Source organism: Meles meles, chromosome 3, assembly GCF_922984935.1.
Source record: "Meles meles chromosome 3, mMelMel3.1 paternal haplotype, whole genome shotgun sequence".
NCBI lineage: Eukaryota > Metazoa > Chordata > Mammalia > Carnivora > Mustelidae > Meles > Meles meles.
Window position 1 is genome coordinate 32,753,015 of NC_060068.1, and position 60,948 is coordinate 32,813,962.

Sequence of the window (60,948 nt, forward strand, 5' to 3'; positions counted from 1 at the left end):
ATTTCAATGGCTGGAGTGCACATTGAAGCCATGGTTCCCAAAACCCAAACCCTCCAAATCAAATAAGTCAAAGAAAGACCCCGCTGAAGGAATCATCTTTTTAAGCCACGTGGTTTGCTCAGTTATTTTTATGTACCTGTGTTTCAACTTCCCCAGAAGTGTCCATCTGGATGCACCAGGTGGTATTGATCACAGTATAGATAGCTCCTGCTAGGCTGAAAGAGAATCAAAGTTTGCCTTATCCTCAAGAGAATCTTTGGCCAGAAACTAAGCGCATTTGTTGGGCATCTATTGTTTTAGGAATGGATTCTGAAAGATTTTTTAGGAGTTAAGGAAGTTTCTGGATTAAATTGTCATGTAAATTTACTCTTAACTAGGGAAGCTTGGTCTGCAAAGGAATAAAATCCCAAGTCATGAATGGACCATAATTGGTCCATTTTAATTCATTTATGTAAATCCAGGGGGTTCAACAAATGAGATCTCTTAATTTGGTTAGGAAATGTTAGGGACAGGATTGGATTTTTCTCTTAGCCTGAACTCTGGAGGTTTCGCTCCCTTCATGCATTCAACTGAGGGCATTCGATTTCCAGAATTACCCCAGAGTAAAGGAAAGAAAAAGGAGAAAGGGTTTCACATTTAGTTAATGTGTGAAGACTTGATCTGTTGTCTTGGGTGAAAGCAGTCTGCCTTGATGTCAGTTACTTATCTTCCACATCAATTTGATTTAGAGGTCTCTAGCATCTGTGTAGGGCCAGGTGTCAGGTAAAGCTTTCTTTAGCTGTGAAATGTGCACCTTCTAGTTTTATAACAATGTCAGTGGTTGGCAGCATTTAGTAAGATTCCTTTCAGTGGGGTTCAAAAGCTGTATTCTTCTGATGACAATTACAGAATATCCAGTCACTAGGGTCTAGACTATAAACAACAGGCTCCTTTGAACCGGGATCTGGAAAGATATCTTTAACCTGTTGATGACAGGCTTGATGGTAAAACATTAGATATTTTCCCATAGTTGGTCATACTAGCATGAGACAACAAGGGATCAGCAGAAAGTTTATACCAATAGACATTGGTCTGCCATTGACTGTGTTGCATGGGGTAAGTTTACATTACCCAAAGACAATACTGCAAAAAGTCAGCAAGTCCAAAGGCAATACCTCAGGGCAGGGAAGTCTGCTATTTTTGGCTAGCTTAAAAATTTTAAGTTTGAGGATTCCATTAGATCTCTCAACCTTGCCTGAATATTGAGGGTGATAGGGCCAGAGATAATTCCAAGAAGTTTGCGAGTTTGTTGTTAAAGTTGGTATGATTTGTCCAATGAAATGGCTGTCAATTTACCGAAGATCATGGAAAGCATACCCCTCATGGGAAACACATTTCTAACAAGTCCTTTGCCACCACAAGGACATCAGCCTTTCAGTACAGGGAAGCTCCAACCTAACTGGAAAACACACATACGTAAATAGAACATATTGATAACACATACCTTGTGACAATTGAATAAAGACAAGCTGTGGGTGTTTGAAAGTCTTTCAAAGGAGGAGTCATGAGGCCTCTGGGGGCAAAAGTAATTTTTGCAGGATAATGGGTCTGACAAGTCAGACCTGGATGGCAGAGCTTTTTCACATTTATACAAATCTCCCCTCAAATGTTTAGTCAAAGCCTGAGTTATCTTAAATGCACTATGATGGGTGAAGGAGTGGGGGGGAAATGGGGTTTGACAGGGAGCCAGGAAGAATCCAGCAGCTGTCTTGTGTTTCGTAAATCCCCGACTGTTCAACTTACAACCATTCTTTACGCATCTTATTTTCTCTAGGTCAGAATGTTGCCATGTTACCCTGATGTCAGAATGGCAGAAATCTCACAATGAGGGGACATTTTTGCAGAGGCAGAATGGATTTTATCCACATGATGAAGTTCTAGAACCTAGGTGAGGTTCGGTGGGCTGAGGTCCGGAACTGATGACCAAGAAAGAATTCTTGAGACATCTTTGGTGCAAAATGATGGTTTATTAAAGCACGGGGACAGGACCCGTGGGCAGAAAGAACTGCTGCCCCGGGGATATGAAGAGTGGTTGGTTATATACACAGGAGCTGGGTAGGTGAGAACAAAGGGGATGATGTTAGTCTCTAAGGAATTTTGGAAGCAAGGTCTCCAGGACCTCGAGGGACTAACTATTGTTGGGAGAAAGGTTATTTATTACTAGTAGTAAAAATCTTCTTGTGAGACCCTTTAGTTGTATATTAGTGGGCCATATGCTTGGGAATGATTCTCAACACTATCTTGGAGATCTAGAGATAAAGTTTCACATTTCTCCCATCACGTGTCCTTGTTAGTGAGATTTGGGTTTAGAAGAAATTTAACTTTATTTAGAAAATTAACTTTAGGAACTGAGTTATTTGCCTCTGGAAATTGTGCTATTGTTAAAATAGCTTTGTTGTAAATCTCCAGGACATTGGTAAACCAAGGGAGACTCCTATCTTGCAGGATTGTAATCTCTGCAAGTTAACTATTTGTTCTCATTTATGGCGGTCAGGGGTGCCTGAGGAATGTCACACATATTACCCAGGGGAGGGGGTGGAGAGGGGATGCAAGGTGCCAGCTTTTGCTTTGTCCTCAGCCAGTCTCCTGCTCCCTCATCACACATGTGCCACATTCTTTATAGATTCTTTTGCTGGCTGCCTTTGCATGAGAGTCAGCTGGGGCATTTTCCTGATACTCAGGTTCAGTCCTTTTATTGTGAGCCTCAGTTTTGACGACAGCAGTTTCAGAAGGTAAGAGAATAATTACAAGCAATAACAAACTAGGATGTATCAAATTTCTAGGAATTGCATGCAATTTCTAGAATACTTATATACCTATACAAATAGAACATAAACCACAGGATCTTTGTTTTCTAGGAAGATCACTTAAATGGTAAGGGAAGTTTCACAACCTATTACCAAAAGTAGATCAATGTTAGAAAAACAGACAAACAGAACTTAGTCCTTTTACCAGATCGGAAACAAAATTCTATTCTAGAAACCTATTCTATCTAGGAAACCAGTTTATATTTCTATTAAAACATATTCATTCCAAAGTGAGTAGTCCTGACTATGCATAAAATTCCTTTCCAGAATTTCCCTTTTCACAATTTTTGTTCAACTTTCTTATGCCTGAAGAAATAAAGTGCATCTCTAGTCATATACATATATATATACATATATATATATGACTAAAGATGTATGTGTGTGTGTGTGTGTGTGTGTGTATTTATTTATTTGTTTGTTTTTTTAAGTAGGCTCCATATTGAACATGGGGTTTGATCTCACCACCCTGAGACCAAGACACTTATGCTATTTGGACTGAGCTAACCAGACACCCTCATTTTTTTTCTTTCTCTCTCTCTTTTTTTTTTTTTTTTTACCAAAAATGCATGTCCTATTTTACTTTCATTTAGAGATGCTCTTTTTTTCTATTTTTAGTTGCTTTGACCACATACATTAGAGTTCTTAACCCATAGAAACATTAATTTCAAGCAAACATTAAGTAGTAAGCATGAGTTAACTGTCTGCTAGACTAGTGTTCTTTAGATTGGCAAATTTACAAATTTATAAATCTACAAATACATGTTGTATCTTTATATACGATCCTTCAATATAATATGCCAAAAAATGTTTGCCAACAGATCTACATTTATCTTTAGTTTCTCAGTAATAAAGAAGCCAAAATTAGAGAAACATGATTAGTAGTTAATGTTTCATTATTTCATCTTATTTGGAAATAATCTAAACATTTAATGAATTAACTTAAATCACTACTGAATCTAACTCAGTGAAATTTTAAGGTTTTAGTTTATCAAAATGATTTTGGAAATGATTTAAAAGTTTACCTCAATTTTTTAAAATTAAATTTTTATCTATTTAATTTCCTTGTTCTTAACAATTGTGGCTAGATTACATGACACATCAAAGTCAAATATTCTCCCAAGCTATTTTTATTTTTATTTTATTTTTAATTTATTATTTTTTATTATATTTTTAACTCCAGTACAGTTAACATACAGTGTTATATTGGTACAGGTGTACAACATTGTGATCCAACAATTCTATACATTACTCAGGGCTCATCATGATAAATGTACTCTTAATCCCCTTCACGTATTACACCTATCCCCCTACTCACCTCCCCTCGGTATATCCATCAGTTCGTTCTCTCTAGATAAAGTCTGTTCCTTGTTTTGTGTTTTTTTTCTCTTTTTCATTCCCTTTGTTTACTTATTTTGTTTCTAAAATTCCACATATGCGTGAAATCGTATGGTATTTGTCTATCACTTACTGACTTGTTTCCCATAACATTCAGCTGTATCTGAAGCTATAGAATTATAGTCTTCAGGTCCACCCATCTCATTGAAAATAGCAAGATTTCTTTCTTTTTTCAGGCTGAATACTATTCTAATGTGTATATATGTGCACACACACACATTTTATATATATATATACATAGGAGAAATATATATATATAAAATTCTGGAAATTGCTCCTAGATTCAGGAGGTTGGATTGCTATGGTTGCCATAACAAAATATCATGAGCTGGGAGGCTTAAACAACAGAAATTTATTCTCACTCTTGTGGAGGCTGGATGTCTTAGATCAAGGTGCCTGTAGGTTTTGCTTCACCTGAAACCTCTTTCCTTGGCTTGCAGATGGCTCCTTTCTCCTGTGTCCTCACATGGTCTTTCTCTCTGTGTGCATCCCTGGTGTCTCTTCCTCTTCTTCTAAGGAGATCAGTCCTGTTAGATAGGGTTCCATAGATCTGAGCTCAGTTAAATTCATTATCTCCTTAAAAAAACTCCTAGAAATGCAATCATAATGAGGATTAGGGCTCAACACAGGAACTTGTGGTGTAGACTTTATTCCAGAATGAACCCTAGGTATAAAAAAGTGTTTAGTAGCAGTACTCCTTGTGGAATGTTACAGTTGAATGAGAGAATAGTGTGGGGGAGTCTGAGAACCCCAGTACCCTTGGTGAATTCCATTCAGAGGAAGACCCAGGAGGATGAGCCAGCAGATTCGCAGAGCTTAAAGGACACGACTTAGGAAGCTGCTTCAGATGCAGACGTGATCTGATACCATGTAACCTTCTCGAGAGAGAAATGGGTCATCACAGGCACCAAACTACAACTATAGTCTACATTTGAGATATAAGTGTAAGAGAGCCTTCTCAACTAACCAATAGTAATAGAAATTCAGAAAATATATAAGAGATGGGAGATTTCAGACTTTTTAAGGGGGCAATGCCTTGTCTTCCTTTCATGTAATGTGTAAGAATCTGTATGTTATCACATACATATTCCACACCTATTTCTGGAGAAGGTTCTATACGGGTATGCCAGAAACATGTGTAAGATATTTTTAGCAAAATAGGCAGTAACCTTTTTGATATTGGCCACAGAAATTTCTTTCAAGACATGTCTCCAAAGACAAGGGAAACAAAAGCAAAAATGAACTTTTGGGACTTCATCAAGATAGAAAGCTTTTGTACAGCAAAGGAAAGAGTCAATAAAACTAAGAGCAACCCATAGAATGGGAGAAGATATTTGCAAATGACACTATAGATAAAGGGCTGGTATCCAAGATCTGTAAAGAACTTACCAAACTCAACACCTAAAAAACAAATATTCTAGTCAAGAAATGGGCAAAAGGCATGAACAGACACGTCTCCAAAGAAGACATACAAATAGCTAACAGACACTTGAAAAAATGTTCAACATCACTAGCCATCAGGGAAATACAAATCAAAACCATGATACAATCTAATCTTATACCAGTTAAGATGGCAAGGAGAAAGATCTTCAGAATTCTGAGATGAAATGATGTCAAAAACAGAATTCTATAGTCACACTATTTATTAAAACTGACCAGAAAATGAAGGCATTAATTGGAACTGCAGAGACTCAGAAAGTTTATCTCCCTATTCCCCTCTCTATTACTTCCCATGGAATGAATTTATTATGTACCTACATTTACTCCTCCTCTCACTAATAAATATGCCTCTGTTTCTTTCTTTCTTCCTTTCTCTCTCTCTCTTTCTTTCATCTTTCTTTCCTTTCATTCTTTCTTTCTGCCCCTCCCTATTTTTTCTTCTTAAACACAGAGCCTCCAACTGGGTAAGTCTGTGTGGCTTGAGGCTGGATGAAACAACCTGAGAATGTTAGCAGAGGCTGATCCTTCACTAGACAGCAGGGAAGGACATGTCCAAGGGCCAGGGAGGGAAAGGCTGTGATTGAAGAGAGTGCAGCCCCTTCATGATGGGTCCACTGCAGGAGTGAGTGTTACAGTGAGGGAAGAGGTCATTCACAACTGCCAGTATTGTGTGGAGCTTCTTGATGGTATTATCTGTTATCTGTTGCTGTGGATCAAATTACCCTGAAACTTAGTGACTTAAAACAAGCATTTATTTGAAAAAATAAAATAAATAAAATAAAATGAAAAACAAGCGTTTATTTGCTTATAGTTTCCAAGGGTCAGAAATATAGGAGCAGTTTTAGTTGTGTGATTCTGAATAAGGGTCTCTCCTGAGGTAGAAGTCAAGTTATCAGCTTGGCTCCATCTTCTGATGCCGTGCCTGAGGTTGGAGGGTTTGCTCCCAAGATGACACACTTATATGCCTGGCAGTTAATGCTGGCTGCCTCTGTTCTCCTCCACAAGGCCTGTAATTCTTCAGGGCCTCTCCAACAGGTTAGCTTAAATATTCTGTTATTAGGCTGAGAGATAGAGACAGAGAAAGAGAGAGAGAGATGGAAGAGACAGAGAGAAAGACAGAGAGAGAGAAAGAGCGAGCGCATGAGAGAGAACAAGAATGAGCCAGTGAACAGAGGATTTGTAAGGCAGAAGCTGCAGAATTTTCATGACAAAGTTTTAGAATCTTGGACATTCCTTTCTTTCCTTCTTTCTTTCTTTCTTTCTTTTTTTTTTTTTTTAGAGAGAGTACAAGCAGGGGGAGCAGCAGGCAGAGGGAGAAGCAGCCTCCCCGCTGAGCAAGGAGCCTGATGGGGGACTTGATTCCAAAACCCTGAGACCACAACCCAAGCTGAAGGTGGACACTTAACTGACTGAGCCACTCAGGTGCCTGGACATTCCATTCTTGATGCCATATTTCATTAGTCATTCCACAGTACAGGAATAAATGAAGCCATGAAAATAGGAAATATAGTCAGAAGGCATATTAAATCTACCTTCCACTGAACCTTCACCACTGACCTACAGCAGGTCAAGATTGTGTTTTCCATTCCTCTTTGGCTTCACCCCTGCTGGGATTCCCTGTGGCACTGAGGAGGAAGCTTTCATCAGCGGTTCTGATCACCTTGTCTTCTGGTTTTGTCTCATTTGTTGATCTGTCTTCTTTTGTCTGAATGCATTTCTAGCTGAGTTCCTGTGTGGTAAACTTGGTGGTCTCAACCCCTCCAGTAGACCTCTGCAGTGGTCAGGCTTCCTGGTGTTCAGTGGGACTTGGTTTTCTCTTTGCCTGTGCTATGGGAGGTTCCAGTGGGTGTGGCCTCTTATTTAACCTCCCTCATCAAGATCACCCAGGATAGGCTGTCTAGGGTTGGGTTTACTGCAAGAACTCTGCACCTATAGCCATTCTGACCTTTAAAGCCCTTTAACCACTCATCTCAGTTTTCTCTCTCTTCCCTCATTCTCTGGGGATCTCACAATGCAGGACAGTGCTCTACATGGGACTGTCTTCTGCTTCCTGAACTCTCCAAGAAGGAAACTTAACAAACTCAGTTGGGAATAAGATAAGATGTAACTATTCCTTGAAGGCTTCCGTGTGATTTCAGGACTCTCCAGCAGACTCTTCTCACTCCACTGGATGGAGAATCTGAGTAGGACACTCACCTTTTGGTGAAATTGTCTTTCAATGTGATCTTATGTTGTCCCTTCTTGGCCATGAAGAGAAGGAATGATAATGATAATACCAAACATTTACAGAAGTCCATACCTGACCCAATTCTAAGTGCTTTAACTCATTAAATCTTCACACTACCTGGACTCGGATGGACCCCCGAGGATGTAATATTATCACCATCACCATTTTAACTACTGGAAAACTAAGACAGTGGAATGTGTCCAAGGGCACATGGCAAGAGCATATGAAGCCAGGATTTAACCATAGGATTCTTCATCACTTTATTACGCCTCTTTCAGTTCACTTTCATTCAATATTAACTTCACTTTCCATCTCAGTTAATATTTATGGATAACCTCTGAAAAAACCCTTCTCTTTGAGAGAAGCCTGAAGATGGGTCAAAATTATACACATTGGTCCAATTTATGTACATCCACCAAATTCAGATTGGATTCCATATTGGAGAATATCTTCCCAGGTAAGTAGAGTAAGGTGATGAGGTTGATGGAGAATGAGGCAGAGAAGGAGGGATGCTCTTCATAGGACTGAATGATTCCCACAGTGGTGAGAACCAAGTTAGGATACTTCTGGTGGTGGAGAGTGAGGTTTCAAATTTTATCTGAAAAAAACTCTTATAGGGGCGCCTGGGTGGCTCAATGGGTTAAGCCTCTGCCTTCGGCTCAGGTCGTGATCTCAGGGTCCTGGGATCGAGCCCCACATCAGGCTCTCTTCTCAGTGGGCAGCTTGCTTCCCCCCCCCCCCCGCGCCTGCCTCTCTGTCTACTTGTGATCTCTCTCTCTGTGTCAAATAAAAAAACAAACAAACAAAAAAAGCTCTTATAAAAACATTTTTCACTTTATATACACCCACCCAAGAGAAAAATATAGATTTAGGGTGTGAAATGGTTCAAATTAGGAGAGTTTTCATAGCCACAGCAGACCAGAACCAAACAAACAGGGCACGAGCCCCAGATACTCACACACTGCTGGGGAGCAGCCCAGCCCTCAAAAGATACTGAGTGGGAGCTTTCTATCATCCATTACAAACAGTCCCATCACTGCAAGGGTACCTGAGTTTCAGAGGTAGTTCTTACCATACTACCAAGGGTTGTTGTTGGCTGTCTGTGTGTGTTCATTGGCATCCACAGCTAGTTTTCAAGGTCATTTATAAGCTTGCATTTTTTACTTGCAGTTATTTCTACCCAGAATGCAAATATTTAACTGCGTTGAAGAAATTGCCCCTAATTGTTGGACACCAAATCCATCCTTTATAGATATATTGGTGAGGTGGGCTTTTCTTTTTTTTTTTTCCCATTTTATTTATTTTTTCAGCGTAACAGTATTCATTCTTTTTGCACAACACCCAGTGCTCCATGCAAAACGTGCCCTCCCCATTACACACCACCTGTTCCCCCAACCTCCCACCCCTGACCCTTCAAAACCCTCAGGTTGTTTTTCAGAGTCCATAGTCTCTTATGCTTTGCCTCCCCTCCCCAATGTCCATAGCCCGCTCCCCCTCTCCCAATCCCACCTCCCCCCAGCAACCCCCAGTTTGTTTTGTGAGATTAAGAGTCATTTATGGTTTGTCTCCCTCCCAATCCCATCTTGTTTCATTTATTCTTCTCCTATCCCCCTAACCCCCCATGTTGCTTCTCCATGTCCTCATATCAGGGAGATCATATGATAGTTGTCTTTCTCCGATTGACTTATTTCACTAAGCATGATACGCTCTAGTTCCATCCACATTGTCGCAAATGGCAAGATTTCATTTCTTTTGATGGCTGCATAGTATTCCATTGTGTATATATACCACCTCTTCTTGATCCATTCATCTGTTGATGGACATCTAGGTTCTTTCCATAGTCTGGCTATTGTAGACATTGCTGCTATAAACATTCGGGTACACGTGCCCCTTCGGATCACTATGTTTGTATCTTTAGGGTAAATACCCAGTAGTGCAATTGCTGGGTCATAGGGTAGTTCTATTTTCAACATTTTGAGGAACCTCCATGCTGTTTTCCAGAGTGGTTGCACCAGCTTGCATTCCCACCAACAGTGGAGGAGGGTTCCCCTTTCTCCACATCCTCGCCAGCATCTGTCATTTCCTGACTTGTTAATTTTAGCCATTCTGACTGGTGTGAGGTGATATCTCATTGTGGTTTTGATTTGTATTTCCCTGATGCCGAGTGACGTGGAGCACTTTTTCATGTGTCTGTTGGCCATCTGGATGTCTTCTTTGCAGAAATGTCTGTTCATGTCCTCTGCCCATTTCTTGATTGGATTGTTTGTTCTTTGGGTGTTGAGTTTGCTAAGATCCTTATAGATTTTGGATACTAGCCCTTTATCTGATATGTCGTTTGCAAATATCTTCTCCCATTCTGTCAGTTGTCTTTTGGTTTTGTTAACTGTTTCCTTTGCTGTGCAAAAGCTTTTGATCTTGATGAAATCCCAATAGTTCATTTTTGCCCTTGCTTCCCTTACCTTTGCCGATGTTCCTAGGAAGATGTTGCTACGGCTGAGGTCGAAGAGGTTGCTGCTTGCATTCTCCTCAAGGATTTTGATGGATTCCTTTCTCACATTGAGGTCCTTCATCCATTTGGAGTCCATTTTCGTGTGTGGTGTAAGGAAGTGGTCCAATTTCATTTTTCTGCATGTGGCTGTACAATTTTCCCAGCACCATTTATTGAAGAGTTTCCATTGGACATTCTTTCCTGCTTTGTCGAAGATTAGTTGACCATAGAGTTGAGGGTCGATTTCTGGGCTCTCTATTCTGTTCCACTGATCTATGTGTCTGTTTTTGTGCCAGTACCATGCTGTCTTGATGATGACAGCTTTGTAATAGAGCTTGAAGTCCGGAATTGTGATGCCACCAACTTTGGCTTTGTTCTTCAATATTCCTTTGGCTATTCGAGGTCTTTTCGGGTTCCATATAAATTTGAGGATTATTTGTTCCATTTCTTTGAAAAAAATGGATGGTATTTTGATAGGGATTGCATTAAATGTGTAGATTGCTTTAGGTAGCATAGACATTTTCACAATATTTATTCTTCCAATCCAGGAGCATGGAACATTTTTCCATTTTTTGGTGTCTTCCTCAATTTCTTTCATGAGTACTTTATAATTTTCTGTGTATAGATTCTTAGTCTCTTTGGTTAGGTTTATTCCTAGGTATCTTATAGTTTTGGGTACAATTGTAAATGGGATTGACTCCTTAATTTCTCTTTCTTCTGTCTTGTTGTTGGTGTACAGAAACGCAACTGATTTCTGTGCATTGATTTTATATCCTGACACTTTACTGAATTCCTGTACAAGTTCTAGCAGTTTTGGAGTGGAGTCTTTTGGGTTTTCCACATATAGTATCATATCATCTGCGAAGAGTGATAGTTTGACTTCTTCTTTACCAATTTGGATGCCTTTAATTTCTTTTTGTTGTCTGATTGCTGAGGCTAGGACTTCTAGTACTATGTTGAATAGCAGTGGTGATAATGGATATCCCTGCCGTGTTCCTGACCTTAACGGAAAAGCTTTCAGTTTTTCTCCATTGAGAATGATATTTGCGGTGGGTTTTTCATAGATGGCTTTGATAATATTGAGGTATGTGCCCTCTGTCCCTACACTTTGAAGAGTTTTGATCAGGAAGGGATGCTGTACTTTGTCAAATGCTTTTTCAGCATCTATTGAGAGTATCATATGGTTCTTGTTCTTTCTTTTATTAATGTGTTCTATCACATGGATTGATTTGTGGATGTTGAACCAACCCTGCAGCCCTGGAATAAATCCCACTTGATCGTGGTGAATAATCCTTTTAATGTACTGTTGAATCCTATTGGCTAGTATTTTGGCGAGAATTTTTGCGTCTGTGTTCATCAAAGATATTGGTCTGTAGTTCTCTTTTTTGGTGGGATCCTTGTCTGGTTTTGGGATCAAGGTGATGCTGGCCTCATAAAATGAGTTTGGAAGTTTTCCTTCCATTTCTATTTTTTGGAACAGTTTCAGGAGAATAGGAATTAGTTCTTCTTTAAATGTTTGGTAGAATTCCCCTGGGAAGCCGTCTGGCCCTGGGCTTTTGTTTGTTTGGAGATTTTTGATGACTGTTTCAATCTCCTTACTGGTTATGGGCCTGTTCAGGTTTTCTATTTCTTCCTGGTTCAGTTGTGGTAGTTTATATGTCTCTAGGAATGCATCCATTTCTTCCAGATTGTCCAATTTGTTGGCGTAGAGTTGCTCATAGTATGTTCTTATAATTGTCTGTATTTCTTTGGTGTTAGTTGTGATCTCTCCTCTTTCATTCATGATTTTATTTATTTGGGTCCTTTCTCTTTTCTTTTTGATGAGTCTGGCCAGGGGTTTATCAATCTTATTGATTCTTTCAAAGAACCAGCTCCTAGTTTCATTGATTTTTTCTATTGTTTTTTTGGTTTCTATTTCGTTGATTTCTGCTCTAATCTTTATGATTTCTCTTCTCCTGCTGGGTTTAGGGTTTCTTTCTTGTTCTTTCTCCAGCTCCTTTATGCGTAGGGTTAGGTTGTGTACTTGAGACCTTTCTTGTTTCTTGAGAAAGGCTTGTACCGCTATATATTTTCCTCTCAGGACTGCCTTTGCTGTGTCCCACAGATTTTGAACTGTTGTGTTTTCATTATCATTTGTTTCCATGAATTTTTTCAATTCTTCTTTAATTTCCTGGTTAACCCATTCATTCTTTAGAAGGATGCTGTTTAGTCTCCATGTATTTGGGTTCTTTCCAGCTTTCCTCTTGTGATTGAGTTCTAGCTTCAGAGCATTGTGGTCTGAAAATATGCAGGGAATAATCCTAATCTTTTGATACTGGTTGAGACCTGATTTGTGACCCAGGATGTGATCTATTCTGGAGAAGGTTCCATGTGCACTAGAGAAGAATGTGTATTCTGTTGCTTTGGGATGAAATGTTCTGAATATATCTGTGATGTCCATCTGGTCCAGTGTGTCATTTAAGGCCTTTATTTCCTTGTTGATCTTTTGCTTGGATGATCTGTCCATTTCAGTGAGGGGAGTGTTCAAGTCCCCTACTATTATTGTATTATTATTGATGTGTTTCTTTAATTTTGTTATTAATTGGTTTATATAGTTGGCTGCTCCCATGTTAGGGGCATAGATATTTAAAATTGTTAGATCTTCTTGTTGGACAGACCCTTTGAGTAGGATATAGTGTCTTTCCTCATCTCTTATTATAGTCTTTGGCTTAAAATCTAATTGATCTGATATAAGGATTGCCACCCCAGCTTTCTTCTGATGCCCATTAGCATGGTAAATTGTTTTCCACCCCCTCACTTTAAATCTGGAGGTGTCTTCGCGTCTAAAATGAGTTTCTTGTAGGCAACATACTGATGGGTTTTGTTTTTTTATCCATTCTGATACCCTGTGTCTTTTGATTGGGGCATTTAGCCCATTAACATTCAGGGTAACTATTGAGAGATATGAATTTAGTGCCATTATTAGCCTGTAAGGTGACTGTTACTGTATATTGTCTCTGTACCTTTCTGATCTACTACTTTTAGGCTCTCTCTTTGCTTAGAGGACCCCTTTCAATATTTCCTGTAGAGCTGGTTTGGTGTTTGCAAATTCTTTCAGTTTTTGTTTGTCCTGGAAGCTTTTGATCTCTCCTTCTATTTTCAATGATAGCCTAGCTGGATAGAGTATTCTTGGCTGCATGTTTTTCTCGTTTAGTGCTCTGAATATATCATGCCAGCTCTTTCTGGCCTGCCAGGTCTCTGTGGATAAGTCTGCCGCCAATCTAATATTTTTACCATTGTATGTTACAGACTTCTTTTCTCGGGCTGCTTTCAGGATTTTCTCTTTGTCACTAAGACTTGTAAATTTTACTATTAGGTGACAGGGTGTGGACCTATTCTTGTTGACTTTGAGGGGGGTTCTCTGCATCTCCTAGATTTTAATGCTTGTTCCCTTTGCCATATTAGGGAAATTCTCTCCAATGATTCTCTCCAATAGACCTTCTGCTCCCCTCTCTGTTTCTTCTTCTTCTGGAATCCCAATTATTCTAATGTTGTTTCGTCTTATGGTGTCACTTATCTCTCGAATTCTCCCCTCATGGTCCAGTAGCTGTTTGTCCCTCTTTTGCTCGGCTTCCTTATTCTCTGTCATTTGGTCTTCTATATCACTAATTCTTTCTTCTGCCTCATTTATCCTAGCAGTGAGAGCCTCCATTTTTGATTGCACCTCATTAATAGCTTTTTTTGATTTCAACTTGGTTAGATTTTAGTTCTTTAATTTCTCCAGAAAGGGCTTTAATATCTCCAGAGAGGGTTTCTCTAATATCTTCCATGCCTTTTTCAAGCCCGGCTAGAATGTTCAGAATCGTCATTCTGAACTCTTGATCTGACATATTACCCATGTCTGTGTTGATTAGGTCCCTAGCCTTCGGTACTGTCTCTTGTTCTTTTGTTTGTGGTGATTTTTTCCGCCTTGTCATTTTGTCCAGATAAGAGGATATGAAGGAGCAAATAAACTACCAAAAGGGTGGCAAAGACCCCGGAAAAATGCGCTGTAACCAAATCAGAAGAGACCCCAAATTGTGGGGGGGAGAAAGGGGATAAAAACAGGTTCTTTCAGAAAGTGGTTGATTTTCTGTTTCTAGAGTTGCTGTTCTTCTCTTCGCTCTCCCGTTGGATTTGTAGGTGTTTGCAATGTTTAGATAAGCTATCAAGCTGATCTCCTGCTACCTGATGTAGTCTCAGGCTGCTACTTCTCTGCCATCTTGACTCCTCCCCCGGTGAGGTGGGCTTTTCAAACACTATTTCCCCAGACCATGTCATTTAGAGCTTCATGCCCATTGATGATGCAGATGTTTATTATACTTCCCTAGAATAAATCAGTATGTTGATTTTTTTACTCACCTTTTCCTTGTGGTGATAAAATGGGGAGAAATGTGGGGCTTGGTCTACACTGAGTTCATGTTCACAAAAATTCCTGATGTCTCAGAACTCTAGTCCAGTCCAAGGCTGATCCCTGCTACATGGCTCAAGATAATTGGGCATGATATGAACTATACAGGATCCTGCATGGGAAATGTACTAATGAGTGTTTTTCATTCTGCTTCTTAGATCATGAAATCTATCTGGTACATTATAACCAGAGTTCAAAAAAGCTACCCCTTGGAATAGATGCAGTAAATCAAAATGGAGGGTAGGGAAATTATTGGGAAATCTTTCCTCAGGTGTACGCATGTGTGTGAATGCATGTGTGCATTTTACTGCTGGTGTCCATCAGAAGATGAAAGATCTGCTCACAGTTTCTTGTTTTTGTAAGCTCAACTGCCCTTGCTAGTTGAATCTGCTCCCCAGACTCTTTCCATAAAGGCCTAGGTTTCCTTATTCAGAGATCTCAAAGTCTGTTGGGGAAGAGGGGAGACCAGAAGTAAGATCAGTAAGTTGGAAGCTGAGGGGTCACTTGCTCTCTGGGCTGATCTCTGAGGTCCTCTACTCAACTTCTGGGCCAGTAATCTGAGTCTCAATGTCCTACAGGCTCACACATGCCAAAAATTGCACCCTGAAGATTCCTGGAAGACCCTGCAACCTCTCATGTAACTACCCTTGTTCCAGCCTGTCTGGGCAGTGTCACATGGGGAGAGTATGGTTTTAAAGGATCCTGAGAGGGTCCCATGTGCAGGGTTGTCTAGCATGAGGTTCAGGGCAGGGAACAGATGAGAAGGTAGTGGGGGTAGGGAGCTGTGGCTGGTGCTGCAGGGCCCCAGTTACCCACCCCGTTAGGGTCCAGCATAGAAGATCTGATGAGCAGACTTTGCAAAGTCCATGGCTGGGTCAGACATGGTCACAGAAATGGTCTGGAAAGCATAGTTTGTGCTCACCTTCCACACCCACATTGAGCGGGAGGTGTCATACTCTGTCCTCGCCCCTACTTGCCTTTCAGTGGACTCTGGAGTAGCTTCCACATTTCCACATTTCAGACGACAGATTTAGGAAGAAAAGTTAATTAATTTGTCAACCAAGGAGTGAAGGATATGCAATGATGCATTGTGCTTCATTCCTCTAACAGAAATATGTCCCATACTTGCTGGGCACTAAGGCCAGCAGAGAGAGAGTCTAGGGAATTATTTACTATAAGTGCCAAGGCCTGTATATGTGTTTTTATGATACTTTCTGGGGCCTTTTCACCTTTTGAAAAGACAGGATTTTTTTTTTTTTTCAGTTGATCTAGCACATGGGAAGTCAAGGTGAGATGGGTACAGGTGGAGGTTGTGATGGGATTTAGATAAACCTGGAAAAGGAGTCAAGGGTTGTAGCCTAGGTCCTATGTTCTAACTGGCCTGGGCCCCACAGGACATCCAGCCTTCCCCATCCAATACCAGAGGCAAACTTAAAGGCAACCAGAATACATAGCGTGCTCAGGGGCAGAAGAAACCCCTTCACACAACCAAGTCAGTGAGCCTGGAACTCACCCAGGAGACTGTCTGCCTAGAGCCAGGGTGTAAAAAAGAACATGGGCTATTGTTGGGAAAGGTCAAGAGAGGTCTTAAAGAAGGTTTTGAGTACAAAGGCAAGGGAGGTATTCTCATTCCAAAAGTATTCTTCATTTTCCAAAAATTTCCCTCAGCCTGAGCCAGCCCAGAGCTCCATCTTTCTGGCTTGTAGCCAGGTTTGCCCTTTTAGGCTCTGAGGTTCCCTGCACTGGTACTGAGGCAAACTTTGTCAAGAGCAACAATACCAGCAGAGTGCATTAGTGTGAGACTTGGAGTAAGAAGTTTAGGCAAGCAGTGTTGGTGTGGTGCTGTTTACTCAAGGTTGTTATTGTTGAGGGGTGGGGGAGGGAATGGCATCAGCCCCTTCTTTGTCCACAGGGAGGAGTCTCTTTGCTTGCTGCTTGCAGGGAAACACTGCCAGAAGAGCTAATAATCTCCCTTCCCTGTGTCTCAGGAGTTTTTCAGATTGCTGTTTTCATGCTCTTTGTCTCTGGGTTGTTTGCCTTCTCTCCAAGAACAGCACTGTGCGCTCTGGACTCTAGCCCAGCCAAGGTTGCTGATCTTTAAAACTCCAAACTTTAGGCACATTTTGCGGCTGGGAGCCTGTGCTGGTCCTCTGGGGGAGGGTTTTGTCTTACTGGGACGGATGCAGGCAGGTTTGACTGAGATGGGCAGTCATACCAGAGTGCAGGGGCTTGGGACTTGGAGCAAGGTGACTAGGCAGCCAGGGTCAGGGGGAATCCCCCCAAGCAGGTGGCTCTGTGCCTGTCCTGAGGGGTGAGGGAGGGAAATGGGGTCCATTTACACTTTTGTCCCCTGAGAGGCATCTCTGTGAACTCCACCTCTCACAGATGCACTCCAAGAAGAGTGACCGATCTCTCTCCCCTGTGTGCTATTCTCCATGACCAGGGCTCCCTCCTCTCTCTAGCACCCATGATCCATTTCCCCTCCAAACCACATCTCCATGCTTCCTGTCTTCCTCAATGTGGTCTCTTCTTTCCCTCTAGTTGTGGACTCTCTTCTGGCAGTTTCAGGTCAATTTCTTGGGTGTTCAGAATGATTTGACAGTTATCCAGCTGTGTTTGAGGGAGGGGACCAACTTAGGGTCCTTCTATGATACCACCATCTTAGCTCCTCCTCCTATAGTACTTACCTAACTGATAGCTGAAATCTTGTACTTTTTTGACCATTTCCTCCAATTCACCCTCCTCTCATCATCTGTCTCTGCCTCTCCACAAGCCTGATCTGATTTTCAATGAATTATTTCATTTTAGATTTAGATCCACACATCAGTTAGATCATACAGTATTTGGCTCACTCTGCCCTATTTATTTTACTAAGCATAATGCTTTCAAGGTACATTCATGTTGTCACAAATGATAGGTTTTCCTCGTTTTCTATGGTTGAATAATACGTTCAAAGTTTTGACAAACTATTGAACAGTTTTTCAGAGGCTTGCTATTTCTTTTCTTTTTTTTTTTTTAAGATTTTATTTTTAATCTCCACACCCAACATGGGGCTCAAACTTACAACCTAAGATTAAGAGTCCCACTCTCTACTAACTGAGCCAGCCAGTTGCCCCAAGGCTTGCTGTTTCTAATCTAAATACCTTTGCAGTGAGTTGGGAGTGGATCTGATACCCTGTTTGATATAACAAATCTGATGATCCTCAGCCACCCTGTGCACTTGGCCCTCCTAACTCTCCTGCTTTTCTTATTTTGACAGGTCACTCTACTGATCAGAGACATGACACAGCCCAATCAGTACCTTCACACGCCATTGTCTACATCCTTCACCCCTGCTCTGCAGTACAATACAGGATGGACAGTCTTACCTAAGGCAACTGCCACAAACACTGAAAAGGCACTGGTAGAAGCGAAGTTGCTGGGGGTGGTCTCTGTGGCTAGGGAAATCCTGGAGATAGCATCCAGTGCCCCAGTGAGAATTGCTGTCACTGGGGACTCTGGCAATGGCATGTCTTCCTTCATCAATGCACTGAGGGGAATTGGGCATGAACAGGAAGACTCAGCTCCCACTGGGGTGGTGGGGACCACTCAGATTCCCACTTGCTACTTTTTCTCCCACTTTCCCAATGTGGAGTTGTGGGACCTACCTGGAATAGGAGCAGGTACCCAAACCCTGGGGAACTATCTAGCGGAGATGCAGTTTAGTCTGTATGATCTCTTCATCATCATTGCATCGGAACAGTTCAGCATGAATCTCGTGAAGCTTGCCAAAGCCATCCAGGGACAGGGAAAGAAGTCCTACATTGTCTGGACCAAGCTGGACAGGGACATCAGCACACGTACCCTCTCAGAGGAACGACTCCTGCAGAATATCCGAGAGAATATTTGGGAAACTCTCCAAAAGGAGGGAGTGCACAAACCCATCATATTCCTGGTCTCCAGCTTTGACCCTTTATTGAATGACTTCCCAGAGCTTAGGGATACCTTGCACAGGGACATCTCTGATATCAGGTACCATTGTCCTCTAGAGAAACTGTCTGACACCTGTGAGAAGGTCATTAATGACAAAGTGACCTCTTTGCAGGGGCAAATCGCTTCAAATTCTTTCCAGGACGTCCTTGGCATCCAGAATGCAGATGATCTGGCAGAGTGTCTGATGGCCTACCACTTGTTTTTTGGTGTGGATGATGAGTCTCTCCAGCAGATGGCCCAGAGTATGGGGAAACCTGTGGAGGAGTACAAGGCTATTATGAAGTCTCAGGATCTGCACACTGTCCTCACTGGGGACAGGATATTATCTTTCATGAATTGTAATACAGCCTCTTACTTATATTCAATTCTGAGACACATCCCATTCTTCGGTGATACTGCTCTCAACTACCTGAGAGTGTGGAAACACAGACACTTCCTTGAAATAGTTGCCAAGGACACCAGGACCATCATGAAGAAAATCCTCACAGACTCCATCATCTGAAGAGCCGTGGTTTCTTCTGGAGGGAAGTCAGGACATCTGGGGTCCTCTTTTCACACTGTACCCTTCCTGAATTCTCAATCAAGCTCAGTATTTCCACTTTCATCGGTTCTAAGTTCTTCAAGACAAATGAGCTGATTTTCTCATTTTGAATCCCTGTTGGGAAACTCTAAAATTTGTTCTGCTTCTTATCACTTATTAAATGAGCCTGGATCCAAAGGTGAATGAAAAGATTTGCTCTGTGACATACAGTCTCATTCTGACATCCTCTTTTCACTTAACATTAGCATCCATTCTCCAGACCCTCTTGGTTTCTCATGTTCCTTCACTTCTCACCTCTGGACTTAGAGAGGCATACAGATGCAGAGGGAAGAACATCCTTTGGGATGTTCCCCTTGGGGAAATATGATGCAGAATGTATGTTTAGCTATTCTTTGAAAGTTTCCAAGACCATTCTGGTATTCTGCAAAGCTCTGCCCTTATACCTCCCCTCACTGATTGCACAAAAACATTTATATAGGAAAAAAAAAGAATACAGGAAAGGGAGACAAGAGCCATTGTTACTGGGAATAAAAAACTGTTGAATATATAAGGAAATCTGACTACTGTAAGTAGTAACACTGACTGCCACCCCTCCAAGAGTTCATGCTCTTCACATGCACAGCTCATGGTGGCCTGTCATAGGAAATAGTACCTGTTAGATTATGCTTCCTTTAGAGAAGTGTTTGTTTACTTAAAGTTACCTTCTATGTTGTGTTCTTTGCCAAAGTTATCTCCTATGTGGGTCAAAGGAATCTTAATCTGATTGTCAACACTGAGGAAAGTAAACCACTGCCTATGACCTCACTGTCTATACAGTTAACCCAACATATATAGACTCTATGGAAATTCTCCTGATTGGAAACCATTTTAGACCCTGGTTCTAGATTTTTCCCTTTACCGTGTGTGTGTGTGTGTATGTGTGTGTGTGTGTGTGTGTGTGTGTGTGTGTGTGTGTGTGTATAACAAAAATTGTTTTTTATAAGAGCTTTTTTTCAATGATGTTTGAAACCTCACTCTCCACACCAAAAGTAACATAACCTGGGTCTCACCACTGTGGGAATCATTCATTCCTCACAAGAGCAACCATCCTTCCTAGCAACATTCTCCATCAACCCCATGACCTTACTCTATTTATCTGGGAAGATCACACCCAGTATGGAACCCAATCTAAATTTGTTGAACATATCTGAATTGGACCAATGTGTAAAATTTTGGCCACCAAATCTTTGTAACTGAAGGTATAAGATAATTAAACAAATCTGGGGGCAAAGTAAGAAGGGGATGAGGAAGTGGCACAGTATGGTTTTATCATAATAATACTATGCCATTCCCTTAACCTCAGATGACTCTACATAGTAATGATAACATTACTCCAGAATATCTTTTCTCTCTGAAAGTGTCCCATGCAACTCTTCTAATTCTTACTCTCAGTTGGACTCGTTGCTCTCCCAGCCTGGAGCACAGGCCTTGCTCACATCCATCCATCACCTTGGTGGTGCTGGTGCTTCTTGGATTCCCTGTTCACTCACATTAGGTCCATTCTCAAACAAAGTGAGAAAAAAAAGTTCCCTGGGAGGTACTTTGTGAGTCTTTGCTATTCCATTTAAGGCCTCCATTTTGTGGTCACTTTTAATAAATAGTTTGAGTATAGGAAGCAGCATCATTTTCTCTTAGAACTCTGAAGATCTATCTCCTCCTAGCATGTCATGTTGCCAGTATAAATCCCAACACCAATTCCATTTCTTTCCTTAAATGATCACCTGGTTGTCGTCATCCCTGGGGACTATGTCAGAAGTGTCGCCAGGGGACTAGTGACCTGGAGGACCTCCATCAACACTCAGCATTCAGAAGGCTCGTTAAGTGACAACTGATGTGAAAATACATGGATAAAGTAGAAACGCATATTACCAAGAGAGAGAAATCAAAGGCTAAATACTGCATGATTCCAAGTATGTAACATTCCAAGAAGGGCAAAACTGTAGAAATGAGAAAAAGATCAGTGGTTCTTAAGGGTTCAGGTCGGGGAGGGACAACCCAGTGGAGCACAGAGGCCATTTAGAGCAGTGAAACCACTCTGTGTGATATGATAATGGTGGATTAATTATATTTTTGTCAAATCTCATAGAATATACAACACCAGGAGGGAACCCAATGTAAACTAGGGACAGGGAGGGAGAAAAATGGGTCAGTTTGGGTTCATGAATTGTAAGATGGTGTGAGTTGTTGACAGTGGACAGGCTGTACTTGTGTGAGGGCAGGGGGTTCATGGGAACCCTATGCACCTTCTGCTCAATTTTGCTGTGACACTAAAGCTGCTTTAAAGGAGAGTCTAGTGAAAAAGATAATGGCTGCTGACATCATTCTTCCCCTTTGGCATCATTCTTCCCCTTTCCTTATTATGTGTTCTAAGCGCAATAACGTTCAGCAGCTAGCTACAGTAGGATATATATGATACTATATGGATATATACACAGAATAAAGTAAGATATAAAGAAAAATACCTGTTAACTCAACTCCCAAATTAAGAACTGGAATGTTACTTAAATCATTGGATATTCCCACAAGCATCACCCCATATCGTGTCTCTCTGCATCTATTCTCAGATGTACAGATCCTTTGAATTTGGAGTTTAATGTATGTGTGTGTGTGTTTTGTTTGTTCGTTTGTTTGTTTGTTTTTACTTTCTTTAGTTATTTCCATAGATGTGTGTTTCCTCAGACATTATATCATTCAGTTTTGCTTGTTTGGATGCTTTAGAAAAATTGAATTAGTTTGTGTTCCATCCTCTTTAATCATTTACATTGTTTCTCTCACATGTGTTCTCCATTTTGCCAAGATAGCACATAATCTATTCACTGTCAGTGGAAATTTGAGTTTGGGGTTCTTTACAGTTGTTTCTATCTCTTCCACACTGTTCTTCTAAAAACATCTTACACATGTTTCTGGTACACCTGTGGCAAACTTTCTCTAGAACTAGCTAGCTCTGGAATTGCTGGGTCATAATATACAGATACACATTAAGTGAAAGGAATACGATGCATTGCTTACAAAACACCCTCAAATCTCCCACCTTTCAGATATTTTCTGTATTTCTAACTCTACTGGCCAGTTGAGAAGGTGCCTAACCTTACAACTCAGATGGAGACGATACCTGTAACTTGGTGCCTATGACCACCCCTTTGTCTCTTGAGGAGATTAACGGTGTCTAACCACATTTGCATCTGAAGCAGTTTCCTGAGTCATGTCTTTAAGCTCTGCAGGATCTGCTGGCTCACCCTCATGGGTCCTCCTCTGATGGACTTCCCCAGGGATGCTGGGGTTCTCAGACATGCACACAACATTCTGTATTCCAACTCTGACACTACACAAAGACTACTGTTACGAAACATATGTTTAGACTTAGGGCTCATTCTGGAGTGAAGTGTATACCCACAAGTTCCCGTGTTGAAGCTGTAAAGCCCTTTGTGACTGTATTGTAGGAGGCTCATTAAGGAGACAATGAAGGTTAACTGAGCTCAGATGGGTGGGGCTGTGACCCATGGGGCTGATTTTAGAAGGAGGAGAAGAGATACCAAGGATGCACACACAGAGAAAGGCCATATAAGGACACAGGAGAATGGGGCCATCTGCAAGCCAAGGACAGAAGCTTCAGAAGAAGCAAAACCAAAGGCACCTTGATCTAAGACATACAGCCTTCAGAATAGTGAGAGAATAAATTTCTGTTATTTAAGCCTCCCAGCCCATGGTATTATGTTATGGCAACTCTAGCAAACCAACTTCCTGAAACTAGGAGCAATTTCCAGAATACAGTCTGATCCCCAATGGGTTTTTATTCTATTCATGCCTCAGCTTCTCTCCATTGGATTGGAAGTATGTTTTTAGTTAGGGTTGAGGAAGACTCCAGAGATTTAACTCCCCATTTTTTTTTAAATCAATGAAGCCTTGAAAACTCTCCTTCTCTTCCATCTAGCACCATAATCAGCTCTGGGGAGCTGCTCACCTAGATGCATGAGCCCAAGAGGCAGCTGGCTGTCCTCCACCCAGCCTCCCACAGAGGCTCTACCATCATTCCTTCACCATCACTATGCAACACTGGTTAGGTTCCAGTAGGTGAAAGCCAGAGTGGCCCACTGAGACCCTGAGTGTGCTCTGTGCACTGAGGTCACAGAGCTGGGTTCAGGTCCCAGACCTTTCTCTGGGAGTACAGTGAATGAAGACTCTCCTGACAGTGGTTCCTCTCACTGGATGTGACCAGATATTTTGTGGTTCAAGAACTATGAAAGATGCTTTCTGCCTTTTGCTTTCTACCAACTTGAGAAATCAAAAAGGAGATTAACCAAAAAACATGACATCACTTCATATTGAGTGCCATTTTTAAATTTAAACATACAGTGAACTTCTATGAAGTCAGTGACAGGAAAATGAGTGTGCTGAGAAGGAACATAAATGACTCAAAAAGCCCACAAAAGCAAATATTGGTGTTGTGCTTCTTCTATTAATATTGGAGACCAAGAAACTCCGGTTGTCTGGTTGTAAGATAGGTGTCCTGGCTGGTGAAGCAGAAATGTTTCCTATTCTCACTAACGTCTGGGTGGAACTTCCTTTGAGATCACCACATTCACCTTCATTTCATAAACCAGCATGTGACTGTGACTCTCAGCAACCCCATGTTAGGGAAGGTGGTGGTTGTGGAAAGCTTTCCTGCCCTCAGTATTTTCAGAGGCTTGTGCGAAGAAGCAGATAATGGAATGTAGGGAAAATATTTAGAAAGAGACCACCCAAGGCAAATTCTGCTGTGTAGGGGAGGATCTTGTCGCTCGGGTAAAGACTATCCTGGGACAAATAGGAGGTGCAGTGTAGGGAATATGGTCAATGAGATGGTAGTAGTGGTGTATGGTGACCGCTGGTAGCTACACTTGTGATGAGCCCAGCAGAGCCTACAGAGTTGTGGATTTATTTGTTGTGTACCTGAAACTAATGCAATATTCTGTTTCAACAATACATCAAGGAAAGAAATAAGGAGTTTCCCAGGAGTTCTAATTAAAGAAATCCCTCACTAAGATAATGGGGGTTAGGCTGGCTGTGGAGGAGAGAAGGGAGTTCAGATGTTACTTATCTACTTTCGTGTTCTCCCAAAGAGCAATCTACCAATTAATGCAGGGCCTAGAGACCACTTGGAAATCCCACAGCAGCTGCCTCTTACTCTCTTCCCTCTAGCCTCAGACTCTGGCTCACCTCCTCCATGGACCAGGCCAGTCACAACATCACCCCGGACCTCATTCCTCATGCATAAAATACGGAATTGGAGGATGGTGGTATTCAAGGACTCCTCCTGCATCCGTGTATTTTGGTTCTGTGACTCCTGGAAGCAAAAGAGGACAGTTTCCCTGCCCACCTAGCTATAGACTTGCACACCTGCTGACAGCAAGTTGGACTCAGTCAAGGGCTTCAGCTCAGGCCCAGAAATCAGGACCTGAGACTTCAGGGTTGTTCCATACAGATCCCCAAGAACTGATGTGGGATCAGGCACAGGCAGAGCAGCCTCCTCTTGAGGTCAGGTCTAAGGGGGAAGGGAGTGATGACAACTGCCCTCCTTCTGTTATAAGCCACACCAACACTCGCGGTTCCTTTCCTCCTTCCTCTGCTGGCTTCAGAAATGCTTGTATGCCTGTGTAGATGGGGTGCTAGGTAGTTTCACACTTGCAAATGGGTTCACCTTGGCCTGATCACCAGCCAGCAGCACTAGTGTTTTAGTCAGAATTATTTCTGCTGCAAGAGCTTTGTCTGCCCAGGCCATTGCAAAGTCCCACAGTCTGGGTGGCTTAAACAACAGAAGTTGGTTTTCTCAGAGCTCTGGGGCTAGAAGTCCTAGACCAAGGTATTTTCAGGGTTGGTTTCTTCTGAGGCCTCTCTCCTTGGTTGGCAGAGTGCCAGCTTCTCCTTTTCCCTGTGCCCACATGGTCTTTCCTGTGTGCTGCTTGACTGCATCCAACTTTCCTCTGCTTACAAGAAGTCATATTGGATTCGGGACCATCCTGAATATCTCAGTTTAACTTCACTGCCTCTTTGAAGACCTTGTCTCCACATACATTTACTTCATAGGTATTGGGGGTTTGGACTTCATCACAGAATTTGGGGTGGAAGTGGGGGACACAATTCAGCCCAGTACTGGCTTCAAGCACCTCCACCACCCTGGGGCACAGAGGAATAAATGTCACGTTGTCACATGACAACGTTGTCACGTTGGGGTTTTGTTTTCTCGGGTCAACTAAATCCCTTTCCACTCACTCACCTGCTTCCTGGCTTCCCTCATTGTCTTTTTGTTGTCTTCTCCCCTGGAATGTGTGTGTGTGTGTGTGTGTGTGTGTGTGTATGACTATTTACATGGGATAGGTTTCTGTGTATATATAGGAAAGGACAGTCAAGGATCACAACCTCTGGCATGAGCCCCTAACAGTGATAGCAGCACTTAGACGGGAAGGCTATGGCAACTCAAAGGTATCAGAGGCAAATGAGGGAGCAGGAGGAAAATCAACCTTTCATTAGTGTCAGAGAGATAAGAAACTACTACACTATGCCTACACCTAAATGATTTTCTGACACATAGTAGCCAAGAAATGCTAGCTGGTTGAAAGCTGAATGCACAAAGATCCCAGGCCATACACAGGGAATATTCAGAGAACAACAACAACAAAATCTGTTGGAAATAAGAAGTTTGAAAACTAGGTGGAAATGAATATACAAGGCTTGGACAATCAGGGAATCTTCCAGAAGTAAAAAATAAATTTTTTGAAGGATGGCATTTGAGCCTTGAAAGATGGCAGGAGTGTAGGAAGACCCTAGGCTTATCTGTTCCCAGGAACACAAGTAGATAACTATCAACTCTTCCTAAATACTCCAGAAATCAGTCTGAAGACTGACAGAATAAACTTCACAACATAGAGAGGAGACTCCCTCAAACATGCAGGGTAGGAGAGTCTGCAGACAACTGGCCCGAAGGATTGTACAGCCAGAGCACAACAGCAGAGCACACTTAATGCAAACCAGAGTCATTCTTGGGAGCACAAAGCCCCAGACATTACATAGCCTGTTCTTCATAAAGCCATTACTTTCAGGAACAGGCAACATAACTGGCTTTTCTAACACACATAAAAAAGAAGGTAGAGGGTTAGAAAAGATGTCAAGATGGAGGAATTTATCCTAAATGAAAGAACAAGATAAGACCATAGCAGACATCTAACCAAAATAGATATAAATAACATGACAGATGGAGAATTTAAACTGATAAGCAGGGGTGCCTGGGTGTCTCAGTGGGTTAAAGCCTCTGCCTTTGGCTCAGGTCATGATCTTGGGGTCCTGGGATCGAGCCCCACATCAGGATCTCTGCTCAGCGGGGAGCCTGCTTCCCCCTCCCCCTCTAACTACCTCTCTGTCTACTTGTGACCTGTCAAATAAACAAAATCTTAAAAAAAACTGATAATCATCAGCATACTTACTGGGCTTGAGAAGATAATTGAAGACATCATCCTTATCACAGATATAAAATATTTTTAAAAATTTTTTTTTTCAATTTTAAGACTTTATTTATTTGACAGAGAGAGAGACATAGAGAGAGCACAAGCAGGGGTAGTGGGAGAGGGAGAAGCAGGCCTCCCGCCAAGCAGAGAGCCCGATGTGGGGCTCGATCCCAGGACCCCGGGATCACGACCCGAGCCAGAGGCAGACGCCTAGCAACTGAGCCATTAAAAGATCCAATCAGAAATGAAGAATGCTATAAATGAGATTGTAAACAGGCATTAATGCAATGAACAAAAGCCTGGAAGAAACAGAGGAATGAATAAGTAACACAGAGAACAAAATAGTAAAAAATAATGAAGCTGAACAAGGGAAAAAGAAGAATTATGAAACACAAGAATAGACTTAGGGAACTCAGTGGCTCCTTCAATTATAATAACATTCATATTATAGGAGTCCCAGAAGTAGAAGAGAGAAAAGGGGACAGAAAATTTATATGAGGAAATAATGGCTGAAAATGTCCCTAATCTGGGGAAGGAAACAGACATCCAGATCCAGGAGGCACAGAGAACTCCCATTAAAATCAACAGAAGCAGGCCAACACCAAGATATAGTAAAATAAAATTTGTAAAATATAGAGATAAAGAAAAAAAATCCTAAAGGCAGCAAAAAAAAAATGCTTACTTACAATGGAAGATAGATAAAGCCAGCTGCAGATCTCTCAAGAGAAACTCATCAAGTCAGATGGGAGTGGCAGGCTATATTAAATGTGCAGAGTGGGAAAAAATTGCTGCCAAGAATATTCTATCCAGCAAGGCTATCATTCAGGATAGAAGGAGAAATAAAGCATTTCCCAGAGAAACAAAACTTAAAGGAGTTTGTGACCAGTGAACCAGCCCTGCAAGAAATAATAAAGGGTATTCTTTGAACGGGAAAAAAAGACCAAAAGTGACAAAGACCATAAAGGATCAGAGAAAATCTCCAGAAACAATGACAAAACAAGTAATAATAGAGCATAAAATGTGTATAAAAATAATTACTTTGAATGTAAATGGACTACATTTTCCAATCAAAAGCAACAGAGTTTCAGAATGGACTTACAAAAAAAATTATATGATGCCTACAAGAGACTCATTTTAGACCTGGACACCTCTATATTGAAAATGGAAGGGATGGACAAGGGACATACAAGTCAAAACTACAATGAGTTATCACCTCACTCCTGTCAGAATGGCTAAAATCAAGAACAGAAGAAATGACAGGTGTTGGTGGGGTTGTGGAAAAAAGGGAACCCTCTTACACCATTGATAGGAATGCAAACTGGTGCAGCCACTCTGGAAAGTAGTGTGGAGTTTCCTCAAAAAATTAAAAAATAGAACTACCCTACAACCTAGTAATTGCACTACTAAGTATTTACCCAAAGGATACAAATATACTGATTCAAAGGGGCACATACACCCCGATGTTTATTGCAGCATTATCAACAATAGCCACATTATGGCAAGAGCCCAATGTCCACATGAATGGATAAAGAAGAGGTAGTATATATATACAATGGAATATTACTCAACCATGAAAAGAATGAAATCCTGCCATTTGCAATAATGTGGATGGAGCTAGAGAGTATTAGGCTAAGGAACTAAATCAGTCAAAGGAAGACAAATACCACAAGATTTCACTCATATATGGAACTTAAGAAATAAAACAATTGATCATGGGGGAAAAAAGAGAAGCAGAAGGAGAAAAAGACTCTCAACTATGGAGAACAAATGGGTGGTCACTGGGGGGAGGAGGGGAGGACAGTGGGTGAAAAAGATGATGGAGATTAAAGAGTATTTATTTATTCACTTATTGTGGTGAGCATAGAGAAATGGTCAGAAGTGTTGAATCACCACTGTATACCAAAACAAATATAACACTGATTGTTAATTACAGTGGAGTTTTAAAAATAGTAAATAAATAAATAAATAAAATCTTAAAATAAATTGTTTTAAGGAAGGGAAAAATGAAGGTGGGAGAATCAGAAGGGGAGACAAACATGAGAGACGGTGGATTCTGAGACACAAACTGAGGGTTTTAGAGGGTAGGGGGGTAAGGGGATGTGTTGGCCTGGTGATGGGTATTAAGGAGGGCACATATTCATGGAGCACTGGATGTTATACGTAAACAATGAATCTAGGAACACTACATCAAAAACTAATGATGTGCTGTATGGTGACTAACATAACATAATAAATGGAGGAGGAGGGGGAGAGGGAAGGGGGGAGGGGAGAAGAAGAAGAGATAAATTGTTTTCTTATACTAAGAAAGTTTAGATTTGCTTTGTATTTTATTAAATGTTAGATCATCTTGTTTAATTACACAGTTACCAAGCTTTGAAAACACTTGCATACATTTCCAATGTAAAATAAGTTGCATTAAGGAAAATCTAGCCTTTACACTGCCTCTCTGCCCATCACTTCCCCAATGCACAATTGAATTTTATTACTGAAGTTGTTTCATATTTAATTGAAGAATATGTGCAAATATAGAATTCATATTTTACACTGTCTTAGATCATCACTAACATACTATACATATAATTCTCCATCTTAATTTTTGCATCGAACAATATATCTCGGAGATGAGAACACAGCAATGTAGAGGATATTACTTACTCCTTTGTATAGTTGTCAAATCATCTATTTTGTAGCTATAATGTTTCCTATTGAAGAACATTTAAATTTTGCGTTTTACCATTTCAAATAGTGCTGTAACTAATAAATTTTAACATATGTCTTTTTGTAATTTTTCCAGATTTATTATTCCTTTCCCCCTCATCTTTATTTAGGTAAATTGTCAAACAAAAGCATATATAATTTAAGTGTACAATGTGATGATTTGATATATATGTACATGTAGTGAAATGATTACCAGAATCAAGGTAATTAATATAATTAATACATCCATCATCTCACATATATACTGTGTGTGTGTAAAAATGCTTAGGATCTATTTTCTTAGCAAATTTCAAGTATTATTATTATTGTTGTAGAATAAAAAAGACTTACAAACCATAGTCACCATGCTATACATTCAACTTATAACTAGAGTATCAAAACAGTATACATTTCTCCCCCACTTTCCATCCCCTGTTAACCACCAGTCTACTCTCAGTTTTTATGGCCCAGATTCTTCAAAGCCGGGTCACTGGGGCAAAGTGTAAAGGCGTGTTTTCCTAGGGATGGCCTAATCTGTACACACTGTGTACGAGCGAACATTGTATGACAGACTCTATTCTTCTAGTATCATCCACACAATGTCAAACTTGCAATCCGCCCAATCTTATAGCAGATAAATGATATCCTATTGTAGGTGCCATTTATAATTTGTAGTTTCCTCCTTAGATGAGAGATTGGATATGTTTAAGGACCTTTTGTATTTTCTTTTTAAATTTCCACTTAGATTCATGACAATCCTCTTGTCTCTTATTCCCTAACCTCCTTTCCCAGGCACAAAATATACTGCCAGGCACCAAGAGCTGTCTAGACTTACAGTTTGCAAACCCTTGGAATATTTTTCCATCTTACACATTTCTTCCTCTCACAGTGTACCTTGGATAGATTCTTTCCTTATCTAATGTTTCTCTTTCATTTCCTGTGACACATGTTCAGTTCACTATATTTAATATTTATTAAATATAATGATAATCCTAGAAAGGCAAGTAGGATATCAGTCAACATTAACCGATCAGAATTTCTGCATTCACAACAGGATAACAGGAATGCCAAAAATAGACTATGTATGCAATCATTTAAAAAATAATTTCTGAAGATCTGTGTGACTAGCCTTTTCTCACTACTATGTCAGTAGAAAGACCAGTGCTGGATATGTAGTAACCATCACACAAAGAGATATTCTCTCTGCTAAGCAGAAAATTCCAGACTCCTGTCCTTCATTTTCCCAGGAAAGATCATATGAAAAGAATCTTTCGAGCTGATTGTTCTCACTGTCAAATAACGGTCATTAAGTTCATGGTTTGTTCAAGAGTGAATTATGGAAATGTCTGTGAAACACCTTGAGGGGAGTGGGCCAGGACTGACTGCTTCAGGGAAGTCCTAAGTCATCCTTCCAGGCCCCCGTGCCATGCCAATACTGAGAATAATTCAGGATCTGGCTGCCTCATTTTCCATATTTTCATTCCTGACATCCTGAGGTAGATAGGATTGCCCAGATTCAACAGGGTCCTTAAAAATAACTTGTTTATTAAGAAGAACTTTCGCATCATTCACCACAGTCTCCAGGAAATAATTTTGCAAGAAGAATATCTTCCTAAAGTAAACACCACTGGCAATGGGTCCTCCAGTAAGAGCACAGAATTTTTCCACATATCTCAACAGTTTTTCTCCTAATGACTCATCACCCTTCTCAACTGATAGCAAATGGGGAGAGTTGAGGTTTGCCTTGAGTTTCTCCACTGACACATGCAAGTCCTTGGCTATAGTTTCCAGGGATGCATCATCCAGGCCAAAGTAAGACCTGTAGAGGGTTAAAGTCTCCTCCAGCTTCTCCATGTCATTATCACTGATAAAACCCATGAAAGGGATGGTGGCTGATGCTCCAGCCTTCAGGGCTTCCAGCCAGACCCTCTGTTTCAGGGAATCCCTCTTCTGGTCAATGGCGGCCTCAGTAACATTTGGCAGGTACTGCATGAAGATGTGGCGCTTGTGGGCTGGGAGCTCCCTCAGAAAGGTGGTCTCCAGGTGTGGGAAATCATAATCAGACAAATCAAAGCTGGAGATTAAGAAGACCTGAGTGTCACCCATATTAGCATTCTTCAACTGAGTCACACAGTCACTGCGGATCCTTTGCAGGATTTCATCCCTATTGAATGTGCTGGGTTTACTTATTTTTGCACTGTGTAAATCACTGTCCACTTTAGTTCGAACAAAGTAGAAATTCTTCTTCATTTTTCTAATTGCTTCAGCCAGATGAGCATCACTAATTTTGAAGCGTGTAGAAGAGATGATAATAAAGAAGTCATACTCACCAAATTTCATCTTCTTCAGATACTTCTGTGGCTGAAAGGTAGTGGTCATAATACCAGGCAGATCCCAAAATGTCACATTGGGAAGTTTCGGGTGTTTGTATGCTATTCTCTCCAAGGTTGTCTCCACTGCCCCGGTGGGGGCAGCCCCTTCTTCATTGTGCCTCACCCCCCGCAGGGCATTTATGAAACTGGACTTCCCTGTTCCAGGCTCCCCGGTCACTGCAATGTTTAGAGGGGCATTGTCAATGTCTCTCAATGCATCACTAATTACAGAAGCCACTCTGGGAATGTCCCCTGCCTTCAGGTGTGTTTCAATCAATGCGATGGTTTCCTGACAGAGGATTTTGCTTTCTGGCTTGAAGTTCTTAAAAAACTTGTCAAAGCTGGAGGCCAAATCACTACGCTTTGTAGAAGAGGATGTGGAAGAGAAGGACTGACCCATGGCTGGAGCAGTAGAAGGCACTATGGGGAGGAGAAAAAAGGGAAGGAAAAAATTAGTACAGCAAGGAATGGCGTGAGCTGTGCTGTTAGGGACGAGTATAATGTCAGTCCTGGCCACAACATTGCATCCAGGAGCATTTCTCTTTCTGTCCAGTCATTGCTTTTGTTCAGGCTCTTCCCTTATCTTGGAAAGCCCTTCTTCTATAAGACATTCTTCATTCTTCCAGACTAATTTTACAGCCTGATTCTTTAATCCAAACTTTTCTAGAAGCCCACATCATTCTTATTTATCTTGCTTTAGTTTTCTTTGTTTGGAATGTTATGAAAATATTACTTTTTCATTGCAGCAAATCCAAGACAGCACCAGCAGTATCTCAACACCCCTTCCCACTGTGATGTAAGACCCTCCAGAAAACCCACTTCTGATAACCTCCAACATCACCATGTCACAGAACTTGGTTCTCACATGAGGCACCTAAGTAAGGATGAGTGGCTCCTTTCTTTCTCAGAAAAGATACTGTATATCTTCATTAGGAGAAACTTTCAATGATTGCAAATGTGTTTTCTTTTATCTAGAAAGTATGCTGGCTCATGCAAGTTTTGAAAGGACTCTCTGTATTTCATGGAAAAGCAACAGCAGGTGGCATGGATTCCCATGTTATAAAAAGTATGTTGGACTATCCACTTGCTATGACCCACCCCAACTGTCCCAGACCCCACCCATCACCTCCTTCATACTTGTGCATAAAAGTGGACAGAAATCATGGAGGGAAGATAATCCTCCTGGAGGCCTGACTGATGTATAGAGTGTCAATGATGTAAAAGATCATTTGAACGAAGACTGAAGCAGGAGCTTCTGTCACTTTCTCTGATATCAATGAAACTGAGCTTGTTCTGGAATCCCTGAACCTATCTGATCACCGGAAGCTTATATCTTGAGAGGGGGCACCAGAAGAATCATATATCCAGCACTAAAGGTAATGTGAAAGATTTGTATACTGTCCCCTACAGAGATAGAGAGCAGAGTTTTTACACCAGGAAGCAAGTCACTTCAAGTCACCACTGACGTCTGGGCAGCATGCAGGCTGGAGAGGTGAGCTTTGGCTAAAATGAGGGATCAGACATCCTCCGGGGGCTTCCAGCTAGCCATTGCTGCAGCCCAGGAGATGATGGCAAAAGATATGTTTGGAAGAAATTATTCAGACCAACTGTACTTTGTCTGGACTTGCATACATATGAATGCAGCATGCAGACATTCTCCTTAGAAGAGAAAACTGGGGGGAGGGTGTCTAGCTTGTCAAGGGTGAAAGAGGCAACTATTAAACAACCAGGAATCATGGTGCCGGCACTTCCGACCACCCAGCAGGAATATTCTTCACATACAGAAGAAAGGAAATCCTGAGCATCTGGCATGCGCAGGGACAACCTCTTGCTGTGTGGAGAGAAAATCATGCCACCAGCCCTCTGGGGATCAAAGCTCTCACAAAGCAGATTGAAGGAGGCTGAGTGTGGAAGTGGCATATACAAGCTTGGCCTCAAGGACGAGCCAACAAGGGGAGACTACAACTCCCTCTGGTATAGTCTCCTGCCTGTGCATTCTCAGAGGATGGGGGAGGAAAAACAAAAAGACTCCTTGAAACAACTTGTTTCATGAGCCAGCCTACTTTCTAGATAGAAGAATGCATTGGAGGGTGAGGAACTATGCCCGAGACAGGTCCTAAGGAATGGAACAAATAAAGGGAAATAAAGGGAACCAAATGACAGAGTTAGAGAGTAAGCAGACGTGGAAAGCGAAATTCTGTGTGCTGAGCAAATTTCAACTCCACAAAAGCCATGCCCTATTCTTCTATAGGTTCTATACCTCACCTGATGTTATATGTGAAGCTCTGTTATTTATTATTTTCTGCTGCAACAGCAGTGCCGGGGGAGCAGGGGCAGAGTACCTTATGATATCGCTGGGAGCTTGTACTCACCTTCTGGCAGTGTGTTCTCTGTAGTTAGAATAGAAATGGCAGGGAATGTAAGATATCCATGCCAGTAAACCTTAGATGTGCATCTCTATATACATCCCTCATCTCATCCTCTTAACAATCCTATAAAGACGTATAATAATTTCCAACTTCAAATCAAAAATCAAATAAATGCTGAGGTTAAGAGACAGGCAATGAGGATCTTACTGTTAGCAATGTTCAGACCTAGAATTCAAGGTGAGGGCTCTTCTCCAAGGACAGAGCTCTGTCTCAGGAAGCAAAGGCAGAGCACACAATGAGATGGTGAGAGATAAAACTAGGACTGAAAATGAAGTCATTGTGAGACACACAGGATTTATAGTTCTATGGAGAGATGTGTTAAAAAGAAAGCCACAGAGTCATAATGGGTCCATTTAAGTTAAACCCCAAAGTCAGTAAACCAAGACAAATGTGTTCCAGTGAAAGACATCCCTGCATGAAAGGTGCTCACCAGGTGAAGAAGGGCAGAATCCTAGGTGGGACAGTGTGGTCTCAGGATCCCCTGAACCATAGAAAGAATGGGGGTGCCTGAGCCAGTAGAGTTCCCATACATTGGAGCAGAGAAACTCGTCGTGGGCAAGCTCTGGAGGAGGCTCTGAGCTGTTTGCCATAAATCACAAGCTGTGTCCTGATGGGGTGACTGCTCTCTGCGTGGAGACCCTGCAAATGACAGGAACATGGGGACCCTCTGCCTTCTCCTGGGAGGGGCAGAGCAGATGTGTGGGGGACCAGGCAACAACTCTCTGTGTGGGAGCCTTTTAAAGGACGCTAATGACAATGATCTGCCTTCCCTGGGAGGATCAGTGTGGGCACACACTGCAGGAGTCTGCAGAGTTTGGCACACACAAAGTGAAGGCTGCTTATCCCTGAGAGAGGTGACCACCATCTTTCAGCTCTGGGGCTGGAGATCTGGCATGGCCATTTTTACTTTGATCCTCTAAAGGGGAATGAACAGCATTCAGGGAACAAACGCCACTCAGAGCAACTAAAACAGCTTACACTGAGTCTAGTCCACTTACAAGGGGAGGTGAATTACTCCCAGGCAAAGACACCTAAGAATCAGGACAGCAGCCCCCACCCCCAGAAAGCCAACTGGAAGAACAGGTAAACAGCAAGTTTGCAGCCCACATGGGTTTGTAAAACTCCAGCTCTAGGGGAAAATAGTATATACAACTCGGTTTTTTGTTTTGGAGTTTTTTTTTTTTTCCTCATGATTCATTTACCTTTTAGTTTAAAATTTTCTATTTTTTTCTTTTTTCCCCTTTCAACTAGTTTCTTATTTTATCAACGCCTTGTTTTTTGTTGTTTATTGTTGTTGTTGTTTGACACAGAGAGATCACAAGTAGGCAGAGAGGTAGGCAGAGAGTGAGAAGGAGAAGCAGGCTCCCCGCAGAGTGGAGAGCCTGATGCTGGGCTCCATCCCAGGACCCTGAGATCACGACCTGAGCCGAAGGCAGAGGCTTAACCCACTGAGCCACCCAGGAGCCCCTCAACTCTTTGTTTTTAGTCTTTTTTAACTTTCATTTTTTACATTTTCACACACACACACACACACACACACACTCTCTCTCTCTCTCTATATATATATATATATACACACACTTCATTTTGGCTTCCTTTCTCTATTCAATTTTATTTTGTGTCTGTGTGTGTGTGTATTTCTCTGTTCAATTGTTTGTTTGTGTGTGTGTGTGTATTTTGTTGTTGTTGTTGTTGTTTGGTTTTGCTTTCCTTACAATTTGGGGATTTAGTGTCTTCTAACAGACCACAATACACTCAGAACCAAGTGGCTCACCCCATTCTGTCCACTCTATAACATTATACACCATCTTCCACCACCTTTTTTTTTCTTTTTCTTTCTCATTTTTTTCTAGTTTCTGACCTCCTCAGACTTGTCTAGTGTGTATTTTGCTTGGCTGAATGTTCTTCATATTTTCCATAGTGCTCACTCATTCATCCATTCTTCTCTGTGCAAAATGACTAGAAGGAGGGGTTCACAACAAAAGAAAGAACCAGAGGTAATACTCTCTGCCACAGATTGAATTGATATGGATATAAGTAAAATGCTGGAGATGAAATTCAGCATAACAGCTATAAAGTTACTCGCTGGGCTGAGTAACATCTTCGTGCAAAAATGAGATTTAGTCAAATTGTGAATATCTATGCCCCCAATATGGGAGCATCCAATTATGTAAGAAAACTATTAATCAAAATAAAGAGTCATATTGATATGAATACAATAATAGTAGGAGATCTTAATTCGCCTCTCTCAGAAATAGATCATCGAAGCAGAAAATTAATAAAGAAATAAGAGCATTGAATGAAACATTGGACCAGATGGACCTCATCGACATATACAGAACATTCCACCCTAAAACAACAGAATACTCATTCTTCTCAAGTGCACATGGAACCTTCTCCAGAATAGACCACATACTGGGTCACAAAGCAGGACTCAACCGATACCAAAAGACTGACATTATTCCCTGCATATTCTCAGATCACAATGCTTTGAAACTGGAGCTCAATCACAAGGAAAAGTTCAGAAGGAACTCAAACACCTGGAAGCTAAAGACCACCTTGCTTAAGAATGCTTGGATCAACCAGGAGGTCAAAGATGAACTTAAACAATTCATGGAAAGCAATGAGAATGAAGACACTTTGGTCCAAAACCTATGGGATACAGCAAAGGCGGTTCTAAGGCGGAAATACATAGCCATCCAAGCCTCCCTCAAAAACATTGAAAAATCTAGAATACACCAGCTGTCTCTACACCTTAAAGAACTGGAGAATCAACAACAAATCAAACCAACTCTACATGCAAGAAGGGAAATAACCAAGATTAGAGCAGAGAACAATGAGGTAGAAAGGAGAGATACAGTAGAACGTATCAATGAAACTAGAAGCTGGTTTTTTGAAAGAATCAATAAGATCGATAAACCATTGGCCACACTAATCCAAAAGAAAACAGAGAAAGCCCAAATTAATAAAATGATGAATGAAAAGGGAGAGATCACAACTAACACCAAGGAAATAGAAACAATCATCAGAAATTATTACCAACAGTTATATGCCAATAAGCTAAGCAACCTAGATGAAATGGATGCATTCCTGGAAAGCTACAAACTCCCAAAACTGAACCAGGAAGAAATTGACAACCTGAATAGACCAATATCTAGTAACGAGATTGAAGCAGTGATCAAAAACCTCCCAAAAAACAAGAGCCCAGGACCTGACGGATTCCCTGGGGAATTCTACCAAACTTTCAAAGAAGAAATAACACCAATTCTCCTGAAGCTGTTTCAAAAAACTGAAGGAGAAGGAAAACTTCCAGACTCTTTTTATGAAGTCAGCATTATCCTGATCCCCAAACCAGGCAAAGACCCTACCAAAAAGGAGAATTTCAGACCAATATCACTGATGAATATGAATGCAAAGATTCTCAACAAGATCCTAGCAAACAGGATCCAGCAGCACATTCAAAAGATTATCCACCATGACCAGGTGGGATTCATCCCTGGGTTACAAGGATGGTGCAACATTCGCAAATCAATCAATGTGATAGAAGAAATCAATAAGAGAAGACAGAAGAACCACATGGTCCTCTCAATTGATGCAGTAAAAAGCATTTGACAAAATCCAGCATCTGTTCCTGATTAAAAGGCTTCAAAGTATAGGGATAGAGGGAACATTCCTGAACTTCATAAAATTGATCTATGAAAGACCACAGCAAATATCATCCTCAATGGGAAAAAGCTTGCAGCCTTCCCGTTGAGATCAGGAGCACGACAAGGATGCCCACTCTCACCACTCTTGTTCAACATAGTATTAGAAGTTCTAGCAACGGCAATCAGAAAACAAAGAGAAATAAAAGGTATCCAAATTGGCAAGGAAGAAGTCAAACTCTCTCTCTTCGCAGATGACATGATTCTTTATATGGAAAACCCCAAAGACTCCACCCCCAAACTACTAGAACTCATACAGCAATTCAGTAACGTGGCAGGATACAAAGTCCATGTACAGAAATCAGTGGCTTTCTTATACATGAACAATGAAAATACAGAAAGGAAAATTAGGGAATTGATTCCATTTACTATAGCACCAAGAACCATAAGATACCTGGGAATAAACCTAACCAAAGAGGTAAAGACCTGTACTTGAGGAACTACAGAACACTCATGAAAGAAATTGAAGAAGACACAAAAAGATGGAAGACTGTTCCATGCTCTTGGATTGGAACAATAAACATTGTTAAAATGTCTATACTGCCTAGAGCAATCTATACTTTTAATGCCATTCCGATCAAAATTCCACCGATATTTTTCAAAGAGCTGGAGCAAATAATCCTAAAATTTGTATGGAATCAGAAGAGAACCCAAATTGCTAAGGAAATGGTGAAAATCAAAAACAAAACTGGCAGCATCACATTACCCGATTTCAAGCTTTACTATAAAGCTGTGATCACCAAGACAGCGTGGTACTGGCATAAAAACAGACACATAGACAAGTGGAACAGAGTGGAGAGCCCAGATATGGACCCTCAACTCTATGGTCAAATAATCTTCAACAAAACAGGAAAAAATATTTAATGGAAAAAAAGACAGTCTCTTCAATAAATGGTGCTGGGAAAACTAGACAGCGATATGTAGAAGAATGAAACTCGACCATTCTCTTACACCGTACACAAAGATAAACTCAAAATGGATAAAAGACCTCAACGTGAGACGGGAATCTATCAGAATCCTAGAGGAGAACATAGGCAGTAATCTCTTCGATATCAGCCACAGCAACTTCTTTCAAGATATGTCTCCAAAGGCCAAGGAAACAAAAGCAAAAATGAACTTTTGGGACTTCAACAAGATCAAAAGCTTCTGCACAGCAAAGGAAACAGTCAACAAAACAAAAAGGCAACCCACGGAATGGGAGAAGATATTTGCAAATGACAGTACAGACAAAAGGTTGATATCCAGGATCTATAAAGAACTCCTCAAACTCAACACACACAAAACAGATAATCATATCAAAAAATGGGCAGAAGATATGAACAGACACTTCTCCAACGAAGACATACAAATGGCTATCAGACACATGAAAAAATGTGCATCATCACTAGCCATCAGGGAGATTAAAATTAAAACAACATTGAGACACCACCTGACACCAGTTAGAATGGCCAAAATTAGCAAGACAGGAAACAACGTGTGTTGGAGAGGATGTGGAGAAAGGGGAATCCTCTTACACTGTTGGTGGGAATGCAAGTTAGTGCAGCCACTTTGGAGAACAGTGTGGAGATTCCTGAAGAAATTAAGAATAGAGCTTCCCTATGACCCTGCAATTGCACTGCTGGGTTTTTACCCCAAAGATACAGATGTAGTGAACAGAAGGGCCATCTGTACCCTAATGTTTATTGCAGCAATGGCTTCGGTTCCCAGACTGTGGAAAGAACCAAGATGCCCTTCAATGGATGAATGGATAAGGGAGATGTGGTCCATATACACAATGGAGTATTATGCCTCTATCGGAAAGGATGAATACCCAACTTTTGTAGCAACATGGACGGGACTGGAAGAAATTATGCTGAGCGAAATAAGTCAAGCAGAGAGAGTCAAGTATCATATGGTCTCACTTATTTGTGGAGCATAACAAATAACATGGAGGACATGGGGAGATGGAGAGTAGAGGGAGTTGAGGGAAACTGGAAGGGGAGATGAACCATGAGAGACTATGGACTCTGAAAAACAACCAGAGGGTTTTGAAGGGGCGGGCGGGGTGGGAGGTTGAGGAACCAGGTGGTGGGTAATAGGGAGGACACGTACTGCATGGAGCACTGGGTGTGATGCCAAAACAATGAACACTGTTATGTTGTAAATAAATAAATTAAAAAAATATACAAAAAAAATGAGATTTAGTCAGGTCAAAAATAAAAATGACCTAACTGAGATGCAGTCTAAATTGGATACTCTAAAAGGTAGGGTAAATTAGGCAGAAGAGTCAGTGACAGAAGACAAGTTGATGGAAAGAAGGAAACTGAGGAAAAGAGAGATAAACAACTAATGGACCATGAGGGAAGGCATTGAGAAATCAGTGATATCATAAAGCAAAACAATACTAGTAATACTGGGGTCTCTGAAGAAGAAGAAGAGAGAGAGAGGACCAGAAAATATATTTGAGCAAATCAAAGCTGAGAAATTCTCTAATCTGGGGAAGGAAAGGAGCATTCAAGTCCAATAGCTAAAGAGAATGCCTCTCAAAATAAATAAAAATAGATCAACCCCAATCGGGTTGTTGATTTTCCCAATCAGAAAATCAACCCCAACATATAATAATAAAGCTTACATATTTTGAGGTAAAGAGAAAAAATCCTGAAAGCAGCTTGAGACAAGAGGTTCTTAAGCTACATTGGTAGAAACATTAGGCTGCCATCAGACTTATCCACAGAGCCCTGGCAGGCCAGAAAGGGCTGGCATGATATATTCAGAGTAATAAGTGAGAAAAACACACAACCAGGAATATTTTATCCAGCAAGGCTTCATTCAGAATGAAAGGAGAGAGAAAGAGCTTCCAGGACAAACAGAAACTGAAAGAATTTGTGATCACTAATCCAGCCCTGGAAGAAATATTAAAGAGGATCCTGTAAGTGAAGAGAGAGAATATTCTTGGGAGTAACATAGACCAGAAGAAACAGAGACAATCTACAGAAACATGAACTCTAAAGATAATACAATGGTATTAAATTCATATCTTTCAATAATTATTCTGAATCTAAATGAGCTAAATGCTCCAATCAAAAGACACAGGTGATCAGATTGGATGAAAAAGTGAGACCCTTCCATATGCTGTCTACTAGAGACTCATTTTGGACACAAAGTCACCTCCAGATTGAAACTAGGGGGGGCAGACAACAATTTATCATGCTAATGGACCTCAAAAGATAGCTAGGGTAGCAATCCTTATATCAGATAAATTAGATTTTAAACCAAAGACTGTAGTAAGGGGTGAAGAGGGATACCTATATAATAGAACAAGAAGATCTAACAATTATAAATGTTTACATCACTAACTTGGGACCAGTCAAATATATCAACCAATTAATAATCAAATTAAAGAAACATATTGATAATAATACAAAAATAGGCTTTCCTGGGGGGGAGTCAAGATGGCGGGGAAGTAGGAGGAGGCACCATTTCAACCTGTACCCTAAAGTGAGCTGATTACCTACCAAAGAACTCCGACCACCCATGAAATCAGCCTGAGATCAGAATTATACACGTCTGGATCTCTACAGGAGCAGAAGACGCCAGTGGCAGGTAATGCAGACGGGGAACGTCCGACTGATATCGGAAGATAAACAAAAGGGGGAGGGAGCCACCAGGGGTGACCGATTGGAAAGTAACACCCCAACACGAGAGTGCTCTGCGTCTGGGGACCAGCATTAACTTGGAGTCTGGTTGAAAGCACTCAAAAAACAAACAGCAAAGGATCGCGGGGGGTAATAGTGGGAACCTGGGCAGTTAGGGTCAGGGACCTAAGTCCCCGGACCCAGGACAGCCTCCCCTGGCGTGGAGCCAGAGAGAGTACAGCGGAGAAATCAGGTCTCCGTCCCTGAGCGGCCAGTGCACCTGAACACCAGCGCGCCCGAGAACGAGTGGGGTCTGGCTCCTGTGAGGGGCTGGGAGCCTGGCCAGACGGCAATCCTGAAACGCGCGCGTCCCACACCCTCCCTTGGGATAGGTGCTCTTAGGCGCTAGCTTGGAGCTCTGGCAGCACGAAAAACCAGACATTCCCAGCCCGGGACAGCGGGAAAATCTCAGTGTGCGATCTCTGCTCAGAACCTCTCTGGCGGTCTGGAGCTGCCTAGACAGCCACCGCGGCCCTGGTTTTGGGTACAACGAGGAGCTCCTGCATCCCCAGGGACAGTGACTCAGAACCGACTCTGCCAGCAGCTTTTGCAAAACAGTCTGAGGCTTCTCTCTGGGAGGGAGGTCGGGGTGCTGTTTGCTCTCCTCTAAACCTCCAAAAACCATCAAAAGCTGTCAAGGGGAGAGAAAGCAGATGAAAGAACATAAAAACCCCCGGAGAACAAAAGGCTGAAAAAAACAGTTTCCTGAAAAAAAAAAGAGCTCACCCCCTTGAGAGGAGCGGGAGGACCTAACTCAGGGAACATCATTGTCTGAAAACCCACTTGGCAGGCCCCTCCCCCAGAAAACCAACCAGGAAGGAAGAAAAAAAAAAAACTACAAGAGAACAATCACCACTACTTCATAAATACAACTTTTATTTTTAACTCTTTACCAATATTCTGGTTCTTTTTTTTTTATACATACAGATAATTTTTTAACCTATTTACCATCACACCGAGATGTCCAGTACATCAAATTCTTTAATAACCTTCTAACCTGAACTTTTTGATACATACACCCGTGTTTTTCTTTTGTTTTTCTATTTTTTTAATTCTTTTTTAATTTTAACTTAGTTTAGTCTAGTTTATTCTTGTTTAATTTTTATTTTCTACTATACATATAGAGTTAAACTTCAAGGTAATCCCCTTTCCCCAATCAATGCTACCCCTATAGGCAAACCAGTTTCTAATCCCCCTGTAACTTAGGAAAGTTGAGTCCCTTAACAAAAACATCAAGATACCTTCAGGAAGAATCAAAATAAACTTCCTCACCCACACTGAGAATCTATAACCATTCTCCCAATTTTTCCTTCTGTCAGTGTTTCTGTGAATTTGTGTTTGTCCTGATAATATATAAACCTTATACTTGGGGTGCTTTCTGATGAGGTTCTTCACTTTTTTTTTTTTTTTGCTTATATATACATATTTTTTTCTCTTGTCATATACTTTTATCACTCTTTTTGTCTGTCTGTTTTTGTTTGTATACTCCACAAATCTTACCTTGTGGCCCATTTGGGCTGAGCCTTCTCTTTTATCTTCCCTTTTTTTCATATCTCTCTCTCTCTTTTCTTTCCTTTTTTCTTTCCCCTTTCTTTTTCTTTCTTCTTCTCTATTTCTTTTTCTTCTCGTTTTTCTCTCATTTGGGTGGGGAATCCTGATTGCACAGAAGCGTTCCAGGGTGCACATTGACTGCACCACAATCGATAAGTCCAGCTGCATCTGTTTAGTCATCTCTTACCAAAATGACTAGGAGGAGGAATACCCAACAGAAGAAAAATACAGAGGATGGGCCTTCTGCAACAGAGCTAATGGCTATCGACATAGACAATATGTCAGAAAAGGAATTCAGACGAACAATTATCCAGGCAATAGCTAGGTTTGGAGAAAGCCATGGATGACCAAACAGAATTGATTAGGGCAGAATTGAAAGCCACCAGGGAAGATGTTCACAATGTTAGGGCAGAACTGAAAGCCACCAGGGATGATGTTCAAAATGCTCTCAATGAGTTCCAATCCAATCAAAATTCTCTAAAAGCTAGGGTAACTGAGACAGAAGATAGAATTAGTGATCTGGAGGACAAACAGATAGAGAGAAAGGATCAGGAGGAAGCCTGGAACAAACAGCTCAGAAGCCACGAAAACAGAATCAGGGAAATAAACGATGCCATGAAATGTTCCAACATCAGAATTATTGGAATCCCTGAAGGGGAGGAAAAAGAAAGAAGTCTAGAAGATATAGTGGAAGAAGTTGTCTTCCCAACCAACTTCCTTCCCAGTTGTCTTGTCAACCAAGAGATTGTCCCAATCTCACAAATGGAAACAACGTTCATGTACTAGAGGCAGAGAGATTTCCTCCCAAGATTTTAGATTCTCAAAAGTCCTCATGACACCTTATAGTTAGAATGAGGAATTATGTTTCAAGAGAGACCCTCTTAAAAGCAGCTAGGACAAAGAAGCTCCTTACATACAGAGGAAAGCCCATTAGAATAACGTCAGACCTTTCCACAGAGGCCTGGAAAGCCAGGAAGGGCTGGCAAAATATATTCAGAGTACTAAATGAGAAGAACATGCAACCAAGAATACTCTATCCAGCAAGACTGACATTTAAAATGGATGGAGAGATAAAGAGTTTCCAAGACCGGCAAGGCTTAAAAGACTATGCAACCACCAAGCCGACACTGCTGGAAATATTAAGGGGGGTCCTATAAGAGAGGAAAAATCCTAAGAATATCATTGAACAGAAATACAGAAACAATCTATAGACAGAAAGACTTCAAAGGCAACACGAAGTCAATAAAAACCTATCTCTCAATAATCACTCTCAATGTGAATGGCCTAAATGCGCCCATAAAACGACACAGGGTTGCAGATTGGATAAAACGACAGGACCCATCCATATGTTGTCTACAAGAGACCCATTTTGAACCTAAGGATACACCCAGACTGAAAGTGAAGGGATGGAGAAGCATCTTTCATGCCAATGGGCCTCAAAAGAAGGCCGGGGTAGAGATTCTCCTATCAGATAAATTAGATTTTAAACTAAAGACTGTAGTCAGAGATACAGAAGGACACTACATAATTCTTAAAGGGACTATCCGCCAAGATGATCTAACAATTGTGAATATCTATGCCTCCAATATGGGAGCACCCAATTACATAAGAAAACTATTAATCAAGATAAAGAGTCATATTGATACGAATACAATAATAGTAGGAGATCTTAATACGCCTCTCTCAGAAATAGACAGATCATCGAAGCAGAAAATTAATAAAGAAATAAGAGCATTGAATGAAACATTGGACCAGATGGACCTCATTGACGTATACAGAACATTCCACCCTAAAACAACAGAATATTCATTCTTCTCAAGTGCACATGGAACCTTCTCCAGAATAGACCACATACTGGGTCACAAAGCAGGACTCAACCGATACCAAAAGACTGACATTATTCCCTGCTAATTCTCTGATCACAATGCTTTGAAACTGGAGCTCAATCACAAGGAAAAGTTCAGAAGGAACTCAAACACCTGGAAGCTAAAGACCACCTTGCTTAAGAATGCTTGGATCAACCAGGAGATCAAAGATGAACTTACACAATTCATGGAAACCAATGAGAATGAAGACACTTTGGTCCAAAACCTATGGGATACAGCAAAGGCGGTTCTAAGGCGGAAATACATAGCCATCCAAGCCTCCCTCAAAAACATTGAAAAATCCAGAATACACCAGCTGTCTCTACACCTTAAAGAACTGGAGAATCAACAACAAATCAAACCAACTCCACATGCAAGAAGGGAAATAATCAAGATTAGAGCAGAGATCAATGAGGTAGAAACGAGAGATACAGTAGAACGTATCAATGAAACTAGGAGCTGGTTTTTTGAAAGAATCACTAAGATCGATAAACCATTGGCCACACTAATCCAAAAGAAAAGAGAGAAAGCCCAAATTAATAAAATGATGAATGAAAAGGGAGAGATCACAACTAACACCAAGGAAATAGAAACAATCATCAGAAATTATTACCAACAGTTATATGCCAATAAGCTAAGCAACCTAGATGAAATGGATGCATTCCTGGAAAGCTACAAACTCCCAAAACTGAACCAGGAAGAAATTGACAACCTGAATAGACCAATATCTAGTAACGAGATTGAAGCAGTGATCAAAAACCTCCCAAAAAACAAGAGCCCAGGACCTGACGGATTCCCTGGGGAATTCTACCAAACTTTCAAAGAAGAAATAACACCAATTCTCCTGAAGCTGTTCCAAAGAACTGAAGGAGAAGGAAAACTTCCAGACTCTTTTTATGAAGCCAGCATTACCCTGATCCCCAAACCAGGCAAAGACCCTACCAAAAAGGAGAATTTCAGACCAATATCACTGATGAATATGGATGCAAAGATTCTCAACAAGATCCTAGCAAACAGGATCCAGCAGCACATTCAAAAGATTATCCACCATGACCAGGTGGGATTCATCCCTGGGTTGCAAAGTTGGTTCAACATTCGCAAATCAATCAGTGTGATAGAACACATCAATAAGAGAAGAGAGAAGAACCACATGGTCCTCTCAATTGATGCAGAAAAAGCATTTGACAAAATCCAGCATCTGTTCCTGATGAAAACGCTTCAAAGTATAGGGATAGAGGGAACATTCCTGAACTTCATAAAATCTATCTATGAAAGACCCACAGCAAAAATCATCTTCAATGGGAAAAAGCTTGCAGCCTTCCCGTTGAGATCAGGAACACGACAAGGATGCCCACTCTCACCACTCTTGTTCAACATAGTATTAGAAGTTCTAGCAATGACAATCAGACAACAAAGAGAAATAAAAGGTATCCAAATTGGCAAGGAAGAAGTCAAACTCTCTCTCTTCGCAGAGGACATGATTCTTTATATGGAAAACCCCAAAGACTCCACCCCCAAACTACTAGAACTCATAAAGCAATTCAGTAACGTGGCAGGATACAAAGTCAATGTACAGAAATCAGTGGCTTTCTTATACACCAACAATGAAAATACAGAAAGGGAAATTAGAGAATCGATTCCATTTACTATAGCACCAAGAACCATAAGATACCTGGGCATAAACCTAACCAAAGAAGTAAAGGACCTGTACTCGAGGAACTACAGAACACTCATGAAAGAAATTGAAGAAGACACAAAAAGATGGAAGACTGTTCCATGCTCTTGGATTGGAAGAAATTGTTAAAATGTCTATACTGCCTAGAGCAATCTATACTTTTAATGCCATTCCGATCAAAATTCCACCGATATTTTTCAAAGAGCTGGAGCAAATAATCCTAAAATTTGTATGGAGCCAGAAGAGACCCCGAATTGCTAAGGAAATGTTGAAAAACAAAAACAAAACTGGCGGCATCACGTTACCCGATTTCAAGCTTTACTACAAAGCTGTGATCACCAAGACAGTGTGGTACTGGCATAAAAACAGACACATAGACCAGTGGAACAGAGTGGAGAGCCCAGATATGGACCCTCAACTCTATGGTCAAATAATCTTCGACAAAACAGGAAAAAATATTCAATGGAAAAAAGACAGTCTCTTCAATAAATGGTGCTGGGAAAACTGGACAGCGATACGTACAAGAATGAAACTCGACCATTGTCTTACACCATACACAAAGATAAACTCGAAATGGATAAAAGACCTCAACGTGAGACAGGAATCTATCAGAATCCTCGAGGAGAACATAGGCAGTAACCTCTTCGATATCAGCCACAGCAACTTCTTTCAAGATATGTCTCCAAAGGCCAAGGAAACAAAATCAAAAATGAACTTTTGGGACTTCATCAAGATCAAAAGCTTCTGCACAGCAAAGGAAACAGTCAACAAAACAAAGAGGCAACCCACGGAATGGGAGAAGATATTTGCAAATGACAGTACAGACAAAAGGTTGATATCCAGGATCTATAAAGAACTTCTCAAACTCAACACACACAAAACAGATAATCATATCAAAAAATGGGCAGAAGATATGAACAGACACTTCTCCAATGAAGACATACAAATGGCTATCAGACACATGAAAAAATGTGCATCATCACTAGCCATCAGGGAGATTAATATTAAAACAACATTGAGATACCACCTGACACCAATTAGAATGGCCAAAATTAGCAAGACAGGAAACAACGTGTGTTGGAGAGGATGTGGAGAAAGGGGAATCCTCTTCCACTGTTGGTGGGAATGCAAGTTAGTGCAGCCACTTTGGAGAACAGTGTGGAGATTCCTGAAGAATTTAAAAATAGAGCTTCCCTATGACCCTGCAATTGCACTGCTGGGTATTTACCCCAAAGATACAGATGTAGTGAAAAGAAGGGCCATCTGTACCCCAATGTTTATTGCAGCAATGGCTACGGTCACCAAACTGTGGAAAGAACCAAGATGCCCTTCAACGGATGAATGGATAAGGAAGATGTGGTCCATATACACGATGGAGTATTTTTTTTTAATATTTTATTTATTTATTTGACAGAGAGGTCACAAGTAGGCAGAGAAGCAGGCAGAAACAGGCTCCCCACCGAGCAGAGAGCCCGATGCGGGGCTCGATCCCAGGACCCGAGATCATGACCTGAGCCGAAGGCAGAGGCTTAAACCACTGAGCCACCTAGGCGCCCCTACACGATGGAGTATTATGCCTCCATCAGAAAGGACGAATACCCAACTTTTGTAGCAACATGTGTGGGACTGGAAGAAATTATGCTGAGCGAAATAAGTCAAGCAGAGAGAGTCAAGTATCATATGGTCTCACTTATTGGTGGAGCATAACAAATAACATGGAGGACATGGGGAGATGGAGAGTAGAGGGAGTTGAGGGAAACTGGAAGGGGAGATGAACCATGAGAGACTATGGACTCTGAAAAACAACCAGAGGGTTATGAAGGGGCTGGGGGGTGGGAGGTTGAGGAACCAGGTGGTGGGTAATAGGGAGGGCATGTACTGCGTGGAGCACTGGGTGTGATGCCAAAACAATGAACACTGTTATGCTGTAAATAAACAAATAAAAATAAATATTAAATTGGGGAGGGGAGGCGAACCATAAGAGACTATGGACTCTGAAAAACAACCTGAGGGTTTTGAAGGGTCAGGGGTGGGAGGTTGGGGCAACCTGAGGGTTTTGAAGGGTCAGGGGTGGAAGGTTGGGGGAACAGGTGGTGGGTAATGGGGAGGGCACGTTTTGCATGGAGCACTGGGTGTTGTGCAAAAAGAATGAATACTGTTACGCTGAAAAAATAAATAAAATGGAAAAAAATAATAGTAATACAAAAATAGTAGGGGACTTTAACACCCCACTCACAGTGGTGTACAGATCATCTAAGCAGAAGATCAACAAGAAAACAAGGGCTTTGACTGACAGACTAGACCAGATACACTTCACAGATATACACAGAGCATGCTATCCTAAAGAAACAGAATACACATTCTTTTCTAGTGTGGAACATTCTCCAGAATAGATCACACACACTGGGTCACAAATCAAGTCTCAACAAAAGGATAAGATTGGGATTATTCCTTTCATGCTTTCAGACCACAATGCTTTGAAACTTGAACTCCACCGGAAAAGGAAATTTGGAAGGAACTCAAACACTTGGAGGATAAGGGAACCCTACTAAAGAATGAATGGGTCAAACAGGAAATTAAAGGAGAATTTAAAAAAAATATGGAAACTAATGAAAATGAAAACACAGCTGTTCAAAATCTTTTGGCTATGGCAAAGGAGGTCCTAAGGGGGGTGAATATAGCAATGCAAGCCTTTCTCAAAAAATTAGAAAAGTCAGATACACAAGCTAAACTTACACCTCAAGGAGCAAATACTGCCTAAACCAAGCAGGAGAAGAGAAACAATAAAGATTAAAGCAGAAATCAGTGAACTAGAAACTAGAAGAACAGTAAAACAAACTAACAAAACTAGAAACTGCTTTTTTGAAAGAATTAATAAGATTATAAATCCCTCAGCAAACTTATCAAAAAGAAAAGAGAAAGGACCCAAATTAATAAAATCATGAATGAAAGAAGACAGATCATGACCAACAGCAAGGAAATACAATAATTTTAAGAGCAAATTATGAGCAACTATATACCAACAAGTTAGGCAATCTGGAAGAAATGGATGCATTCCTGGCAACTTATAAACTACCCAAACTGAAAACATGAAGAAATAGAAAACAAGAACATACCCATAACTGGCAAGGAAATTGAAGCAGGAATAGAACTCCCCCAAAACACTGGAGTCCAGGGCCGGATGACTTCCTAGGGGAATTCTATCAAACATTTAAAGAGGAACTAATACCTATTCTTCTGAAGTTATTTCAAAAATAGAAATCGAAGGAAAACATTCTATGAGGCTAGCATTACCTTTATCCCAAAACCAGACAAAGAACCCACCAAAAAGGAGAATTACAGAAAAATATCCATTAAGAACATGGATGCCAAAATTCTCGCTAAGAAACTAGCCAAAGGATTCAGCAGTCATTAGAAGGATTATTCACCAGAATCAAGTGGGTTTTATTTCTGGGCTGGGTGATCCAATGGATCCACCCATCCAAGGGTGGTCCAATGTTCACAAAACAATCAAGATGATACATCACATTAATTTAAAAAAGTCAAGAAACACATGATATTCTCACTTGATGAAGAATAAGCATTTGACAAAGTACATATCCTTTCTTGATGAAAACTCTTCACAGAGTAGGAATAGAGGAAACATGCCTTACTGTCATAAAAGCCATCTACAAAAAGCCCACAGAGAATATTATTCTCAATAAAGAAAAACTGAGAGCTTTTCCCTTAAGATAAGGATTATGACAGGAATATCACCATCATCACTATTGTTCAACATAGTGCTAGAAGTACTAGTCTCAGTAGTCAGACAACAAAAAGATATAAAGAGTATCCAAATTAGTAAAGAAGTTAAACTCTCACTCTTTGCAGATCACCTGCTACTTTAGGTCGAAAACCCAAAAGACTCCACCCCAAAATTGCTAGAACTCGTACAGTAATTCAGGAAAGTGGCCGGATATAAAATCAATGCACAGAAATCAGTTGCATTTCTATACACTACCAATGTGACTGAAGAAAAAGAAATTAAGAAATTGATCCCATTTACAATTGTACTCAAAACCATAAGATACCTAGGAAGAAACCTAAGCAAAGAGGTGAAGGATCTGTACTCTAGAAACTGTAGAACACTTGTAAAAGAAATTGAGGAAGACACAAAGAGATGAAAAAATATTCCAAGTTCATGGATTGGAAGAATAAACATTGCAAAAATGTCAATGCTGTCCAGAGCAATCTACACATTCAATGCAATCCCTATCAAAAAAAATCAACATTTTTCACAGAGCTGGAATAAATAATTCTAAAATTTGTGTGGAGCCAGAAAAGACCCTGAGTACCTGAAAGAGTGCTGAAAAAGAAAACTAAGGCTGGTGGTATCACAATGCCAGACTTCTACTTTAAGACAGTATAGTACTAGCTCAAGAACAGACACATGCACTGATGGAAAAGAATAGAGAGCCCAGAAATGGACCTTCAACTCTGTGGTCAACTAACCTCCAACAAAGCAGAAAAGAATATCCAATGGAAAAAGGACAGGCTCTTCAGTAAATGGTGCTGGGAAAATTGGAGAGCCACATGCAAAAGAATGAAATTGGACCATTCTCTTACATAATACACAAAGATAAACTCAAAATGGATGAAAGACCTCAATGTGAGACAAGAATCCATCACAATCCTAGAGGAGAACACAGGTAGCAACCTCTTTCACTTTGGCTACAGCACTTTCTTGTTAGACACCTCTCCAAAGGCAAGGGAAACAGTGAAAATAAACCACTGGAACTTCATCAAGATAAAAAGCTTCTGTTTGTTCAGCAAAAGAAACGTCAATGTAGCTAAAAGGCAACTTACAGAATGGGAGAAGATATTCGCAAGTGACATATCAGATAAAGAAATAGTATCCAAGATCTATAAAGAACTTCTCAAACTCAACACCCAAAAAACAAATAATCAGGGGCACTTGGGTAGCTCAGTGTGTTAAGCCTCTGCCTTTGGCTCAGGTCATGATCCCAGGGTCCTGGGATGGAGCCCCGCATCGGGCTCTCTGCTCAGCTGGGAGCCTGCTTCCTCCCTTCTCTCTCTCTGTCTGTCTCTCTGCGTACTTGTGATCTGTCTGTCAAATAAATAAACAAAATCTTTAAAACAAACAAACAAAAAAAAAAACCACAAATAATCCACTCAGGAAATGGGCAGAAGACATGAACAGACATTTCGAAAAAAGATATACAAATGGCCAACAGTTACATGAAAAAGTGCTCAAGATCACTTGACATCAGGAAAATACAAATCAAAACCACAATGAGTACACCAGTCAAAATGGCTAAATTAACAAGACAGGAAACAACAGAGAAACAGACTAACTATAGAGAACAATGCCCATACTCTGTCCATACTCTCTGATGGCTACCAGAGAGTATATAGTAAGGGGAATGGTAGAATAGGTGATGGAGATTAAGGAGTGTACTTGTGATGTGCACCCAGCATTGTATGTAAATGTTATTGAACACCTGAAGCTAATATAACACTGTACATTAACTATCCTGGAATTAAACTAAAAATATATATAAAATTAATAAAATAAAAATAGCTCAGGAGAATAATTGACATTGATGTCTCATGATGTCTGAATACTCATTTTATGGGTAACCTAAGACTTCTTGTTAAGAATCACTATATTGAGGGGCGCCTGGGTGGCTCGGTGGTTTAAGCCACTGCCTTCGGCTCAGGTCATGGTCTCGGGGTCCTGGGATCGAGTCCCACATCGGGCTCTCTGCTCAGCGGAGGGCCTGCTTCCCTTCCTCTCTCTCTGCCTGCCTCTCTTGTGATTTCTCTCTGTCAAATAAATAAATCTTAAAAAAAAAAAAAAGAATCACTATATTGAATAGGTGTTTACATATATTTTTCATCATTTTATGTAAAATTTTAAATAGTTTCATATATTTTTGAGTAACTAAAATCTTATAGTTTTGCTGAATTAGATTAAGCAATGATTTAAGTTAAATTCATTAAGTATCTATTACATCATTTCCAGGTAATTACTAAACATTGGTTTCTCCAATTTTGGCTTCTTTATTACAGGAAGACTAAAGAAAAATGTTGGTCTATCACATGAAAAAATGTTCATCACCATTAGCCATCAGGGAAATTCAAATCATAACCACATTGAGATAACACCTTACACCAGTTAGAATGGTCAAAATTAAAAGGACAGGAAACAACAAGCATTGGACAGGATGTGGAGAAAGGGAGCCCTCTTACACTGTTGGTGAAAATGCAAGTTGGTACAGCCACTTTGGAAACAGTGTGGAGATTCCTTAAGAAATTAAAAATAGAGCTACCCTATGACCCTGCAATTGCACAACTGCAATTTTTATCCCAAAAATACAGGTGTAGTGAAAAGAAGGGCCATCAGTACCCCAATGTTCATAGCATCAATGGCCACAATAGCCAAATTGTGGAAAGAGCCAAGATGCCCTTCAACAGATGAATGGGTAAAGAAGATATGGTCCATATATACAATGGAATATTGTGCCTCCATCAGAAAGGATGAATACCCAACTTTTGTATCTCATAAACTCTCTGTTGATACCTTGTTGTCTCACGCTAGTATGACTAAGTACAGCAAAATATTTAATGTTTTGCTATTAAGCCTATCATCAACGAGTTAAGGATGTCTTCCCAGATACCAGTTCAAAGGATCCTGCTAGTCATAGTCTAGAGTCTGGTGATTGGGTAGTCTGTAATTGTCATCAGAAGAATAATACATTTTGAACCCCATTGAAAGGAATCTTACCAAGTGCTCCCAAGTACTGACATTATTACAAAACTAGAAGGTGTTGAGTCTTGGGTATACATTGGGTATACATTTCACAGCTAAAGAAGGCTTTACTTGACATCTGGTCTTGCACAGATACTAGAGACAACAAAATCAATTGAATAGGAAGATAAGTAGCTGACATCGAAGTACATTGCCTTCATCCAAGACAATAGATCGTCTTCATACTTTAACTAAATGTGAAACCCTTTGTCCTCCTTTTCCTTTCCTTTATTCTGGCATAATATTGGAAAAATAAGGACCTCAGGTGTATGTTTGAGCTCATGCTCAGAAGTGGGAGTAAACTCCAGAATGTAAAACAACCTTTTATTTCAGGCTAAGAGAAAAATCTAATCATGTCCCTAAATTTTCTCAAGCGAAATATGACATCACACTGGTTGGCTCCCTTGGATTTACATCACTGAGTTAAAAAAGACTAACCAGGACACATTCATGACCCAAGACTTGCTTCCTTTGACAGGGCAATGATTCCCTGGTTAACAGCTAAATTTACAGGACAATTTGATCAGGGACCTGTCCTTAACTCCTAAATATAATGCAGAATCCATTGTTAAGAGCATAGCTACCCAACAAAGATCCTTAGGCTCTCTAGCCAAAGGTTTTCTTGACAATAAGACAGACTCTGATTATATTTTAGCTGAGCAAGAGCTGTCTATACTGTGACCAAAACCACCAGCTGCATCTGGATTAACACTTTGGGGAAATTGAAACACAACTACATATGAGCACTGAACAAGCCACTTAGCTTAAAAAGATGATTCCTCAGCGGGGTCTCTTTTTGACTTATTCAGTTTTGAGTGTTTGGGTTCTGGGTAACATGGCTTCAAAGTGCACTCCAACCTTTGAAAACTATCTGTTTATAAAAATCCTAATAATAGTTGAGGGAAATTGGAAGGGGAGATGAACCAAGAGAGACTATGGACTCTGAAAAACAACCTGAGGGTTTTGAAGGGGCAGGGGTTGGGAGGTTGGGGGAGCCAGGTGGTGGGTATTATGGAGGGCATGCATTGCATGGAGCACTGGGTGTGGTGCAAAAACAATGAATTCTGTTACGCTGAAAGGAAATAAAAAAAATGCTAATAATATGCCAGGTACCCTGTGTGTTCTTAAAAAATTTTAAATGCATGTTCACACATGCTAACCATCAAGCAAGTAATCTCTTTGAGACTGGAGCTTTGGAAAAAAAAATGTAGAGGATGGCTGATATCAAAACTGTGAACCTGAAGTCAGCACTGGTGAATATTGCAAAGATTAAGCAAAAACATCATGACATGTGAATACAATGGAAAGGATCAACCACAGGGTCACAGGGCCATAGAAGTCACTTACATTAAGGCTTGTACTCATTAAACCAAGACCAAATACCTAACCTAACTACAGTTGCACTCCCCTTAGCATGTATAATTTAGCCAGTCAATGTAGGAATTTCCTGATCAACCATGGGAAATTTACTGATAGACCCTTCCTCTTCCCCATAGGAGAGCAGTCCTGACTAAAGTATTGGAATCTTGAGATCCCAGGTTGGCTCAGTTGGTGGAGCATCCTACTCTTATTCTCAGCTCTTGTCTTGATCCCAGGGTTGTGAGTTCAAGTCCCACAAAGAGCTCCATGCTTGGTGTAAAGCGTACTTAAAAAAAAAATGCAACGAATTCTTTGTTCATATTTTTTTTCTTTTTCCCTTCCACTCTTCCTTTAAAAACATTTGTTTTCCTACAGTTCAATTGAATTCATGACCCATTTAATAAAACTAATCATTCTTTCCTATCTATTCAGTTGAATTGTCTTTTAACAGATAATATGCATTGTCTCCTCAGGGGAAGGTATCCTGGCCTGAGATGGGGAGCATCTGATCCAGAAGCTCTTGGGAAAAATCCTTATCAACTAAAACCCCTGACACTCACATGTTCCTTCTGCAGTTCACAGGAATAAAGTTTGTTCTCCAACCGTCCTTTGAAAATGTCCCAAATAGGTAAATGCTCTAACTGGCTTAAGGCATCCACCAGACATCTTGCCCCTCAGCCCTCCATATCCACAGCACCCAAAATGGAGCATCCAGACACTCACCCTTAGATGTACAAATCTGTAATTCTATTTTTAGACCTGTACTCAATCCAAAGTGATTCCTTGCTTACCAGCTCCTGAAGGAAAAGAGACTTCCAGTGTCCCAGCTGAGCTCTGAATGTGTCCCCTTGGCCATGCAGGAAATTCTGAGCCTGGTTGAAGTGCTCCCTGAAGCCCACAGCAGGAGCACTCCTCTGCACAGACTGGCCTTGCACTGCAGAGTTTAAAGAGCTGACTGTCACCCAAACATCTGCACTGCCTGTGAGAAGCTGGTAAGGCTTAAATAATCTCTGGTCTCTGCTCCACCCTCGCAGGAATCTCGCCAAAAGTAAAAAAAGAAGCCATCACATTGCAGAGTTCTGCATTTCCAAGAACATAAAGTAATACCAAAGTTCAGTTCCGAGAAATACAGCCATTGCCGGGAAAAGAAAGTGAAAGCCACCATGGCCCTTGATTCTGTGTGGTCTTGGCATAATGACTAAGTCTTCTAGTGACATCTGAGAGGCCACGCTAACCAGGGTATAGGCTCCAGGCCTGGCAGAATCTGAATTCAGAATAAGAGACCACAGACCTGAATCCTGGAAAAATGACACTCATGGTCCCTGTGTTAACCTTGGACAACCCAAACTCTATGGAGAGTGATGTCTAATATAGAGTAATTCTATTCCTTGTCACTGGTGTCTGGCACAGAGCTTCAGAAACCCTGATTTCCCTAAGTGTTAGAAGTTGGCTTTTTTATGCTAATGAAGTGATTCCAGATAGGATCCTAGATCATTTTATGTCAGTGGCTGGTCAGTAGAAAGACCAAACCTGTGAATAGAGGTTGGGACTCTCAGCCAGTTGGACCTCTGAGGAAGAAAAGGGGGAGTTGGAAATTGAGTTCTATCAAATGGCCAATGATTTGATCAATCATGTCCACATAATGAAACCTTAATCAAAACCCTGGACACCAATACTCAAGTGGGCTTCTTAGTTGACATTTGCATTGATATTCTGGGAGGATGATATAGGCATGGAAGCTGTGTACTCTCTCCCTGACCTCACCCTATGTGTATTCTTTTAAATAAAACTGTATAGGTAAAGCTTTCCTTACTTCTGTGTATCATTCTAATTATCAAGCCTGAGGGGGTTATAGGACCCCTCTAATCTGTGGACAGTTAGAGGTCCAGGTGACCTAAGGAAACTTCTCAAACGCAGCTGGTATCTGAAGTGAGGGTAGTTTTCTGAGGTCCTGAGCCCTGATATCTGGGAAATCTTTGCTAACTCTGGGTGGTTAATGTTGGAATTAAAAGGCAATATGCCAGTTTGGGGTGGAAACTGAGTAGAGGGTAACCCTGTGTCCTTAGCAACCATATTCTGGCTTTAATTTTTTAAATTTATTTGTTGAAAAGAAATCTGCAATGTAATTTATATTTAAGAGTTATAAGACCTATACATCAATACATTCCTCAACAAACAATGGCCATTCACCAAGTTTCCATACCATAGGGACTGTGCCATCCTTAAATGTCCCTTTTATGAATGTATGAACAAATATGCAAAATGTGTTTTCTACTTTTCACAAAAATGGCAGCATTCCCTACACAATGTCCTGTACCCTGGGTTCTTCATTTGCTTTCATAATTGTTCTGGATGAGAACACTCAAAGCTCTTCCTGTTAAAAAAACTCTGAGAAACAAACAGAGGGTTTTGGAGGGGGAGGAGAGTGGGAGATGAGTAAGCCTGGTGGTGGGTATTATGGAGGGCATGTATTGCATGGAGTACTGGGTGGGGTGCATAAACAATGAATCCTGGAACACTGAAAAAAAAATTAAATTAAAAAATAAAAAAGAAAGATTAAAGAAATGCAAAAAAATAAAAAATAAAGTGATTATTGATAGATAAAATTTATTAATGTCTTCTCAAACATCTATTTTACTGACAAGTAGGTCAAGAAATAAAACCTACATGAACTATAGCTCAATAAAGCTGTCACTTTAGAAATGAAGAAAAAGAAATCAGACCTGCCCAGCCCAGTAAACTCTGGTGATCCCCTGAAAATAGTAACTACTTCTTCCAATTTGGAGTTTACTCCTTCACACACACACCATATTTTGATTAAAGAATAATTAACATAAAATATTATCTTAGTTTTGGATGCACAATATACTGATTCAACAACTCTATACATTACTCAAAGATCTCCATAATAAATGCAGTCACCATATGATATTGTTACAATATCAGTGACTACATTCCTTATGTTCTACTATTCATCCCTGTGACTTAAACGCTATATAACTGGAAGTTTATGACTCTTAATCTCCTTTATTTATTTTGCCTTTGCTGCACCCACCTCCGCTCTGGCAACTACCAGTTTGTTCTCTGTATTTAACAGTAGTTCTGTTATTGTTTGTTTGTTTAGATGTCATATATAAGTAAAATTATATAATATTTGTCTTTCTCTTTCTCACTTATCTCAGTATAATACCTTCTAAGCTATCCATGTTGTGGCAAATGGTAAGCTTTCATTATTTTATGGCTGAGTAATATTCCACTGTGTGTGTATGTGTATCTATTCATCTATCAATGCACACTTGGATGTAATTTGACATTGGACCAGATGGATTTAAGTGATACATCCAGAACATTCCATTCTGGAACAGCAGAATGCACATTGTTTTCAAGTGCATGTGGAACATTCTCCAGATTGGACTGCATATTAGACCACAAAACATGTTTCAACAAGTTTCAAAAGATCAAAGTCATACCATGCACCTTTTCAGACCATACTACTATGAAACTAGAAATCAACCACAAGAAACAATCTGGAAAGAGCACAAGTACATGGAGGTTAAATTACATGCTACTACACAGTGAATATATCAACCAAGAAATGGAAGAGGAAAACAAAAAATTCATGGAACCAAGTAAAAATAAATATATAGCATTCCAAATTCTTTGGAATACAGCAAAGGAGTTCTAAGCCTTAAGTTTATACCAATACAGGTCTACCTCAAGATAAGAAAAATCTCAAATAAAAAACCTAACTTTATACCTGGAGGAGCTAGAAAAGGAAAAACAAACAAAACCCAGATATAGTGGAAGGAAGGAAATAATACCAGCTATAGCAGGAGTAAATAAAAGAAACCTATAAAACCAATAGAAGAGATCAATGAAATGAGGAGCAGGTACTTTGAAAACATAAAACAAAATTGATAAACCTGTAGCCAGATTCTTTAAAAGAGAGAAAGAAGGAAAAAGCAAGAGCTCACATAAAATCAGAATTAAAGAGGACAAATACAAAGTGACACAATAGAAATACAAAGAATTGTAAGAGAATAAATATGAGACTGACTCATGATAAATTGTAAGAGAATATTATGAAAAACTGTATAGCAAGAAGTTGAATAACATAAAAGAATTGGATAAATATTTTGAAACATGTAACCTTCCAAAACTTGAATCAGGAAGAAATAGACAATCTGAACAGACTGATTACCACCAATGAAATTGAATAAGTAATAAAAATACTGCAACAACAAATGTCAGGACCAGACAACCTCACAAGTGAATTCTAGAAAATATGTAAAGAAGAGTAAATACCTGCTCATCTCAAACAACTCCTAAAAATAGAAAAGAAAGAAAAACTTTCAAATGCATCTATAAAGCCAAAATTACCCTGATACCAACATCAGATAAAGTCACTTAAAAAAAAAAAAAAAGAACTCCAGGACGATGTCTCTAATAAACATAGATGCAAAAACGCTCACAAAATATTAGCAAGCCAAATCTAACAAAGCATTAAAGAAATCACTCACCTGGATCAAGTTGAAGGTATTCCAAATGCAAATTGTGGTTCAATAGATGCAAATCACTCAAAACAAATCAATCAACATGATATATTAAATTAATGAGAAAAAATAAAAAACCATATGATGATTTCAATAGATGCAGAAACAAACACTGACAACATACAACATCTATTTACATTAAAAAGAAGATTTAGAGGGAACAAACCTCAACATCATAAAGTCAAACTTTGTAAAACCTACAGTGAACATCATACTTGATGGTAAAAATCTCAGAGCAGTTTTCCTAAGCTCAGGAACAAGACAGGGTGTCCACTTGCCTTTATTCAACATAGTACTATAAGTCCTTAGCCACAGCATCAGACAAGAAAAAGGAATAAAAGGTGTACAAATTTATAATGAAGTAAAATGTTCTCTATTTGCAGACGACATGATACTATACAGAGAAAAATCTGAAGATTACCAAAAAATAACTAGAACTGATCGATGAATTCAGTAATGACACAGGATATAAACTCAAGATACAGAAATCCATTGTATTCCCTAAACTAATAATAGAGCAGCAGAAAGATAAATTACAAAAACAGCCCCATTTACAATTGCGCCAAAATTATAAAATACCTAGAAATAAACTTTAAAAAAATAGTGAAAGACTCACGCCCTGAAAACTAAAAAACATTGATGAAAGACAAGATGACGCACAAAAAAATGAAAAGATAATTCTTGTTCATAGATTGGAAGAACAATTACTATAAAATATCCATAAAATGCATGACACTATGCAAATTTAAGGCAACCCTATGGAAATACCAAAAGCATTTTTCACAGAACTGGAACAAGTAATACTAATTTTTTTTCTTTTTTTTTTATTGTGTTATGTTAGTCACCATACAAGACAGCATTAGTTTTTGATGTAATCCAAGATTCATTGTTTATATATAATACCCAGTGTTGCATGCACTACATGCTCTCCTTAGTACCCACCACCAGGCTCACCCAAACTAAAGTTTTAATGCAACCACAAAAGTCACCAAATAGCCAAAGCAGTCCAAGAAGGAAAAATAAAGGTGGAGGTGTCACAATTCCATATTTGTGGTAGCAGTTAAAACAGCATGGCACTCGAGGAAAAACAGATACCAGATCAATGGAACAGAACTGAAAGTCCAGATAAACCCACAGGTATATGGTTAATTAATGTACAACAAAGGAAGCAAGAATACGCAAAATGAAAAAGCATTTTTTTAAACAAATTATTTTAGGAACACTGGACAGCTACATGCAAAAGAATGAAACTGGACCACTTTTTAGACCATATCCAAAAATAAACGCAAAATGCATCAAAGACTTAAATGTGAGACGTGAAGTCATAAAACTCCTAAAAAATATGTACAGGGGGGTACCTGGGGGGTTCAGTGGGTTAAGCCTTTGCCTTCAGCTCAGGTCAT

The 60,948-nt window shown here is 40.4% G+C and overlaps 2 protein-coding genes across 2 annotated transcripts; one reads left to right on the plus strand and one right to left on the minus strand.

Annotated features, from left to right (window-relative positions):
- The first annotated feature begins 16,647 nt into the window (after positions 1 to 16,647).
- Positions 16,648 to 19,527, plus strand: LOC123938687 (immunity-related GTPase family M protein 1-like). The gene has a single exon (XM_046000294.1). The coding sequence runs from the start codon at positions 18,106 to 18,108 to the stop codon at positions 19,297 to 19,299; it is 1,194 nt and encodes a 397-aa protein (XP_045856250.1). The 5' UTR covers positions 16,648 to 18,105; the 3' UTR covers positions 19,300 to 19,527.
- Positions 19,528 to 29,163: 9,636 nt separating this feature from the next.
- On the minus strand, positions 29,164 to 56,014 carry LOC123938686 (T-cell-specific guanine nucleotide triphosphate-binding protein 2-like). The gene is made up of 2 exons (XM_046000293.1): positions 55,784 to 56,014; positions 29,164 to 32,344 (listed from the first exon to the last, which is right to left on the minus strand). Exon 2 carries the CDS (start codon positions 32,322 to 32,324, stop codon positions 30,999 to 31,001), a length of 1,326 nt encoding a protein of 441 aa, XP_045856249.1. The 5' UTR covers positions 32,325 to 32,344; positions 55,784 to 56,014; the 3' UTR covers positions 29,164 to 30,998.
- Positions 56,015 to 60,948: the final 4,934 nt, after the last annotated feature.

Coding starts and splice junctions, on each gene's coding strand:
- LOC123938686 (XM_046000293.1), bottom strand. CDS start 32,324: ATGGGTCAGTCCTTCTCTTCCACATCCTCTTCTACAAAGCGTAGTGAT.
- LOC123938687 (XM_046000294.1), top strand. CDS start 18,106: ATGACACAGCCCAATCAGTACCTTCACACGCCATTGTCTACATCCTTC.